Source organism: Triturus cristatus, chromosome 7 (assembly GCF_964204655.1).
Source record: "Triturus cristatus chromosome 7, aTriCri1.1, whole genome shotgun sequence".
NCBI lineage: Eukaryota > Metazoa > Chordata > Amphibia > Caudata > Salamandridae > Triturus > Triturus cristatus.
The window spans coordinates 1,825,426,537-1,825,498,625 of record NC_140590.1 but is presented as its reverse complement, the minus strand read 5'-3'; positions in this window follow the sequence as shown (position 1 = coordinate 1,825,498,625).

Genomic DNA, 72,089 nt, shown 5'->3' with positions numbered 1-72,089 from the left:
ATGGGTTCATTCTCTTGCTGCAACAGATGTTGAATATGTTTTTGATCCTAATTGAAAAACACAAGCATTCCTGCAATACGAATACGAATGTCCTCTGCCTATTGAGATTCTCCCTCTTGACCAGTATGAATTTATAATTTATACTGACGGATCAGCACAACCCGCTACAGAAAGTAAGCAAGCTTACAGTGCAGCATGCACGATCGTTAAAGGTCGTAAGCGCAATGGTAAATTCAGACCGATGGTCACTAAAACACAATCTCTAGGAGATTGTACAGCTCAGCGAGCTGAACTGCAAGCATTCAAATTGGCACTTGAAAATACGGATCGTGAATTCCCCACACTTATAGTGTGCAATTCTTTTTATTGTGTTCAATCATATAATGAATATTTAGAGAATTGGCTTCAAAATGGTTTCGAAGATGCAAAAGGTGGCACAATCAAGCATAAAACGCTTTGGGAACAAGTAGTCCAGTTGCAAGACGGATTACAAAACACTCACGTGATACACACGCTAAGTCATCAACGTGATGGCGTTCACGTTGCAGGGAATTCATTGGCTGACGAAGCCGCATAGGGGGCTGTGCAAACGGCTTCCGTAACTGCGATCACCCGATCAGAAACAAAAATAGACAGTGAGATATTGTTGGCTGTCAACGCTTCAAGCAAAGGCAGTGGTGCAGGGTTACCTAAAAAATGTCCATTCAAATACTCGTATATAATTGATGTGAACAACGTTCCATCTGCTCGAATCCCTGGAGTGGGGGATAAGGTAATTCCAAACATGGAACATAGAGCAGCTTTGATTTATGAAGCACATCTGGGAGAGGGTCTGTCACATCAGGGGATCTTTAAAACAATTTTAACATTAAAAGAGATGTACTAGTGGCCTGGAATAAATACACTGATTCACATCTTCATCAATAACTGCATAGACTGCAATGGAGATCGCAGTGCAGAACGCCACCAGACACCATACTACGAAGTGGCCTGCCCAGTACAGACAACATTGTTAGACAGCATAGACTATCTACGCGCTGGAGTCCTCTTAGTCAAATGCAATCCCACAAACACTAACTCAAGGTTCCTATGGATTTGGCCTCAGCGCTCGGCTGACGCTCGAACTGTTATAAAAGATTTGAGAGTTTTTATCGGCATATACGCAATAGGCACACTACATTCTCATCAGGGCCCTGCGTTTAGCTCCCAGTCTTACAAAGAAGCGATGGCCAGTTTGGGCGTTGCATTGCGGTACTCCTCTCCATTCCATCCTGAGGGAAATTTGGTTGTGGAAAGGAAAAACCGGAACATAAAGTATTCTATAACAGTTAGGGTATTAGGTTCGGGTGATGGGTGGGTTAAACATCTTTATGGGGTCCAACGCTCATTAACCTAAGTAGTGCCACGGGCCGATCTAATCGGCCATATGTTAAAAGCGAAAGTGCTCAGGCCGATCAGATCGGCCCAGGAGCTGACACTCATTTGGGAAGGGTTTATTTCCTGTTATGCCTTTTAAAACTGGAAGCTAACCTCTAATTGCACTCAAGGACATCTCCCTCTTTCTTCGCAATAGCTGTATTTTTCCATATTCTGTCCGAATTGCAGCTATTTCGGTTTGTAAACGTTGCGGCGAAATCATGTTTACAGAATAGAAGAATCCAGTCTGCTGAAAGCTGCACAGGTCGTTCTCCACCATTAGAGGGCGCAGATAGCTCAGAGACATTGCTCTAATCTGCCGTCAGCCCCAGAGACAGTACAGCCAGTGTGGACACGTGACTTGACTGAATCGTTTTGGGTTTGAACTGCAGACACCCTGCGCAGGTACGGCTCATTTATTTCCTAAATAAAACATTCACTTCACGTTTGAATCTTGGGTGATGACATGTGTGTTCGCCTTCGTTTTTCATTCCGCCAAATACTTTCACCCTTACTCCCATTTCTGTTATTATTATGTGGTCAGTCCGCTGCTCCATGAGTACAGCTGCCTTTTTCCCAATTGTTTCTGCCTCCGGCTACGTAAGTAAAATTCAAACCATAGAGCCTTTTTCTGTGTTTGGGCTGTTAGAACAATTTTGCTAAGTTCCAACTAACCTGCTGCCTTCCAAGCCAGTAGCACTGCGCCATGGTTCTTTCAAAAGGCACAGGCCCGCGCCTCCCCTCTGAATTGATTCTAACAGCCCACACACAGAACAAGCATTTACAATGCAATGGTCTTGCCTTTTGCATAAGTTGGAGCTATTGGTATTGTAAATGAAAACAGATAAATAAATGGCATAGTCATTTACAATGCCAATAGCTTTAGCTCTCGCAAAGGCCAGACCTATTGCATTTATACACACACACACAAACAAACACACCGAGCCCCGCACACACAATCCTTTGGTGAATATGTCGTGTTGGAAGGGGTCCACAGGGGGCACAGAGGCGGGGAAACGAGTGGGACAGAGGGCAGAAGGGCACAGAAAAACGAGAGGAACAGAGGGCAGAAAGGCACAAAAAACGAGTGGCACGGAGGGCAGAAGGGCACAAAAAAACGACTGGAACAGAGGGCACAAACAACGAGAGGAGCAGAGGGCAGAAAGGCACAAAAAAAAAAGAGGGAAACGAGTGGAACAGAGGACAGAAAGGCACAAAAAAAGAGTGGAAAACGAGTGGCACAGAGGGCAGAAAGGCACAAAAACGAGTGGCACAGAGGGCAGAAGGGCACAAAAACGAGTGGCACAGAGGGCAGAAGGGCACAAAAGACGAGAGGAGCAGAGGGCAGAAAGGCACAAAAAAAAGAGGGAAACGAGTGCAACAGAGGACAGAAAGGCACAAAAAAAAGAGTGGAAAACGAGTGGAACAGAGGACAGAAAGGCACAAAAAAAGAGTGGAAAACGAGTGGCACAGAGGGCAGAAAGGCACAAAAACGAGTGGCACAGAGGGCAGAAGGGCACACAAGACGAGAGGAGCAGAGGGCAGAAAGGCACAAAAAAACGAGTGAAACAGAGGGCAGAAGGGCACAAAAACGAGAGGAGCAGAGGGCAGAAAGGCACAAAAAAACGAGTGGAACAGAGGGCAGAAGGGCACAAAAACGAGAGGAGCAGAGGGCAGAAAGGAATAAAAAAAGAGGGAAAACGAGTGGAACAGAGGACAGAAAGGCACAAAAAAAGAGGGACACACGAGTGGCACAGAGGGCAGAAGGGCACAGAAAAAACGAGAGGAACAGAGGGCAGAAAGGCACAAAACACGAGGGAAAAAACGAGTGGCACAGAGGGCAGAAGGGCACAAAAAACGAGTGGAACAGAGGGCAGAAAAAACGAGAGGAGCAGAGGGCAGAAAGGCACAAAACAAGAGGGAAACGAGTGGAACAGAGGACAGAAAGGCACAAAAAAAGAGGGGAAAACGAGTGGCACAGAGGGCAGAAAGGCACAAAAACGAGTGGCGCAGAAGGGCACAAAAGACGAGAGGAGCAGAGGGCAGAAAGGCACAAAACAAGAGGGAAACGAGTGGAACAGAGGACAGAAAGGCACAAAAAAAAAAAGAGGGAAAAATGAGTGGAACAGAGGGCAGAAAGGCACAAAAACGAGTGGCGCAGAAGGGCACAAAAGACGAGAGGCGCAGAGGGCAGAAAGGCACAAATAACCTGCCTCGGTGAGGAATCTAGCTGGGCATGCGGGGGATGGTCTTCTCGTTCTCCGGATGAAGCTGAAGCGCCAGTTACAGGACATGCAACCGGACCCCTAGTCCGCGGCCCTGTAGAAAACAGCGCGTGCAAGAGATGCCATGAGCGAAAGACTCGCCACGGCGTGCGCGCAACACTCCCGCAGGTAGTGGGCGGGGCGCCTGTCCTGCAGGAGTCCGAGTCTGGGCGTCACTTATTCTACGCCTCACTTCCTATTCCTGTCCTGGGAGGCTCGCAGGGACTAGAAGTTACCTGGAGTTTCATTGATACTAGAGGCCATTGGACTGAGAGCCCCGCCGGGTGGGAGCCGCTGGCACTGAGGGCCGGAGAGCTGCTGAGCTTCTGCTGCACTTGGCGGACGGAGTGAGCGCCTCAGAGTGAGTCCTGCTCTCATTAACCAGTTACACCTTGTTCTGTACTGCTTCTGAGATTGGGGAGGAGAGTTAGGGGGGCGGCAGGTGATCTGTGGGGGGACGATGACGGGTGTGAGTTGGGGTTGGAAGGGTCAGGGGTGTAAGAAAGTAAAAAGCCACATTTGAAGTTCAGGTCAAACTTTCGAAGAACTTTTTACAAGACAAAGTCAAGTGAAACTCCTTGGAGTGACTCGCGCACAATGAGAGACAACTTCTGACTGGAAAGAGAGATTCGTCTGCTGGAGAAGCCAGGGCAGGGGAGCACAGTATGTTTGGGGGGGGGGTGCAATAAGCAGCAGGAAGGTCCTTCTTTTTTGGGGGTGCGGCTAACAGTTGGGGAAAGGAGTGAGCAGGGGGGGGCGGCGGCGGTGGCGAGGTGTGTGCGCGCACGTTAGGCGCGTGCGTGTGTCTGTGTGTGCGGCTGCGCAAGCGCGTCCACAGACCCCGACCCCAATCGCTGGGCGTGCCCCGGTCTGTCTCCCTTGAGAGGCATCTCGGCGACAATAGGTCTCGAGAGCGAGACCTAAAAAGGCTCCATGGTTTGAAATTTACTTATGAATGTAGTTTTATTGAACACGTAGCACCAAAGCTCCAGCCCGGAGAGAAAACAATTGGAAATCAGGCAGATGCACACACGGAGCAGGGGACTGACTGAATAATAGTGTCACTGAGCCTGCTACCATTGCACGAGATGTCTGCACAGTGAGTCCGACTACCGCACTACATGTAGCACTGAATAGGCATGACTCAAGCACAAGTGACAGCAACGCATCTACTACTGAGACATTACAGCCGAGGTCCGTGTTTTTTATGTTGGGGCCTCACAGCCTTTGACTTGACTGCTTTCTGGCAGCAAGGAGGATCCAGGGGGCAATGTGGGTGAAGACTGCTCTGAATAAATAACATTAATGCTTTAATTATTCTAAGTTGCCTGTAGCGCTAAGAACTGTGCAGTCACGCAGTCTGACTCTGCTCAGTTTTTTGCTGCCTGCCTTTGACCCACTTTAGTTCTACGACTTTCTAGTTTCTATTTGCTCAAATGGGTGTAATTTTTGATATTATTTATATTTACCTCTTCTAAATTGCTTCATGTTGTCATGAGAATTCATAGTCACTGACCTGAAACCTTGGCTGCTATGTATTATAGTTTCGTCCATTCCGTTCTCTCGTACCCCAGCAGTGGCAGTAGGTCATGTAAGCATGGCCCCAATGAAAATAGCATGAGCAGGCAAGTTCCAGAGTTGTATTGAAGTCTAATACATTTGCAGCAGGGGTGGAGGTAGTAATGTGCTTATGGGGCAGCAAAAAATACAGTAATCAGGGGTTGCATCATGAATGAAGCAGGATACACCATACTTTCATTACCTTGAATCATGCTGGCCGGTATTTTTAAAATATTTGTGCTAAAATTCGAGCATCAAAGTGTGCAGTGAATATATTATAAAATATGAAAGGATCAAGCAGCGAAAATGAGGACGGTGATGCATGCATGTGACGCAAGTAATTTTTCATGCACTAATGGGTACATTTCAGTAGGTCGTGCTTTTGCATTCTGACCTCTTCAAACTGAAGATATACTTTGCTATGATTTAATTTTAGTGGTTGTGCAATTAACTTGGCCTGTCTTACCTGACAAGCTTATCAGTAAGAACGATTTATGAGTAAAGATCTCTCTCATGAAATGAAAACACAATTTTCTGCTTCCTAACTGGTATTTCCTATAAAGCAGCTTTACAAAAGAAAGGCTCAAGGTTGAAAGCTGTGGTTTCACACTTTTCTAAGTTGTGCCATGTACATGTTTTTGCAGCCTTCAACGGTATGCAACTTGAACACATAGGGAGACAACTAGTTTAAATATTTCATGCAGGATGGATGGAAGGACAAATGCATATGTTTTCAATACTGTGGCCGCGATTTTTAATAGGCTTCAGACTACTTTTGTCGGAAAGAGCTGTACGTTTTTGGTGAATTTAGGTGGTATGTAAGGAGCAGGCACAGTGACATGGTGGACAAGGTTTGAGGGAGAGAGGTGGGCTGGGTAATTACCAGCAGCAATTAAATATGCTTCAGACTGTCAGAGTCTTGCACCCAGTCATACCAGTTGAGGGATGAAAAAGGCACATGATGCTCAGCCAGTTTCTGAGAAAGCACTTTATGTGTCTATCTCCCTGATGTCACAAGCTGTTATCATTTAGCAGCTCCAAGGGATCTGCTCGTACAAAATATCATGACAAGACCAGTGTGGCTACAGACACCTCGCTCCTATTACCCACTACCTATCATATGAATATGGACATAGGTAGTTGTATGTGAGTTTTTTTTTACTGTGTTAGATGTTATTGTTTTATATCGCATTCATACTACTTTTTTTTGCTGACTAGACACCTAATGCATGCAAAGACACACTAGTATTTACAAACCGAGGCCCAACTGCAGACCACGAAAGCAACTGGCCTCTGTTTACTCTTGAGAAGCTTGGATTCCTAGCCATTTGCAAAAATAGATGCAAGCAACATTTTAATGCACTATTACATATTTAAAATTTGCAAAAGGGCAGCTGGATTTTCCTGCTGCATATTTTCAAATTACGTTTAGCAGTATTATGTTTTTACTTGTGTCAGGCTGGACCTGCACTTTCTCCAGGTTTTCGCAAATGTATTATTGTGGTAGTCGTGCATTTTTGCAAAAATGAAATATCCTCACAGACTAAAATTTGCAGACCTTGTTGGGTTGGAAGGAGCTATGTATTCACAAGGCTGTGTTGTGCAAGAAGGGTTTGGTTAAAAGGTTGGTGGTTTTATCACTCAGGTGAGTTTTTGTGATCTTGAGACTCGCCCCATCAACCTCTTCCTGCCCTTATGCTGAAACAAGCAGAAAGAAGGAGGTGATTCCCATTACAAATAGCACGGTACATACATTGTGAGAGTATTTGAGTATTCATAAGTGTTGCTTTATATGTACTGGTTTGTGATATGTTAGACTGGGTGTTGCTCTCTGTGGATATGTATGTGGATGTCTGTGGTGTTGGTGTCTGAGGTCTTGGTCTTTGTTCTTTTGGGTGTATGAGTGTATCTCTGGGTGTATCGTAGGGTCTTCAGGGCGATTGGGGTGCTATTTAGCTGTTTAGGGTGTGTGGTGTGAATGTTTGTTCCTGGCTGGTGAGTGTGTTAGTAGGTGTTTGTGGGGATTTGTAATAGTATCTTGAATGTTGTGAGCTGGTACAGATTGAATGCTTGGCGATGTTTTGTGAATGAAGAAATGACATTTTCATAAACCATGACAGAGTAATTACAAAAAGTGTTTATAAAAGAGTAATCCATACTTGGTCCACACACCAGAATGCAAGAGCACGTTCAATCAACTTTCATATCTTCTCCCACCCCTTAAGACTTTCAAAAATACACATTTGGTCAGTTCCCGTCAAAGAACCCTGGTCTACACAGCTCATATATCATAAAGAAACAGCAGCATGATAAAACAAATATCATCAAAATTATTATTATTTTTTTTAACATACTTTATTAATTTTCAAGAACAACAAATCATATTTCAGAAGCATACAAAATATCAGTGCCAAAATCCTCAATAGATGGACAATGTTAACAGCATTTATACTTAAGAAGGGGTCTTTAGTAAGATATACATTAGCACCTCCAGTAGTAAATCCCGTAAAGACAACTGGACACTCTATGTACACATCTCTATTGTCAGAGGGACCCAATGCTAACAAAAGGGCTAAGAAAATATTGTCACCCACCCACCTCCTTTATGATGATAACTGCCATGTCCCATCCCCTCCCTAGTCCAGAGTCGGTACTGTATTAACATAGGTTGTAGGTTGGCAGGCCCATTAAGTTCCGCCCAACAGATATCTTTGTCAAACTTTTTAGGCTTTCGTGTATATGGCATTAATTGGGTATACACAGGGCCTGTTAATTTTACCAAGTCTCAGTGTAGTGAAAGTTCGATGGCAATAAACCGCACTAACATTGCATTCCATCTCAACAAAATGGGGTTCTTACGTAGTCCTCTATTTTCCTCTAGTTTGATCTCCATACTTTCGGTTCGGCCCCATCTAACAACCTCATTATGCCATCCCAACATTGTTGGGAGCAATGAAGATTTCCAGCACAACGTGATGGACCAAATTGCTAAGATCAATACTAGATCATCAAATCGGGCCTGCGCCTACTGTTTCGTACATTTTGTACATAATCCCAAAATACAATAGTCAAGAGTATCACTCCCACCACCGGAGCCACTTCATTCAGTATTTTTAGTATATTTGCCCAAACGTGTACTAAGCGTGCACATGTCCACATCATATGTAGCAAATCCGCCTCTCGTGTATGGCAACGAGGGCACAAATCTGTTGTGTCTGGGAACATTTTGTGTAGTATTTGTAGGGTCAAATAGGCTCTGTGTACCATAATGTATTGAATAAGTTTAAATTTGGGATTGCGAGATACCTTATTAGGGTATTCTAGTATATTCCCCCATTCCTTATCTGTTATTTTACGGCCCATATCCACAGTCCCTTGTCTCAAAGTGGCTAATGAGGTTGCTGCGTGCGTTTGTATACCCCTGTAGAGCCACCTGGTTAAGTGTCTCCCCTTACCCATTAGGTATTGCATGTGTACTAACTCGTGGATTGGGGGCTCTTTTCCATCTGGAGCCTAAGTTTTTTTATATATCTGCTAATGCTAGCATGAAGGAAATATAAGGAGTTGGGAACTTACATACGTATCATGGCTCAGTAACATACTATCTGCAAACAGCATCCCTACTGTACTTACTCCCTCATCAGACCATTTGGATATGCACCTTGTAGTAACCATCCTGGACGGTGTGGGGAGCCCCAGCAGTGGGATGTTAGGGGTGTAAGGTAGTATCCCATTAGTGTAATGGAGTGCTTTTTTTCCAGTAAATTAATGTCACTTGTGATAATTGAGGTGCTATTACCGGGATCTACTTGTAATAACAGGGTATGGAACATTCCTTTTTCCCAGGTTCATTGTGACACACCTATCTCCTGCAGGTGGTGTCCTGCAATCCAGTAAGAAAGCCATTGCAGTTGGCTTGCATAACAATATGCTTTGAAATCCGGAACTCCTAGGCCCCCCCAGTCCGCGTCAAGCTGGACTTTTGCTAGTCCTACTCTCCTACGTCCTTTGCCTAAAATCAATTCCACCAAGAGTGTATCTAGTTCTTTAAAGACGTGTGCAGGTATTACTGTTGGTAAATTAGTAAAAAAGTAAAGTAGTCTAGGAAGCATGACCATTTTTGAAATGGCCACTCTTCCTGCCATAGAGGTCCAGAACGCTACTTCCCAGCTGTCCATCCCTCCCCGACCCCTACTTAATGGCGGCCGCTGACTCTTGTCAGTGAAATTGCTCTTCCACCCTCGTAGCTCCACCATTGAGTGAGCCCTCTCCCAGCCCCTGCTCTCTCCAGTGTGAGGGTTCGAGGCCCTCCTCACCCACAGGTTCACCTGCGCCTCATCCCTGGTGGTCCAGACAAAGTGTTAAATTCTCAGTAAATGAAGACAATATTCTTCTTTTCATGTCTCCCACTTTCCGCTACATTTTCCACTTGTTTTACTCGTTGGTGACTCTGCCAAATCGTGACCGAACCCACGCACTCAGCAAGACACACCCTCGACCCCCTCTTCACAACAGGAAACTCCATCACCTTCAGCCACACCACCAAACTCCCATGGACTGACCACCGATGCGTCCACTTCACCTTCAGAACACCCACCATCCACAGACACCAGCACCTGCTCCCACGAAGAAAGTGGACCAGAATCACCGCCTCACTTAGCAACTCCACCCCAACCACAGATTCTCACAACAACTTCAGAGCCACTAACAACGCCCACCACCAACTCATCAGAAAAACGAGGAAAAAAGCGATTGAAGACGAAATCTCCACACACAATGGCAAAGAACTCTTCAATATCATCAAGGAGTTCGCCCAACCCACCAGCGAGTCGACTGACATCCCTCCATCACAAGACCACTGTGACAAACTCAGCACCTTCTTTCACCACAAAGTCAAGAGCATCTACGACAACTTCGGCGAAGACAACCAACACACGCAACCCCCACCAACCACCCCAACACCCTGAAGCCAACGATTGACAGCTGGACAGCCCTCACCACTGAAGACACACTGAAGACGATGAAGGCAATCCACTCCGGGGCCCCCGCGGACTCCTGCCCCCACCACATCTTCAACCGAGCCGCCGACACCATCGCACCCATGCTCCGCAACACCATCAACCGCTCCCTGGCGACCGTCATGTTCCCTGACAACTGGTAACACGCCAAAGTAAACCCCCTCTTGAAGAAACCCTTGGCGGACATCACCGACATCAAAAACTACAGACCCATCTCCCTGCTCCCATTCCCTGTGAAAGTTATTGAGAAAGCCATCAACAGCCAACTCGCCACATTCATCGATGAGCACAACATCCTTGACTCCTCCCAATCCAGCTTCAGGAAAAACCACAGCACAGAAACCACCCTCCTTGCCGCAACAGACGACATCCGCACCCTACTGGACAAAGGAGAAACAGTAGCCCTCATCTTCCTCGACCTCTCAGCGGCATTCGACACAGTCTCCCACTGCCCCCTAATACGTAGACTTCACAACGCAGGGATCCAGAGCAAGGCCCTCGAATGGATCAGCTCCTTCCTCTCCGGCAGAACGCAGCAGGTCATACTCCCCCTTTCCTCTCGGACCCTACAACAACCACCAGCGGAGTCCCTCAGGGGTCCTCCCTCAGCCCTACGCTCTTCAACGTCTACATGGCCCCGCTCGCCCCCATCGTCAGAACCTATGGACTCAACATAGTGTCATACGCAGACAACACCCAACTCATCCTCTCCCTATTCAACGAACCCAACACTGCCAGACACAACTTTCGAGAAGGCATGGAAGCTGTTGCAAAATGGATGAAAAACAGCTGCCTACAACTAAACTCCGACAAGACAGAAGTACTCATCATGGGCCCAAACCCCAACGCCTGGAACGACACATGGTGGCCCCCTGCCCTCAGAAACCCACCCAACCCCATGGACCACACACGCAACTTGGGAATCATCCTGGACTCTGTGTTCAAAATGAACCGCCAGATCAACTCAGTCTCTTCCTCCTGCTTCCACACCCTCCACCTCCTATGTTAGACCTTCAAATGGATCCCCCTCGAACACAGAAAGACCGTCACTCACGCCCTGATCACCAGCAGACTCGACTACGGTAACGCACTCAACGCCGGAATAAACAAAAACCTCACCGCAAGCTACAGAACATCCAGAATGCCACCGCAAGACTGGTCCTCAACCTGCCAAGACACTGCCACATCTCCCAGCACCTGCGCACACTCCACTGGCTCCCCATTGAGGCAAGAGTCACCTTCAAGATGCTCACCCACGCACACAAGACCCTCCACGACACCAGACCAGCATACCTGAACAGCCGACTCAAATTCCACGTACCCCAAAGGACCCTACGATCAGCCCAGCTCTCCTATCCCATGGTCCCATGCACCAGAAAAACAAGATCGGGAGGCCACTCTTTCTCCTTCCACTCGGCCAAAGCCTGGAATGCCCTTCCACTCCAACTCAGACAGACAACATTGTTTCCCATTTTCGTCCTAAAACATTGTGCATTAGTATTCATCCCTAAAATATTTTGCATTAATATTTGTCTGCTGGTTGCTTTTAAAATGTACCATATAAACCCGTGGAAAGTCAGTCACGTTTGATGTGGGGGTGAGAGAGGGTGACCAATGTCTTTTTGGAAGTGATATGATTGCCCTTGGTTTAGCACTACATGGTTTCACTAATACCAACCATGTTCTGCATGAGACTTTCTGATGGGATGCTCTGCCTCTGAAAATGCTACTTACAATCCAACTCTGCATAGTAGGAGGGCGAGTATCAAATAAATGGATGGGTGCGATTTGGGGATTTGTGACTAATAGTATTTATTCATTTTCTTCACATGGTGGAAACTTTACTCATGAGAACACTTTGATGGTGTCTGCGATGAAGGTGAAGAAGATGAACAATCACGTCACGCTGGAAAGACTGTTGGATGTTGCCAAAGAAACATCATTCAGGTAAGTCGGTGACTAGAAGGTATACCAAATCTGTGGACCTCCTGGGAAGCATCTTGGTATACGCTCTAGGAATCCGGATCTAGTTTTTACTCTTTCAACAAGAGGAGCATAGGGTCAGGTTATAGACATATTCTTTTTTCCCTCCTAGGTGGACCAGGAACTTCAACAATAGTCAACTACACTTTTAGCTTAAGGACAGCTTGCAGGTTTATGGCAGCTTGCCTTGAGCTAATGCCCTCACTGAGGTGTTTTTGCTGCCAGCAGAGCCACAGCACCACTTTGTACAGTTGGTTCAAGGCAACCTGCCTCTCGTTTTGCATCTCCTCGCTCTGCCATCAATGTTTAGAACAGGGACAGGTTGTAGGCACACTCTCTCTCTTTTTCCCTGTTTAGGTGGACCAGAACTTCGACAACCGTCAACTAGACATGTTTAACCTAGGGACAGCTTGTAGGTACATGCTTTGCAGCTTGCCTTGAGCTAATGCCCTCACTGAAGTGCGTTTATTGGCAGCAGAGCCACAGCACCAATTTGTACAGTTGGTTCAAGGCAACCTAGCTCCTGTTTTGTGTCTCCTGGCTCTGCCATGAATGTTTAGAACAGGGACAGGTTGTAGGCACACTCTCTCTCTTTTTCCCTGTTTAGGTGGACCAGAACTTCGACAACCGTCAACTAGACATGTTTAGCCGAGGGACAGCTTGTAGGTACATGCTTTGCAGCTTGCCTTGAGCTAATGCCCTCACTGAGGTGAGTTTATTGGCAGCAGAGCCACAGCACCACTTTGTACAGTTGGTTCAAGGCAACCTGTCTCTCGTTTTGTATCACCTGGCTCTGCCATGAATGTTTAGAACAGGGACAGGTTGTAGGCACACTCTCTCTCTTTTTCCCCTTCTAGGTGGACCAGAACTTCAACAACCGTCAACTAGACATGTTTAGCCTAGGGACAGCTTGTAGGTACATGCTTTGCAGTTTGCCTTGAGCTAATGCCCTCACTGAGGTGCGTTTGCTGCCAGCAGAGCCACAGCACCACTTTGTACAGTTGGTTCAAGGCAACCTGCCTCTCGTTTTGTATCACCTGGCTCTGCCATGAATGTTTAGAACAGGGACAGGTTGTAGGCACACTCTCTCTCTTTTTCCCCTTCTAGGTGGATCAGGCATTTCTACAACCATAAACAACACATGTTTAGCCTAGGGTCAGCTTGTAGGTACATGCATTGAAGTTTGCCTTGAGCTAATGCCCTCATTGAGGTGTGTTTGCTGCCAGCAGCAGAGCCACAGCACCACTTTGTACAGTTTGTTCAAGGCAACCTCGCTCTTGTTTTGTATCTCTTCGCTCTCCCATGAATGTTTAGAACAGGGACAGGTTGTAGGCACACTCTCTCTCTTTTTCCCCGTTTAGGTGGACCAGAACTTCAACAACCGTCAACTACACAGGTTTAGCCTAGGGACAGCTTGTAGGTCCATGCTTTGCAGCTTTCCTTGAGGTAATGCCCTCACTGAGGTGCGTTTGCTGCCAGCAGAGCCACAGAACCACTTAGTACAGTTGGTTCAAGGCAACCTCGCTCTTGTTATGTGTCTCCTGACTCTGCCAAGAATGTTATTTTTTTAACATATCTTTATTGCCAGTTTACAACATACATTCCAATCATATATTCATAGCACTCAGCTTTTAAATGCATTAAAGATTTTCTCACCAGTCGGCCTTTTCAGGTCTTTTCCCCATCTTCTAGCTCTAAGACCCATGCGTCTCTGTATGGGGTACCACAGGGCTCGATCCTTAGCCCAGTGCTATTTAATCTCTATGTTAACCCGCTAGCTACAATTGCCGAAGAAGCTGGGTTGTCTATCTTTTCTTATGCGGATAACACCCAGCTAATCTTCTCCTTATCCTCCAACGAGCTATCTAGAGTGAGAGTACAAAAAGACAAGGTGGAGCTGCAGGAGAGGTGAATTGGAGGTACAAGCAAATATGGCGTGTGCTAAAAGAGACTGGTTTGAAAGTTGAGTTACAAGTGGAAAGTAGGTCGTGAAGGGAGACGTGTTTGAACAAGATCGCCTGACAGAGTGGGATCTAGTGGAGTAGAGAGTCAATCATGATTCTGTGCTTTGAGTTAGTGCGCTCAGCTTCACCTGACCTAAATAAACACGATCCTGGCACAAGTACTTTTTGAGCTCTGTTCTGCAACCCTCAGAAGATATGGAAAACCTGAAGCAATTGTGAAAAGATTTTTTGGTGACGTGTTGTGTTAGGGATGCTTGATAGGTATTTTTGGGGACACTATAGCTACCTTTGCTTGATTCTTATCTGGATATGGCTGACAATGCTTTCAACTCAGCTTCGCATGCCACATCACCTCACCACATCACATCACCTGCGACAGCCTCTGAAGGCTGTTGCAGGTGATAAGGCCACCTGTGAACTCTTATGTACCTGAAGCAAACTACTATACCAATCGGTCCAGGGTGATGTTCAATCTGTCTGTGGACGTTTTTGGTGGGAATTGTGACATGTTGCCTGGTGTGGGTGCTTTTTGACACCTGGAGGGAGTTGCATACCTGACTGCTATATTGGATGATATTAAGCAAATTAGAGAGGGGGGGGGGGTGAATAACCTGTCTAAAACCTGGGCATTTAACAATATTGCAAAGAAAGGGTTCTCTGTAGGGATAAATCAAGCAATTCATTTGTCAACAATATTCAACTTGTAGGTATGTCTAAAGCAGTGGGATCTATGGGTGTCTGTTCACATTGGTGTTTGATTGTAGGCATAAGTGAATGGCCCAATGAAAAGGTGTCATCCTCAATCATACTTTGTGTCATTTTGGAAAGTTGGGAAAGTCCTAGAAAAAAATAAAGATGCCTTTAAGTTCTGTGTTTAACTTGTCACCTCTGCAAGTGCTTCAAAGACAGAGGTCAAATGTCTGGCTATCTCTTCTGACAAATTGCTGCAGAATTGGTGTTTATATTTCTTTCTCTGACTGCAAAGTGAAAGGAGTTTTCAAAGTGAATTATGTGAAAAAGTGTAGGAAGCTGGCTCCATATGTGATATTGCCACTAGGTGATAACATGCAGAGAGTCCAAGGGGTCTCCAAGTGTACGGGGCTCAATGTTGAACCCAAAATGTTCTATTAGTGGTAGTGTTAGCAAGCAGCATTAGGCCTAACACAGAGGACTGTAAAACATGTATTGCACAACCGTGATCAATAAAGGACATATGACTCAAAAAGAAGATCCACAACAATTTTAGAAAATATACTTTGTTTGTATTTTATTTTAAGACTAAGATCTTCACAATCAGGTAAGTACGTTTATAAATAAAAATACTTTTCACTTTCATAAGTTGACAGACTATTTTCAGAACAGTTCAATATCCCATGGTGAAAACAATATAGCAGTAAAACAGGTAAGTACCACATTTGCAGTTTCAGTCTTCGGGACCAAAGGTCAGCTAGGGCAAAGGGTAAGGAGAGTACCAAAACTGCACCACCAGTGGCACAGGGGCGGCTGGGTGCAGAGGTCAAAGTTGGAGGTTGGTCCAATGCTTTCCAATGGAGACTGGGAGTGCCTAGAGCCACACTGCTTGCAGATAAGTAGATCAGTTGCCGGTTCCAAGCTTTGGGGGTTAGCTCAAGCACAGGGGACTTCAAAGCAGAACCAAACATACACCACAAGGGGCGTAGGGGTTGCCAAGTGCAGGGTGCCAATTAAACGCCAGGCGCCCATTGCTTCTCAATGGAGTTTCTTCTTTTGACAAACAGTTTACAGGTGTGGTACTGGAGGTTGCAGGCGAGAGACCAATGATAGCAGAGTTAAGTAGAGGTGTAGGGGGTCATAGGGGCAGGAAGGATCCAGTCGTAATGCATTAATGACATTGAAAGACTTAGAAAAGTGTAATTAGAGGTCAAAGGTCAACAGACATGATCCCCCGACACCAATTAAACCAATAAAAACGCAAGTATTTATCAAGACAATTACAATAATGCAACACTAGTAACAAATGATCCAAGGGTAATGCAATAACGACCTTGATACACCTAAACAAGTATAAATAGAGGTCAAAGGTCAAAAAGCATAACCTCCTCCAACACAGTAACTAAGGAGGATGTAGGTACTCATACTTACAATTCCAATAATGCCTCACTTGTAATAAATGATCTAACAGTAATGGATTAATGACCATGAAACACTTAGAACAGTGGAAATAGAGGTCAAAGGTCAAATTACATGACCCCCTCCCACCAATTTAATGAACAAAAATGTAAGTACTTATCATTACAATTCAAACACTGCAACACTTGTAAACAATGGTCTCACCATAATGGAATAAACACCTTAAAACACCTACAATGATGGCAAATAGAGGTCAAAGGTCAAATATTGTGACATCTACAATAATTTGAAGAAGGAAAAAAATAGTACTTTGCATGTTGAGTCCAATAATGCCCCACTTGTTGAAATTGATCCAAGGGTAACAGAATAAAGAGAAAAAAGGTTAAAAAAATGTGTATTTAGGGGTCAAAGGTCACGTTTTTTTCACCTCTTATAAAATTTGACTAGTTGACCTGTGAGACCAGACAATGACCTTTCCGAAGATACCTCACTTTGCAAAAACAATTTCACTGTTACAAAGATATATCCTTTGTACACTTCCAGGAGCTACCATTTAGGGTCAAAGGTCAAGGACTGTGACCTTCAGGAGTTATATGCATGAAATCATATGCCAACTATTCACAAAATATGCATCACTAGTGTGCATAAAAGTCAGAAAATACATTTTGAGGTGTTGAACATGTGTCCAATAACAAGACTAAGATCATTATATGAAAAACATCAACAGACGAAACAACATGTCGGCCATTTTGTAGCATGTAAAGTGCTGTGAAAGGCAGCAAAAATATGTATTTTTATATATTTACTAACAGTAGTCTCTGAAACATCCATTTTACTTCTGTGAACCAATTCTGCTAGGCTTATATAAGTTTAGATTCTGCACAACAATAGAAAAACATGAAAAATGTATGTGCCTTATATCTATGTCATTGTATGACAAAGAGCCATAAAAAACACAAAAACAAAATTAAAATCAAAATCTGTCCTATTACCAGGTGAGCAAACAGACTAATAAATATTTCTGCGTATCTGCTTTTGGAAAACACTATTTTTGTTATTACCCTACCAACGCGGTCATTTACTCTTATCATTTTCACAGTCACCTGGCGGCCATCTTGAATTGTGTCATGTGACTTCAGGGTGTTTTATAAATGTAAGTTTTATATATAAAATAATAGCACAAGAAGTACTGAAACCAAAAATATATAGTTTCCCAACATTATAATCATAATTACACAAACTACAGCATGTTGAAGCAAAGCACTCCAAAAAGTCATTAAATGGCTTGGCACTGAAGGATTTTCAATGATCTGAATAATTTCGGGTCAATGCAGATTCACCTACTTAACTTTTAATGAAGGTGAAAAAGTACCAATTGCATACAAATCACACTTGTATACACAAGCGGAAATGCACTTCACTTCAAAAGAAAAAATTCTGACAGCAGTTCAAACCGCTGTAGCAAAAGAAAGAGCTCTGGCTCATGGGAAACGCATTATTGTCGTGACTCCAGCACCAGCCTTAGAGGCAGTAACAAAAGCAAGCATTCTGAATACAAAAACTTTACATCCAAGATGGATACAATGGGTTCATTCTCTTGCTGCAACAGATGTTGAATATGTTTTTGATCCTAATTGAAAAACACAAGCATTCCTGCAATACGAATACGAATGTCCTCTGCCTATTGAGATTCTCCCTCTTGACCAGTATGAATTTATAATTTATACTGACGGATCAGCACAACCCGCTACAGAAAGTAAGCAAGCTTACAGTGCAGCATGCACGATCGTTAAAGGTCGTAAGCGCAATGGTAAATTCAGACCGATGGTCACTAAAACACAATCTCTAGGAGATTGTACAGCTCAGCGAGCTGAACTGCAAGCATTCAAATTGGCACTTGAAAATACGGATCGTGAATTCCCCACACTTATAGTGTGCAATTCTTTTTATTGTGTTCAATCATATAATGAATATTTAGAGAATTGGCTTCAAAATGGTTTCGAAGATGCAAAAGGTGGCACAATCAAGCATAAAACGCTTTGGGAACAAGTAGTCCAGTTGCAAGACGGATTACAAAACACTCACGTGATACACACGCTAAGTCATCAACGTGATGGCGTTCACGTTGCAGGGAATTCATTGGCTGACGAAGCCGCATAGGGGGCTGTGCAAACGGCTTCCGTAACTGCGATCACCCGATCAGAAACAAAAATAGACAGTGAGATATTGTTGGCTGTCAACGCTTCAAGCAAAGGCAGTGGTGCAGGGTTACCTAAAAAATGTCCATTCAAATACTCGTATATAATTGATGTGAACAACGTTCCATCTGCTCGAATCCCTGGAGTGGGGGATAAGGTAATTCCAAACATGGAACATAGAGCAGCTTTGATTTATGAAGCACATCTGGGAGAGGGTCTGTCACATCAGGGGATCTTTAAAACAATTTTAACATTAAAAGAGATGTACTAGTGGCCTGGAATAAATACACTGATTCACATCTTCATCAATAACTGCATAGACTGCAATGGAGATCGCAGTGCAGAACGCCACCAGACACCATACTACGAAGTGGCCTGCCCAGTACAGACAACATTGTTAGACAGCATAGACTATCTACGCGCTGGAGTCCTCTTAGTCAAATGCAATCCCACAAACACTAACTCAAGGTTCCTATGGATTTGGCCTCAGCGCTCGGCTGACGCTCGAACTGTTATAAAAGATTTGAGAGTTTTTATCGGCATATACGCAATAGGCACACTACATTCTCATCAGGGCCCTGCGTTTAGCTCCCAGTCTTACAAAGAAGCGATGGCCAGTTTGGGCGTTGCATTGCGGTACTCCTCTCCATTCCATCCTGAGGGAAATTTGGTTGTGGAAAGGAAAAACCGGAACATAAAGTATTCTATAACAGTTAGGGTATTAGGTTCGGGTGATGGGTGGGTTAAACATCTTTATGGGGTCCAACGCTCATTAAACAATTTGCCAAGAAGTTCTCTAGGAGGGGTCACTCCATATGAGGTCCTATTTGGGACAAGAATGTGGGTTCCTGATCTCGAATGTAAGGGCACAGTGGCGGAAAATATACCATTTGATATCAAAGATCATTTGGCTGTTTTACAGGACTTAGATGAACTAAGATCCGAAACAAAGCAACGTGTTTCTGAAGCCAACCACCACTGGGGAAAATCCAGCCATCCCAGCAAGGTCTGTCTGGATCCCGAAGCTCGGGGATCTAGTCAGAGAGAAGATCGCAGACAAGAAGGAATTTGGGCCTTCTTACAGACAACCGGTACCTGTCCTAGCAATCCACAGATCAAGAACAGTACTTCTGCCGCCCCTTGCTGGAAAAAAGGAGAAAAGATTTGTGTCCATCAACCTCATCAAACCACACTATGTGGCCAATACTGAGCAGTAGGCCATGTGGGCTCTGACCAAGTAGCATATGCACTCCTCTTGCTACTATCCAAGAGGTTCAGACTGAAAGACTCATCACCGTTGAGAATCCAACAGTAAGAAATGAAGGACTAAGCAACAATGCTATGGAACTCATTCCTCTTGAAACCCAAATAACAGGTCGTCCTGATACACATGTCTACACCAACGTAACATGTGATCAACTGGTGCCAGCGATTTCAACGAATCCTGATGCAATTACTACCATTGATAGAAATGCCTCTAGCTATTTCATGAACTTTGATACGTTTTCTGAGGATCCCAGCGAACCTGAAACAACGCCAGCAAAGAACTTTCAAAGAACAAGCACAAGAATTCTTTCATCATGTGAAAAAGACTTGTCTGGTTTCACCATGGATTGAACTATGGATTATTTCTGGAATATTTTTCTTTCTACTTTGGCTAGCTTTAGTAATGATTCTGAGCATGCTGATAAATGGAAGATATATTCATTTGGACACAGGAAGTAAAAATGTGAACTTACTTTTGAAACCACACAAATCATCCCATGGTGAAGCAAGAGACTTGTCAGCAGTGAACATCACAGCCGTTCCTATACAAGATGGTATAGTTTGGGACAAAACGGATTATGATATATTCGGTTTGTCTGGACTTTTGAAGATTCCACACTTCATTAAGTGACTTTATTACCTCCAGTACCTATTTTGATGATTGGGAGTTTGAGAATGTTAATAACATGATGTCTGATCTAGAAAGGTCTGCTGCATTCTCTAACCATGAATACTTAGAGGGTTCAACAGACTATGAACAGCTTTTTTGTTACAACCACTATGGTAGCAACAGTGCGAAGTATATAGTGCTGAGCATTGAAAAACTGGAAAAATTGCCATTTAAGGTAGCAGAAAAACCAGCTACAGAATGGATCATTTATGGCAAAATAACTCTGCCTGTTACAACTTTCCATTTTCAGTATTGCCTTAAACACATGCCAGTGGGCAAAAATGAAAGGTTGGGTAAACAATACATCAGGACATCCTGGGATTTACCTTACACACACAGATGTTGGAGTGGGGGTGTGAAGGGTTTATTAGCGGTACACACTGTGAAAATGCATTGAGCGGTTTACTCATATGTCGGGATATTCATTTGCAGCGCCTGTAGCGGTTCCACTGCAAATTTATCCTGCCACCTGCAAGGTTCACCGGCCGCTGTGATTGGACAACTTTCAAATGGGAGTTACCTCATGTTGAATGATCAAAGCTGTTGTGGCATGTTGCTAGGTATCCCATATCTAGTAACGGTTACTTCCAGGGTCACTTGCTGTATGCAAGTCTTGTTCCCCAAATAGACACAGTCAGGGAGTCGCCTTTATGGTCTTCACTGAACATCTCTTCTATACAAATTGAAACTTTAAGCAGAATAAAAGCCATTCTTTTACAACAAACCGTGCCTTTGACCTCGGCCGAAGAAACCTATGATCTTCAAGTCGCAAGGACTTCAGCTGAGATACAGGCTCTATTAAGGACAAATTGCCCTACACATTTCACAGAAATATTGGAAAGTATCTTACACATGTCTGATACAAGCGGTATTGTGCATGTATTTAGGACCGTATGTTCGGGACTGTTAACACCTTTTCAGGCAGTCCCCGGAATCATTCCAAACTTCATGCACTCGGTATTTTGTGGTCTGCCGCTAATTCTAGCAATCGTCGCAGGAATCCTATTTTTATTCCTACTGCTACGCTATGGCAAGCCAATCCACCAACATCACACCCAGCACCTTGGAGAATGCTTGCCTGGAAAGGCAGTGTCATGAGCGCATAGTACAACTATTAGGTTTACCTCGTCTACGAGAACTAAATACCACATGGTTTCTGTCGTTCAGACCAATCTGGCAAGATTGCATCTTACCTGTTCCATGCTGCCTGCTTTGCGGTGAAGAATGCGCGCTAGACATCTGTCTAACACTCCCATCAGTCATGCCAACGGATATCGATACTCTGCTGGACCCGATAACGGCCCATGCTCTGTGTTGTCCCCAGAGGCTACCGATCCTGATTACGGCATTCATTGAGAACGCACAGACGCAACATGCTACTGCTGAGGTACAAGATGGATCAACAGGCACACAGGTCACATCGGCAACGAACACTGCTACTGACGATGCATCACATCTATGTGCAGTTAGTCTTCGAAACGAGGTAATCGACCTATCACCGACAACTGTAGATGATTTTTTGTCTACAGGATTAGAGGATTTCATGTTTTCTCCAGCATCTTCAAATAACTTTTGATTTGGCTCACGGTGTACCATGTAATCTATGAATTCGGCCTTCTTTTTTTATTTTGTTTCCCTTAAAACAAAAGATAAAATTTGGAACTTTCCTACTTTTTCTTTTATGGCTAGAACACTCTGCTTACAGTAGAACTATTAATAGAGAACAGACTTCTTTGAAACACTTTCAGGGACACATTGTCACCTTTCTTTGCATTTATGTAATCATGACATGAAATGGCTCCGAACTATTCATTTCCTTTCTGTAAAACTGGACCATTTCATTACATATGTGTATATATTTCTGTTCATTCACTTAGCATTCATTGTAAATATATGCTTGGAATGAATCATTGCTTTAATATGTACAGCACCTTTGCATTTTATGTCTAGCAACGTTTTTAACAAAGACTTCTTTTAGTATGCTTTTACAAATGTTTTTAGTGAACATGTGATACTCATTTTTATGTGTTTACCATGTTTAGCATTTAGCAATATCAATCATTCGTCAATGGAGTGGGCGTTGTGTTTCGATTTAGATGCCCGTACATAGGTTTCCCTGAATCATGTCCTTATATAGGCACAATTTGCATTGCCCTTATTTAGTCATAGAATCCCAGTCCTTATTTAGGCATTAGCCATGCAATCCAAATACAGGCATGGTCACCTACATCTGTCCATCCCACGTCTCAATGAGTTCTTAGAAACCAGACCCTTAAGCCAGCTGGACTTTCCCTAGCTAGAATTATTGATTTCTGCAAGAACTCATCTATTATGCATGAACTATTATTCCTTAGGGGTTCATCCATGACGTCTTCCTCTGCCCGACTTTACGTCAATCCTAGCATTCCTAAATACCTTCCAGGGATAAAAATACCTTCCCTTACCATGGCAAACCAAGGCACGCCTCGTCACGACTTGACTGCACAGTTCGCCACGGCAACTCCAAGATTCAATTAAACTTCTTGGTAGAATCCTGACATTGAATATCTAGCAGTTCTGTTGTTTCATTTCTTCTTCTGTTGACCTTCTTTTCTCCATCTAGAATTGACATTGCATCATTTCAGTGCACTGATTTGGTTGATACAAATCAGTGTCTGTCACTTTCATCCCTATTAGCACAGCTTTTGTTCCTCATCTTTTGATTACATCACTGTCCCACTGCTCATAAAATTAAATTAATATTTAAAATGCCAGATTAGATCTCATTTATCACCGACCTCTGATGAATACATCCTACTCAACATTTGTAAATCAATTTCCCTAGGTACGTTTTCACAAAAGACCATTATGATTTTGTAATTATTGGGACCACCACATTCTTTTAGAATTAATTGGTTAACCAATTTTTCAATTTACAAGAATTCTGACCCACTTAATTTCCTAAAGTGAATTCATATCAGAGCATGTGATTGTATTATCAAAAATATTAATTGTAATTTCATCAGACAAATGAATAAAATAAAACATTGAACTGTCTCATCCTTGCACAGTTGCTATAAAGGTATAACACCCCAGATTATATTTCTTTTAACACCCAGAAGTAGTCTCATTTTCAGGTATGTAATTGTTTTTATTCCTGATTCACATTTCATATGTCATAACAAGTCTCTTTGTTACTTTTTTTGGTTTGCAGCTCCTCAAAAAGATAAACCCATTCAGGCAATCACATACCCTTACTGGCACAAACACTTACTCACATAGCCGCACACATAATATATGTTAGAAACAGTATCACTCATTAGTAGTACACAAAGTATACTATTTTAACTTTTGTATTATCTTGGTATATAATTTTAAAATTAAAACACTCACACTCACTGGATGATATCATCACTGATAGTTAACTCAGCTAACTGTAACTGCTGAATTTAACTGGTTTTGTATGAGTAAAATCTGATCTTAATTTTAATGTTCCTGTCACCTTTTGTTTTTTCAGTGAATTTCTACGTTTTTTTAAATTCTATTTCTTAACTATAACGTCCCCGTAACCTTTTTGTTTAATGAATATATATATATTTATTTAGATAGTTTTTATAGCGCGAACAGAGCGATTTACAGATTCACAGAGAGCAGCAGGGTAATAACAATAAAGTCTATGTCATCGTATACGTGTCAACCAGGGAAGGGAGGGAATGCTATACAAGGTTCGTGGAGTAGAGGGGACACATCAATAAAAGCCAAAAATAATGTTAGCTAAAAACTACAGAAATAGGCAAGAACCAGAGGGTAGAGTCCGGGTCGCATAAGTTGAAAACCAAAAGGTCGTCGGTGAAAGTAGTCTAGAGTGTGGTTGAGGTAAGAATCCAGGGAAGGAATCTGTTCATAAGGAGTACTTTGACATCTTTCATGACGGAAATAGTTGAGGGATTCATTCTGACTTCAGGGGGCAAGGTGTTCCAAATTCTTGGGCCATCCTAAAGAAGGATCGGTTGTGAGTTTTTATCTTGAGGAATCTCCGTGGTTTCAAAAGAACGTGGTTTCAAAAGAAGGCTGTTGATGCTTCTGGAGGATCTGGAGCCACCAGGAAGTACAAGCTTTTGAGCAAGATACCTGGGGGTTTATGAAGTGGAGTGCTTTATGTGTCATGCAGGCAATCTTTAGCTGAATTCTTGCTTCGTATGGGAGCTAGTTGAGGAATTTCCTATCAGGGGTGATGTAGTTGTCTATTTTTGAGCTGGAGATGAGTCATGCAGCAGCGCTCAGCGAGGAACTTAGTGGTGCCAGTTTGGATCTGCGTAATCCAGAGAGGGTAGCACTTCCATAGTCCAATTTAGGAATCAATAAGGCTTACACTGCATGCTTGAAATGAAGACGCTGGGGTGGAGGAAGGGTTTTAGTTTGTTGAGAATTAGTCCCAGTGATCTCGCTGAGTCAATGACCTGAGGAATGCAGTTGAGGGCTGTAAGGTGTTTCAACCAATCTTGAATGACAGGTGATTGGTAGGATAGGGAGATTAGAAGGAATTTGTTTTTTGGAGTGTTTAGTATGAGGTGATTGGATACTAGCCAATTCTGGGATCTGTTGAGATGTGTTGAGGACACTGATTTCTTCTGGGGCGGAGACCTTTAAGTATATTTGGGTATCGTCAGCGTACATAAGGTAGTAGATGTTAGATGAACTCAGAATTACCATTAGAGGCTCCATGAACAGGTTCAAAAAGAGTGGGTGAGAGTGAGGAGCCCTGAGGGACACCTAATGTGACCGAAATGGTCTGTGATAGTGAGTGATTAACCTTAATTCTTTGAGTCTTGTTATGGAGTTAGGAGGTGAACCAGTTAAGTATTGTTCCTGATAACCCCATGCGGTGTTCCAAGAGGTCTAGTAGGTTGTCATGCTTGACCGTATCATAAGACAATGATAGGTCCAAGAGGATTAGGAGACATGATTGGTTCTGATCCAGCATGTTTAGTGCATCGTCCACTATGGGTTTCATAGCTGATTCAGTGCTGCTGTGACCTGGTTGAAAGCCAGATTGAAATAGGTCTAATAGTCGGAATTGTTCAATGTGGTTGCAGAGGTGGATGTGCAAACATTAATCAAGGAGCTTTGCCAGGGTAGGAATATTTGAGATGGGTCGGAAGTTGTTTAAATCAGTTTGCTTTAGGTTTCCTTAGGATTGGGGAAACCTGACCAGATTTAAAACAGTCTGTGATAGAGCCTTGAATGAGGGAGGCTTTAGTAATCTTGATCCATAGTGGGAGTTCCGAGGATATAATTTCCTTGAAGAAATTGGGAGGTAGACGGTCGTTGAAGTGGTTTGAGGGTTTCAGTGATGTGATAATCTTATGGATGTCACTTTCCTCAAAGGTTTTGAAAGAGATTCAAGATGTGTTGTTTTTGGGGAAGAGCCCAGAGAGACACGGGGATAAGTTGTCTGGGTTGAGGTGGAAGAGGTGCTTGTTCCAAGGAGGTCTGCAGGTCCTTTTTCATGTTTTTCATCTTCTGAAGAAAGAAGGTGGTGACCTTCTCACAGTTTGGTAGTGGACTAGATCCATTGTCCTTTTATGAGCTCTTATTGAGTTTATATGAGCTCAAATAGTTTTTGGGTGCAGTTACTGGCTTTATCCAGCTGGTTTCTGAAGAAATTATCTTTTGCATTTCTGATGCTTTTGTAATATCTGTTTCTTAATGATCTCAGGTGTTTGAGGTGTTTACGGGCTGCACATTTCTGTGTTAAGGCAACTATTATACCAAAGTTTGGAGTCTATTGTAGATACTCTTTTTAGCTGACGTGGAGCGATCGATTGAAGGACTGTCTCCATTGAGGAGTGTAGTGATTTATAAGATCATGTACATCTGCCATCTCGCTAGGAGAGGAAGGATTTTGTGGCAGATAGAGGACAGTTCATTGTGGTTGATGATGTTGTTCATGTTCCTTTTCCAGAGTTTATGTTTTGTTGGTTGAGCTGTGTTGGTTGTCACCACTTGGGTGGTCAGGAATGTGATGCAGTGGTGGTTGGTCCAATCACTTGAGAGGATAGATTCCAACTGTATTGAATGGGCTTTGTAATGATATGTCCTAGGGTTGATATGTGTTGGCCTGCGACAGACTTTGAGTCCTGAGGAAGCCACTCTTTCAGAAAATTAGCCCTAATTGAATTCCAGCATTCTAAGGACCGTATCTTCCTGGTTGGAACCGCTGCCAAACTGCACACCTGGACCTAGTCAAGTGAGCGGAGCAGTTTGGAGCGCAGAGCAGAGCGGAGCGGCAGCGGGAGGAGAGCGACTTGCCACTGCCGCTTGGACTAATTCACCGGTGCTGAGAGCACAGAGCACGGAACAGAGCGGCTGGAGCACGGGAGCACAGAGCAGAGTGGCAATGGCAGTAAGGAGAGCTGCTGCTGCTAGTTTTTACTGAGCCGCGTGTGTCTCTGTCCCCGTCAAACACCGTGCTGTAGTTGAGGATTTTGCTCCCGTCCGTACCCGAGGAGACACAAGGCATTCAGGGGAGAGCCAGGAGAGCCGGTAGCGGATTGCAGGTAGCTGGTACCTCCCTCCTTCCCCCTGCAGTAGCCTGGTAATTTTGAGACCAGGCAGGGGGTATGCTGCCTGCATGCAGTCTGTGTGACGGCTAGAGGAACCACACTGTGGGTGAATCTAAAGGTCATTACTGACACTCCACTTGGGTGAAACAGTTGGGGCTCCGCAATTGAGGACCCCCACGAAAAATCCCACCTTGGCTTTGGGTTTTCATCCTGGTTTTTGGTTTGGTCCTTGTCTCTTCCCAACCTAACCTAGCCTGCTCGGCTGCTTGCGGGCCTAGTGCTGTACTGTGTTGTTGTGGCCATGTGATTTCTGAGGCTGGGGAGTTATTTTTCCAGAGATTATTCCCTGGTTTATGCCTGAAAAGTTGTCTGGAATAAATTCCAGTTGGCAAAGGTGGAGCTGTAAGGAAGTAAGGAGTCGCGCTGTGAGCCGCCGCTGCTGTTTTCTTATCGCAAGGAGCCACTGCAGTAGCAGAAAACAGCGGCAGAGATCCTTGAGTTGTGGTTCCTGGTTTCTGCTGGCCTTTGCCATTATCTTGCTGGGTTTGCTGTGTTTTTGTTGTGTCCAACCCTCTGAGACAGAGGCAGAGACAGAAACTGTGCCACAGGAGCCATACTATTGGCCAATTATTTGAAGTCTTGAAAAGGTTGGGCGGGCTCGGTCCTGGGCTAAATCTTGCATCAGCGGTGAAAGCACTCCTATTTGAACGTAGGCTGACCTGAGCCCTAGAGACCTGAGATTTGAGGCCAAAGCAACTGGATGCTTTTTTGCCACCTTATGTCACCATATGTACTGTATGTTCACCTCATAATATCTATACTCTTGTAATTTGTGCTTAGAAAAAGTTAATAGCAGTAGTGGACTGTGACTTGTGGCAACTAGTAGCAGCTAGCACCTCTTTGGGGGAACCCTGTTTGAAAGGAAGGGAAAGGAAAATCTGCTTGCATACAGCTTAACGCAGTGCCCTTTTGCAGTGTCTTTTGTCACTCTGTCCCCCTGTCTCTCTGTCCCTCCTGCCCTCTCCGCCGTATGATTTGGTGATTAATGACTCTGGAACTCTATTTGCAAATTGCTTTATCTATTTTTTGTTATTTGTTTTTTATTTTATATTATATTTATAGTCACTTTATAGTCACTTTTGGTTACTTATGGTGTAACGCTTTATTCTTTGTCCCTTGATCCCTTTGTTATATCAATTTTCAGTGCAACTTTTTTACAGTGCGTAAATACAATGACAGCAAAAAAACTAAGGTCAGGGCGGCTACTTGTGGGTAGGACTTGTGCTAAAACTAAATCAAACCCCTTGTGAAACAAGGATGTCTCTGGCATGCTGTCGAAAGGAAAAAGTCAAATATTTAGTCTATGGGAAAGGGGGAAGGAAAAAATCCCCAAGTTGGGTCAAATACCGTAACTATTGGGAACGGAGGAGAAAATGTGATTGGGAATGGAAGTGATGGTGATATGGTAAATACTGTTACTAATGTCCCTGATATGGTTGAGGTTGTGGAATCTCATTCCACTGGTAGTAAACGTGGAGGAGGAGAACCCTTAGAATCCCAGAGTCATCCAGTATGGTGCCCTGGGGATCTAACTGGCTCTCCAGTCCCCCATGTATCCTTTGGATCTACTCTTAAAACATTAGAGGATATTCTACACAGAACTCCACACACACCCCACGGAATCGTAGAAGAGCCCCTTCGTCCCTATCCAGTAGAGGATGTCCAAAATAAAGATTTTACTCTCCCAGATCTAGATTTGGAACTCTGCAGGAGGTATATTTCTTGTGATACTAGCAAGATTATAGAGTTAGCAAAAACTCCAGCAATAACAGTTTCCATAGGACTAAAATTATTCAGCAGTACTCCATCTAATAAATCAAATTATTATTTTTTGCACTCACACCCCTCTATGAGCCCTGATTTAAATATCAACGATACCCAACCCAGTCAAATTATCAGGAAGGATATATTAGTCTCGGACTCACTAGTATCCCTAGAGCATTTATTATACTCTATTCTAACGCTACTTGAAAAATTTGTAGGAGGTTCAGACTGTGTGTTGGAAACTGTAACTCAAATATTAAAGGTATTGTTAAAAGGTAATCTGGAGAAGGAGGTTCGTTCAAAAACTGATACTAAACAAGTAGGAACGGAAGCAAAGGCAGAAGAGGTTTTGGAGAATATACTTGAGAATGCTAATAGTCACCTAACTTATACTGCTCACGATGGCAAGCCCCAAATTGATAAGCAAATGAACGAAGTGGCGATGTTAGAGAAGACCATTGAACCTTTACCAAAATCCATACAGGTTAACCATGATTCAGTTCAAGAAGTAAAAGACTCGGCGGACTCAGCAAAAAGGATAGACAAGGAAGTATTCCCTATTTTTAAAACCCAGTTAAGTGATGAGAAAGAAAATGCCTTAGGAGCTTCACACTTGGAAAAAAATGGGAGAAATGAGAAAAATGAAAAGAATAGAGGGAAAAAGATGAAACCAATACCAAGATTCTCAAAAAGAAGCAAAGGAGAATTCACTTTAAAGAAAATATTGAGGTCTCAGTTAGTAAGGAACCTTTCTTCCAGACGCCGCAAAATGCATCACAAGATATGAACCAGAAAGATGAAGTTAATCTTGTGAACCCAGAGAATAAAGATCTAGCAACAGAGCCAATGATGGCCTATGATGCCCCCCCCTCGAATATTGCATACCCCATAACAGTTTTTGATAATATTGTAATAGAGGGATCTCCTTCACTTATAACAGCGGAGCAGTCGATGCCTGCTAATATCCTCCCATGGGTACTTAATCCCTTGGCTGTCCCGTTCTCTGACATCGCAAAAATGAGAGGGCAATCTGAGATAACTGATGTTGAATGCATCCGGGAAAGTACAGACACATTCCAGTTAGATTTTATTCCTCTGTTTGATACGGATTGAATATTAAATAGGACTTTGCTTCTTAAATGTCTCCTGGAGATTGAAATGAGAAGATATAAGTTCAGTCTCCATCTTAAAAACAGAAGTTGGTTATAAATCAAGGGTAAGGTTTAATTGCAAAATTATTGTAAACCTAATATTACAATGGTCAGAAGGCCTACAAAGTAGGGGGATTGATGTCTTCCCATTTTTTGAGAAACCCCGAAATAGAGCCCTTGACAATAGGCCTTTGTCAACACACGTAATTTCAGGCAGTAGAGATCGCCCGTATGAAACAGAGGAATTACAAAAAATGGCAGACAAGTGAAATTCAAAGATTGCACCCCTTTTTCCTTTCAATGGAACTCCAAAGAAGAGAGTCCACAATGGAACTGGTTACCTGGTGTTCTATCGAGCAGATCCAATAATAGACCCACACAACAGCTATCCTTCTAGCCATGAATTAAAAATAATATCATGGAATGCTGCAGGAATAAAGACTAGTAGGGAGAAGTTACAATACTTATGTGCTTTAGATGCAAACATGATCTGTCTTCAGGAGACCTGGTGTACAGAGGATCTACTATGCAAGGATTATTTTACTTTAGATTGTAAAGCAATTCCATCCAGGAGAGGACATGCAAAGGGAGGGATGGCTTGCTTATTGTCAAATAAGATAAAAGGGAATTATGATTACTATAAAGATCCTAGTAATCTTTTCTAAGCAATAACATTGTATAATCCTGCCAATAATGTAAAATGCACACCACTGACATTGATAAATGCTTATATTCCTCCAGATGCCTGTCACGATGTACTCTTAAAGACGTTTTTTTCCTACATTAAGAAAGCTAATGAAGTAGAACTTCCCCCTCATATAGTCTTGGTAGGGGATCTGAATTGTAAAATCTCTAATTCTACTTTGGATATATTCCAAAATGAGGAAAAAGAAGAGAGGTAAAATGCTCCTTGATGAATTAATAAAGGTTGATGGCATTATAGTAAATGGAAGATTGCCTTCAGATACACCGGTTACCTTTACTTGTAAATCTTATAGCAGAGAATCTATTTTAGATTATGTGGTAGTGGGAAGTACCACCTTCTTCTTATTGAAAGATCTTAAGATTTTCAATACTTCCTACAGTCACCACAAAGTACTAACTCTTACCGTAAATTTAAACTTACTCTTGAACGGTCCATGGGCACTAAACGGTGAATCTGTTAGTTTTGCTAAGAAATCAGGGAGATGTCATTGGGATACAAAAGCCATCTTGGGCCTGGACAGTGTGTTAGAGGTCACTGTAGAGAACTTGTTTAATTGAAATGGAACAGAAATTGCCAGTTTAATTGCATTTATGATTAAGGTGATAGATATTGCAAAGAAGTCGAACCAAAGAAAAAGTCCTAAAGTAGTCCCCAGACCCCTCCAGTAGTTTAATCTTGAAATAAACAAATTAATTAGAGAACAGTACTTGAACTACTCCTCTGAAATATATCATAGAATATTACTATTAAAGAGGAGGAGGACTAGGGTAAAGGTTAAGCTAAGAAAGGAGAGGGAAGATAACATCTGGATAAAACTGAGAGAAGCAGTGTATAAAGGCCAAGTAATAACGTATTGGTCTCTTATCGGCCATTGAGGAACATAAATGGGTCAGCTTTATTCAGGACTTATATGCAGGTAATACAACTGCAATTGAATGTATCGCACTTTAGGAAGACCCCTCATTGTATGGCTCGCCATCTGAAAAAGACATTGAAATGACGATCAAGGTGATGCGATCCTCCCGGTCGATGGGCCCGGATGAGTTACCAATTACAGTTTTAAAACAAAATAGTACAGTGTGGAGTAAAATCCTTTATCCGATGTTTAAGTGCTGCCATGCAAATAAAATGATCCACCTTTCTTGGAAGGGGAGTATATTAGTCCCCCTGTTCAAGAAGGGAGACCGAGATGTTCCACACAACTACCGTCAAATTGCACTTCTAGATGCAGTGGGTAAAGTTTTTGCTAAATGCCTCTCGATCCAAATGAATGACTGGGTGGATGCGGGTAAAATTTTACCATTTGAACAAACCGGGTTTAGGACAAAGCATAGAACTATTGATAACCTAATGGCACTACAGGTAATAAACAAAAAATATGTTAAAGTTAGAGGAGGAAGAGTGTACACAGCGTTCATAGACTTCTCCAAAGCATTCGATAAAGTAGATCGTCTTTTGCTGTGGAGAAGACAGTCGGACCTGGGTATGCCGGCCATCCTCTTGGAATTAGTCCGTGCTCTCCATACAGACACTTGGTGTAGAGTATTAATGGGAGGGGAAAGAGGTCTCTCCCAAACTATCCCTACTGTAAATGGCCTAAAACAAGGATGTTTATTGTCTCCTCTACTATATTTATCTGTCCTTCCTCATGCTTTGTCTCAATTGTATTGTATGTATTGTATTTATTTCTTGTTAAGCGCAGCTATCACCCAAAGGGTATCCTGGCGCTGAGACCCTATCAAACCATCGGAAGAAGTATTTACATTACTCTTGGGAACAGGTAGGTCTTAAGATCCCTTTTAAAAAAGAGCAGATCTTGACTACTCCTCAGTGTCAAAGGCAGGGAGTTCCATACTGTGGCGGCCGTATAGCTAAAAGCGCGGCCACCCATCCTTGCTCTGATAATCCTGGGTGTCCTCACCAGGAACGCTGATGAAGATCTCAAAGGTCGGGCAGTTTGATACCACGAGAAAAGATTCTGAAGTGGGATTGGTCCAAGTCCATGCAGCGCTCTAAATACAAGGCATAACGCCTTGAAGGCGATCCTCTGCTGTATCGGCAGCCAGTGTAGATCAACTAAAGCTGCAGAAGAAGAAGCGGAGCGTGGTCGCGACAGAGCCAGTTTCGCAGCCATGTTCTGAATCCTCTGCAACTTAAGGATCAAAGTTTTTGGAGCTCCCAGAAGTAGCGCGTTGTAGTAGTCTAACCTACTGAGTATGGTACTACGCACTACCTCTGCTCTAGCACCCTGGGGGAGTAATGGTAAAATTTTGCGCAGGGCACGAAGCAGGCCCATACAAGTCGCTGCAGTCTTATTGACTGATACATCCAGCTGTAGACCAGGTTCAAACATCACTCCTAAGTTCCGAGCCGATGTAGCGGCTTCCACAGAGCCCGGAATTGAAGTTGGCCAAAAGTCGTCAGGTAAAGCACGAGGAAAACGATCAGGAGAGCAGTGGAGAACCTCCGTTTTTGACCCATTGAATTGGAGCGAGTTAGCTCGCAACCATTCTGCTGTTGCCGACATACAGCGGTGAAAGGTGTCCTTCGAAACCGACTCACTGCCCTCAAATGAAAAAATCAATTGTGTGTCATCGGCATAGTTGATAACCGATATGCCGAATGACTTGATTAGTTCTATGAGGGGTCGGAGATATAGATTAAACAGGATCGGACTAACCGCTGACCCTTGAGGGACACCCTGATTCACCTGTCGAGTGGCTGATCGAAATGGTGGTAAAGCTACAGCTTGCTGTCTGTTACTGGGATAGGACGCTAACCAACTTAAGGCTAGACCGGTTACTCCCACGCGTTGAAGACGATCCAAGAGAACCGCATGATCAACCGTGTCGAACGCGGCCGACATGTCGAGCAGTACTAAAAAAGCTGACCTGCCCCTGTCGACTCGCGTTCGTAGATCGTCTAACACGGTGACCAATGCGGTTTCAGTGACGTGGGCCGGTCTAAAGCCAAATTGGGCTGCATCCAGACAGGAATTTATTTCCAGAAAGTTAGACAAGGCTCTCGTGACCCATCTCTCAAGGATTTTTATCACAAATGGTAAAAGCGAGATGGGTCTATAGTTGGCTGAGCATGAAGGATCTAAAGAGGCCTTTTTTAATAGTGGAGTTACTATTGCCAACTTCCAACTGTCTGGAACAGTCGCTGTCATCAATGACTGACAGCAGATAGAGTAGAGTGGAGGAAACAACTCATCTTGAAATGCCTTCCAGATCTTATGAGGCATCGGATCAAGTGGTGAACCTGAGGATACTCCGTTGGCCAAAACACCAAATTCCTCTAACGAAAAGATGGGAAAACAAGACAAAGACTCTACCTTGTTGTTGTCCCATACCGGCGCCGAGTAGCAAAATGATTCCAGGGGGAGAGGTAGTGATGATGCCAGCTGCCCAGGCACTGACAGTCCACTCAGAATGGTCCTGATTTTCTCCTCAAATGCAAGGGCCAAAGAATCACACAGATCTTGAGAGGTCGGAATAGCTGGGACTGTACAGGATGGATTGGATAAGTTTTTAACCATCTTGAATAGGGTCTGCGATTTATTAGTGGCCTTCCTCAAGGTATCTTCTAAGAACTTTGCTTTAGCACTTCTTAGCTGGGTCTTATATACCGGCAGGGCCACTTTATATGCTACCCTATCCAACTCCTTGTATCCTCTCCTCCAAGTACGCTCAGCCTCTTTACAGCGGATCTTATGCTGTCTGAGATCATCATTAAACCAGGCATTAGCTCCTCTAGGTCTATCCCTCACTCTCCGCAGAGAGGCTAGCTCCTCTAGAGATGTCAGAATTTGCTGACAGAGGGCATCATAGCTCTTATCCACACTATCCTCCACCAAAAAACCCCTAGGCAGTAAAGTGGGGCGAATCGGCTCTCTGAGAAGACGGGCCCATTGGCGATTAAGTTTAAAGCCACTTGAGTTAGTTGTTTTTAACGGAGCAGGCAAAGCAATAGACAAAGTGAGGGCATCGCCCCGTTACTGTGGGAAAAACCGATTGCTTGCTTACTTTATGCTGACGACATTTTAATATTGGGTCTGATTAAATAGTCGACTGCAGGTGCTACACGAATATGTAGAGGCCCACTATTTAAAGATAAACGTATCTAAAAGTAAAATAATGTGCATGCACGGAAGAAAAAAGTTGAAGTATGGGAATTTTGTTTGGTCTGTAGGTGGCCAAAAATTGGAAATAGTAAAATGATATGTTTTCTTGGGAAAAACTATGTGCAGCAACCTAAGTGATGAAGCCCATATAGAAAATAACATTTATAAAGCTATTACATGGGGGAAAAGCTTGGGCTCCCTCAACAAATCTACTGGAAAAATACACTTTTCACTTTTATTAGAGGTATTTCGTGCTAAAATCCCTGCTTCCCTGTTGTATGGTATTGAATTACCTGATATAGGAAAATGGGGCTTTTTAAATACAACAGAAGTCAAAATTTGAAGGAGCCTAGCCTCAGTCAACACTGCTTGCCCCGTGGCTGCACTAAGGTTAGAATTCAGTTTAAGAAGTAGCTGGGTACAGGGTCTTGCAGGGATAGTGCGTTGGGTTACAAGCCTGGTGAAGGGTGATCCTGGTACACTAACATCTTTTATCCAGAGAGAAATATTGGAAAGCTTAAATGAGCAGTCATTAATTGTAAAAAAGTTTAGAACTGCGGTTGACTTGCTACAACTGGATGAATCCGTACTTTTCACCCTATCACCATATCAATTAAAGTCCATTTTGAAGCAGGCCACCTGGAAATTAAGTTTCACCAGGGATAGGCAAGCACGTATTTTAAAGAGAGGTGCCCACCCGGCCATTAACTCCTGTGTGATAAATAAAGTACAGGCTTATATCTCTTGGAACCTGCCCCATGGAGTGCGCCGCTTCTGCTTATTATTGAGGCAGGGTATACTCCCTTAAAACAACATACTATCTAAATGGTATGGTTCTTCTCCGGTTTGTAATCTGTGCAATAATTCTATCCAGGATGGTAATCATGTGCTATTTATCTGCCCCTCCCTATTACTGTATCGGTGCAAATGGATGAGGCCAATCTGTTTACAATTATCTATTCTCTCAGCCTCTGCACTAATAGACTCCATTTATGAACCACAAAATAAAATGTTTTGTCGTAGGCTTTTTAACTTTTTTAAGTGTTTTTTAAATATGTACTAAAATATTTATATGAAGGCTATGATTACTAAATTTGGTTTTATTTTGATGTTTTACAGCACTTAGGGTATTGTATATTATATTTTAGTGCTTTGTAAGTGTAAATTTCATTTTTTTGTGGATCTCTTCGGAGTTCCAAGATCATAAATAAAATAAACTTGAAACTTGACAGAATTGAGTCAGGTTAAGGTCAGCAAGGAACGTTTTGAAGCTGTTAACTTCAAAATCATTTAGGTCATTCCAGTGGCGGTTGAAGTCTCAGAGGAAGATTTGAGAACGCTGATGTATATTGTTAGTTACAATGGTTTCCATGATCTGCTCTATGAAAACCTGATTGTCTTCAGGAGGGTGTTAGATTGTGTGTAGTTTGCGAAGTGGTTTGTTGTTGCTAATATTGAGGCATAGGTATTTGCAAGTGGGTAGAGCAGGGGTTAGTGTGTATTTTATTGACAGGTTGAGTCTGTGAATGCAAGCGATGCCACCAAAAGGGTCTGTCCAATCTAGAAATGCCTTAGTTGGGAGGGACCAGTATCTCCAGGATAGGAGCAGAGAAGTCATTTAGTCAGGTTTCGGTTCGAATAAAATCAAGATCATGTGTGAGGATCAAGTCCGCAATATCACCAGATTGTCTTAAAGCTGATCTGCAGTTGATTAACATGCATTTCAAGTGAGGTGTTTTGTGTCAGTCTGTGTGAGGGTAACTCACCCGTGGTTGTGCTTGTTGACCGCTCTACAGTTGAGTCTGGGAGCTCTATGAGGGTTCACCAGGATAATACAGATTTTTCCCTGCTTTACAATGTTCACAGGGTGAGGACAGTTATATGATAAGTGGAGAGATTGGATATCTATGTCAGATAGATTGGCGTTACGTCTAATCAGTTGTGTGGATGAATTGGGATGGGGTCCAGTTGTACACTTTCAGTGGCTGGGTGAAGTGATGGGAAAGGTCAGGATGGAGGAGAGGGGAGTTGGAGATGATGCAGGGTTGTAGTAGGGTTGGTCATTAGTGAGAGTATTCAATCTGAGGTTCCTATTGGAAAACAGATAATTGTTAATCGTTGTTGTGTAGTGACTGCGTCTGTGTAGGTCAGCGTTGAGATCATGCAGGGGTTTAGTAATCTCGTGTAGAATGCTGCGGCATGTTGGGTCTTAAATTGGTGTGCAGGGGGCAAGGAAGAGATATCAATGGGCTTAGGGTGCTGATGTAGTGGGTGAGAAGGAATTAGGAAAGGTGGAATGGGGTAGGAGAAAAATTAACATTAGGAGGGGGAGATGTGGTGAAAATGGTAAATTATTAGGTGTTAATGAAGGATCTGCAAAGGGGGAGATCGTGTTTTAGGCAGATGGGGTGTTAAAGGTGTAGTTGGGGTACCTTGGTTGTGAAACTCTGAAGTAAAGAATCTGGGTAGATATTGCAAACTGGTATGAAGAGCTCTGGAATCTGACCTACCAGGTAACAGAGGTGAGTTAGAGATGTCTACATGATTGGGAATACCTGGAGAGTTAGAGGGATCAGAATTAGATGCAGTTTTCATGATGATAGGGAAGACTTCTTCAAATAATTTAAGGTAGTAATCTAAGGACTGAATTTGGATTATACCATTGTTGTATATGGTGATGGTGATTGCTGCTCTACAAGCAGTTTGATACAGTGTGGAGTTTTCCTGGTTGTAGAGATGAAGACCAATGATAGCATTGCGTTCCTCCATTGTGCCTGTCTTTTTGTATAAAAAATGAGGTCACTTATTAAAGTTCCTTTGTTCCTGCAAAAGTAGGGGTCAGAAACCTGGGTTTCTGGATGCAATTTGAGGAGTCAGTATCTTAGATAGATTCAGGGGTTGTTCATTTTATAAGCATAATGTCCTGAAGGCTCCAAATTGGATTTGGTTGTATTTATTGGTTGCATTATGGAAGAAAGCTGTAGAAACGGAGAAGGAGGGGGTGGGGAAGAGAGTGTAGGCAAGGGGGTTACAGAAATGGGGTTAGAGCATGTAAACTGAAGAACGGTCATTATATGCAAAGGTAGAACATCATAGTTGGGTACGTTTTACCTTAAAGTCAAGCATTAAGGGTGGGTAGAGACATATGAAGGTTTTGATAAGTGGGCAAGCAAGCTAAAGTAATGGTTAAATAGAGCCCTTAAGGATGGAGACGAGCCTATTGACCATTTATTGATGGCAGTCTCAGAGAAGGCTCAGTGATATACGATGCGTTGCTATAGACCTTCTTCAATTTCTTTGGTGGTGGTGGTTCTCCAGCATGAGAGTCCAGAAAGGGGATTTCCGGAAAGCTACTATGTTATGTTATGTTAATGCATATTTCTAGAGCGCAGGTTCACCAAATGGTCTCTTGACACTGGATTGCTGATTCGATATTGAGCCACAGTTATTGATAGGCCTGTATAAAGAGCCATCTCTTCAGTAGTTGTTTAAATCTAGCATAGTTAGTAGTAGTCCTGAGTTACCGTGGCAGTGAATTCCATGGTTGAGGAGAAATGACAGAGAACCTACACCCTCCTGCCCTTTTTTTTGCATGAGGGAATAGCCAGATAGTGTAGGTGGCTAGATCTCAGTTCTCTGGTAGGGCACTATTTACTAACTCAGGATTTAATAAAGGCGCGACAGTCCATATGTAAGGCCTTAAAAACTGTACAGTACACCTTGAACATTGTTCTCTGTGCGACTGGCAACCAGTGGAGGTCCTTTGTCACCTGGGAGATGTGGCCATATTTGGGCAGATGATATATCAGCTGGGCGGCCTGGTTTTGAATTAGCTGGAGCCTACGCAGAAGTAGTTTGGGGAGGCCCAAATAGAGAGAATTGGCATAGTCAATTCTAGACATGACTAGAGCTATTATAACTTGGGTCAGGCCTCCCTAGAAAATAATTTCTTTATGTTTTTTATGCGTCAGAGTGTACAGAAGCTTGCCGATGTCACTGCGCCTACCTGCTGCTTATATGATAAGTCCTCATCAATGATGACACCAAGGCTTTTTACCGCAATTTTGGGCAGTGGAGACATGCCCATCTCACTGGGCCAGAGGGAAGGATTCCAGTGATCCACCTTGTTTTTTGTGGTTACAAACTCTGTTTTATCAGAGTTTAGCTTCAGGTGATTAGTGTTCATCCATTCGCGGATGAACAACAGAGTGTCTTGAAACTGCTGTATAGACGTGGGGCTTTCGTTAATCATAAATAACAGTTGTATGTCATCAGCATAGTTGAAGATATTGACCTTCTTCTTTTTAAGAGAGAAAACCAAGGTGCAAATGTAAATATTGAAGAGGTGGTGAGAAAGCGAGGAGCCCTGCGGCATCCCACAATTTAGTTGTACCTCTGCCAAGTTAAACGAGATTAGCATAACCAATTGAGCTCTATCTCACAAAAATGAAATGATCCAGTTGAAGGCTGAGCCACGTAGCCCTGTGGCCCTGACTCAGCCAGTCCAAAGGGTATGGTCGACAGTGTCAAATGCTGCAGACAGCTCAAGTAGCACCAAAGCTTGAGTATTGTCACCAGCCGTGGCCCATGCAGGTAAGAGCCGTGGGTGTTGGGGCTGGGTTGGGGGCATTTCCACAGACGATGATGAGTGAAATGTTATTATTTATTTATGTTTCCCTCGTCATTGGCCATTGAAATCCCCCCACCCAGCCCCACCACCCTACCGCTCTTACCTGCACAGGCCATGAATGATTTCCACTGTCTACTTCCTTTCGCATATCATCTACTACTGACATGATCGCTGTTTCTGTAGAATGTGCCGGCCAGTATCCCGCTTTACACAGGTCCATGAAGTCTGAATCCTCTAAAACTGAACAAAGATGGCGGGCTGCAGGAGCCTCAAGTGATATTGCCAAATATGGCAGGATGGAAACAGGATGATAGTTTTTCATGTCCATGGGATCAGCTCCTGCTTTCTTTAGAATTGGTGCAATATTTGCCCTTTTGAATGAACCGGGGACAGACCCAGTATTGATTGATTGATTAATTGAGAAGTGACAGTCTTAGGCCAGAGAAGAGGGTAAATACTATTTTTAGGACCTGCAGGGGGCAGATGTCATTTGGTAATCCTGACTTGATTTTTGTTAATAGATTTGCTAGGTCCTCTTGCTGTATATAGGGAAAGCAGGTGAGCATGTAACTATTTGTATCACCTAGTGATTGATTATTGTGTGTTCGGTAGGGAGGGAAGCTATTTTTAACAGCCTCAATCCTATTTACAAAACATGCATTGAGAGAATCACACATAATTTGGGTAGGTATCACCAGACAATTGACTCTGTCTGGGTTGGAAAGGTCTTTAACAATCTTAAATATCTCTTTCGATTTATTGGGTACGTTCAAGATTTTACCTGTTAAGAAGCTTACTTTTGCTTGCCTTATTAATGTTTTATATGTTTTAAGTTGTTGAATATACATTATTTTGAGGTCAGGCAAATACTCTGTCCGCCATTTCCGTTCTGATTGCTGAAGACTTAATTTGGCTATTTTCAGATCGTCTAAGAACCACTTGTTAGCCGCATGACATTACATTTGATCTGGTTCTGGAAGGGGGAATAATCATTGCTGACTTCAGTGCCATTCTCAAAAGCTTCTATGTCCTCCTTTGGGGCGGGTAGAGACTTTCTTAATTCATCGCAGAAGGCAGTAAGGTTAACAAAAGCCCAATTTCTAGAGACAATGGTGGGTCCGGTGCAAGGACTGTTACAGTTAGGCAGGAATAAGAAGAAGCAAATCAGATGATGACCTGACCATCCACAAGGAGCTACACTCAGAGTCCTCAGAGGGAATTTGGTGGTCCATATCTGATCTAAAATGTGGCCTTTAGTATAATATGGGTTGGGAAAAATACCTGTTGTTCCATATTTAAATTACTAAGGGCCTCGGTGAGATCAGCAGCTTGCTGTCCACCTTTTTCCTGGTTAGCCCAATAATTTAAGTCTCCTATAAATAGGACATTGGCATGGTCTATGATTAGAGGAGCCATAGATTCTGCGCGTGCCTGGGAAAAGTCCTGCATGTAGTTCGGCAGCCTGTGTAACTATACACACGTTAGGGATGTGGTTGAGGACTCAAGGTGAATTACTAAGTTCTCCACCAAGGGAAGATCTAGTGAGGTCATCTTAGCGAATTGATGTTCTTTCTTCATGATTGCTGCAACACCCCCTCCCTTCTTCCTTGTTGAATTGTTGGTTTATAATATGTAATAATGCTTAGGAAGAGCCAATAGTATATCTGGTGAAGACTCCTCCATAAGCCATGTCTCTGTTAATAACAGTATCTCTGGCGACTGAGAGTCCAGGAGGTCAAACATTTCATCCTGGTGTTTAGGTAAGGAACAAGTATTCAGGTTTCCTCAAAAAGATTGAGGGCATTAAGTGGGATGTACATTCTTGCCTTATCACACTGGATGTTCAGTCACTGTACACCATCATAGACCATCACCAGGGGATAGAGGCCTGTGAGCATTATCTTAAAACTAGACCCTTACGCCTTAGGGATCACAGTAGGATGATCTTGGACATGATTGATTACTGTCTAACTAAAAACATTTTTCTTTTCAATGGTGATCTATACAGACAAGTCGTCGGGACGGCGATGGGTTTGTGTTTCGCTCCTAGCCTGGCGAATCTCTTTATGGGACGCTGGTAGGAACAAGTGTTCTCTAACCCTGACTACAACCAAGATATTGAGCATGTCACGACATGGATGCGCTACATTGATGACTTGTTCATCATATGGAATGGCAGTGAAGAACAAGCCATCCAGTTTATTGATAGACTGAACATCAATAACAACAACATTGTACTGACAAGTCACATCAGTAAGAACTGTGCAGAATATCTTGATGTCAGATTGGACATCATAGATAATTCTATACAGACCACTCTTTTCAGAAAAGAAACAGCAGGAAACAGTGTCCTGCATGCCCTCAGCAGCCACCCAGAGACACTCAAGTGGAGTATTCCATTCGGGGAGTTGTTGAGGGCCAAAAGAAACTGCAGTACCACAGTTACCTATGAAAACACCAGCAGGGAGATGTTGACACGGTTTAAAGCCAAGGGTTACCCCAACTGGGTGTTACGTAGAGCCAAAGATAGAGCTGATGCCACACCTAGAGATTTAACTATTTCTGACAAACCAGTGGATACCTTTAATGAAAGTGACGACAAAACCAGAATGATTATGACTTTCAATTCAGATTCCAATAATATTCACAAAATAGTAGCAAAAAATTGGGATATCCTCAAGTGTGATAACATTATTGGTGAAACCATTCCCAACAGACCCAGCATCCCTTACCGCAGGGGTAGAAGCATTAGAGACATGGTAGTACGCAGTGATGTCACCATATATCCCACTAGACAACAACAAGGTTTGGAGGGATTTTTCCCTTGGGGGCATTGTAAAGCCTGCAAGAATAGCATGTTTCGCAATAAAATCAGCTACAATGGTATTACCAAAGAGATCAAAGAATTTCTGACATGCAGCACTACCTTTGTAATCTATGTAATAGAATGCCCCTGTAAACTATGGTACATTGGCAGTACCACTCTTCTTGCCAAAAAATGTGTTCTTGAACATTATCGAGCCATTGCACACAATGATGATAAATACTCTGTGGCTCGTCATTTTAAAGAGAAACATTTTTCTAATCCTGCACTTTTAAAGTTTTTCATTCTTGAACAGATTATAAAAAATCCCAGAGGAGGCAACAGGGTACTCAAATTAAGACAGCATGAGTCAAAGTACATAGTTGATTTCCAAACCAAAGACCCGGGGGGCCTCAATCAAGATGAGGAACTAGCCGTTCATCTGAGGGAACATTAATTTCATAATGTCGAACTTTTCTGTGAAAGCCCATTGTGTTGGGGATGACAATGTAATTTTGACTCCTTTTTGACTTCATGAGACAATTTAATTTTCTCTCTTCATTTTGTACTGTTTGTGTATATTGACTTATTGCGATAACTTTTTTAAGTAATTTGAGCATTATTGTTTTTTTACAGGAAGAAAGGAAGGTGCCCAAACACTGGCACTCACCACACATGGGTTACCTACCCTTCCTTCCCTTCCTCACCTATTGAGCACGGTGACTGATGGACATTGTTTCTTTTGTGGCAGGACAACGTGAAGACTGTGGTATAGTCATTACTATTCCAACACAGTTTGCATTTAAGCAATGTATTTTTGGTTTTGACGTTACTCTTGTCCTTCTGCTACAACATGCAATCTGATTTATCAGTTTTCTACTGGTCATTAACCGACTTAACCCACGCTGGTATCCTTGCCTGTTAGTAATTACATGCATTGTGATCTATGTTTCATACCTATCCATGGGTCACTTGGCCGAACATTACATGAGGACATTTATTCGATGATATTGCGCAACGATTGGCCAACCATACTTTTTGCACTTTGCAACAATTTGAATGATGTTTGATTTGTTTTCCATGTTCCTTTACTGGTCACTTGACTGTTTATCTTCACTACGATTTTTTCATTTTTTCATTGATAGTAAGGGGCAATTGGTTATCTTGTTTCTGGACCTACATGCACTACGCAGTAATTTTATAGTGTCCATTACATGCCAGTCATTTACCTTGTGGCAGGTTATATATCAACATGACTCTCTTGTACAGCATTATGTTGCAATGTGACTAACAAGTTACCTCTGGACGGCCGCCCGACAAGCGGTACATCTAAATGTTGACTATTTTATATTATGAATATCTGCATACCGTTACACAGCACAAGTGAGCGTTTATACATTGGGTAATGTTCTCACATGCTCACTTTCTGATAAACTATATACAGCTTATCTGACATTGTTTCATTATATTGTATGTGAGTTATGAATATGCAGCATTTTCAATCTAGTAATTTGATCACCACATGGTAATACACTTAACCAAATGTTTAAATGTGGCAGTTTTCTGAGTGTATTGTACGCATGTGTTAACACACAACATTCCAAGATGTCTGCTACTTTCTCGCTTGTGTTCATTGTTTTCACCACATGTCCCTTGTCTATGTTGCTGAATGAACTTTATCAGTCACTGGTTTACACACAATTATTCACGTGAACAAGGCTTTCGAGCTGAAAAGCGTAGTGAATTAAACACCCTTAATGATACATTTTCGTCTGTGGTCTGTTCTTCTGAGAGCGTACGTGGAACTGCTTTTACACTTTGGATCGGATTACCGGCACGCTCCGCCGGGGTGTACGCCACCTCTCTCGGGTCACTAGTAGCCGGAAGGAGCAATTTGGATTGATAATATATATATATATATATATATATACATTCCAATAGAAAAAACCCTTGCATCCAAGGATCAATCGAGCACATCAGCCAGTGAGTAGCTTCAAATCTTCTTTAATTTGCAGAAAGTTCTTAACATAACGCGTTTTGAGCCTGCTAGCTCTTAATCATATGTATCATGCGATGGGGCCAGTTCTTTCAAATTTTCAAATCGATACTCATGAACATACTAACATCATTTTTGTGTCAAGGGGTGCGAGGTGCAATTTGAGTAGATAAGTAAACTACCAGCATTAGGTTGGGAGTCATTTCCATAGCAATTTGTGGACTATGTATTCACTAAAACGACTTAGTTTTTTTTGTCAAAAATAAATAAATATATATATATATATTTATTTTTTCACAAAAAAAACACAGGTTTCAGGGACGTTATAGTTAGTTGGACATTTCACTCACCCAAAACCAGAGAAATTTGGCCGTTATAGTTAGTTGAGCTAACTACAACTCATGCCCCCGCACTGCACTGCTGATGATGTCACATATTACATCATTCCTGACATGGTCAGTGACATAACTGTGTTTTTTTCAGTAAATTTCAGTGAATTTCAAATGTTTTTTAAATGCTTATTTCTAACTATAACATCCCTGAAACCTATGTTTTTTTCTGTGAATTTCAAAGGTTTTTAAAATGCTAATTTCTAACTATAATGTCTCTGAAACCTATGGTTTTTTCAGTGATTTTCAAAGGTTTTTTAAATGCTAATTTCTAACTATAACGTCCCTGATACCTATGGTTTTTCCAGTGAATTTCAAAGGTTTTTTCAATGCTAATTTTTAGCTATGCTTACAGAGGTACGACATTTGCAGAAAGAGGAAGAAAGGCGCAGAAAGAAGCAAGAGAAATGTAGAAAGAACCAACACAGGTGCAGAAAGATGCCTTGTTGCAAAATCATCATGTGCCCCCAACTTCTTGCTGACGGGTAGTGGTGGTAACTGACTCTGACTAACCAGGCCTAGAGCCAGTGCTATGCTAAAAGACACTTAGAATACAGTGAAAACACCTACATACACTAGGGTACACTATGGGTTGGTGTGCCCCTGTGATTGGCATGACCTCCCGTGTAAGGCCCTAGTACATAATAGGGCAGAAGGATTAAAACTACCTCTAAGTCAGAGGTACAGAAAGATGCTTCTTTAACTAGTAGTCATGTTTGCAGAGTGGTAGAGTAAGGGTGCTGGGCCTCCGACCAGCGCTCTGGAATTCCGCTGCATATGACTTACAGGAGGTACCAGGGGGGCTTCTTGGCCCCCAAAGTCCCTCAGGATTAAAGTGGACTTCATCCCCCATCCCATAGTATGCCAGGGGGCACGTTTACAGAGTGGTGGAGAAAGGGGGTGTGACCTCCAAAGACGTCTTTGAAATCCTACTGTGTGGGACTTACTGGAGGTAACAAGAGGGGTGGTTGGACCCAAGGACATCCTTGGGGGCCAACTATGCCTCCTATTACCACTAGTAAGTGCAACACAGCAGGATTGCTAACTTCTCATAACAGGCCACAACCCCTTTGCCCACAACTCTGCAAACATGCTCTCTGGTGTGCTCTTGGATGGGGATTGAAGTCTCCTTTGCTGCTGGGGGTGCTTAGGGGCCAACTAGCCTACCTCTTACCTCCAGTAAGCCCCACACAATGGGATTGCTGAGAGGTACCTCCTGGAGCATTCTAAGTTGGGTTATTAAGTCCCCTTCATTCCTGAGGGTCCCTGGGGGCCAACTAGCATACCAGGTACCTCCAGGAGGAGCCACACAGCTGGATTGCTGGGAGTGGTCCGAGGCCACACCCCTTTGAACACCACTCTGCAAATGCAGCTCCTGGTGCACTGCTGCTCGGGAGATGAAGGCCACTTGTGTCCTGAGGTCCTTGGGGGGCCCGCGTGAACCCGCCGCAAATAATTAACAAAAGCCCCGGGGAGGTGACAGTCCCCGGGGCTTGGGGGGCATGTGAGGCCCCCACCCACAAAATAAAGCCCCGAGGAGGAGGCGGTCCCCATGAATGCAGGGGTCCATGTGCCCCCCACATACAATTAGCATAAGCCCAGGGAGGTGGCGGTCCCTGGGGCTGTGGGGGCCCCCACTATATAATTTTGGCATAGCCCCTGGGACCTGGACAAGTCCCGGGGGCTCATTAAAACGAAGCGCGGAAGCCCGCTCTATTTTTTCTTCTTTTCTCTGCAGGATTTGCGCACCCAGCACGATTTTGTTTTTAAAAAATATTTCTTTTTTTGGCCTGGGGGGTCCATGCGGCACCCACTGGGGAGGTCTAGGGGGTCAGGGTGTTTGTACCCTGCCCCCTTTTCATTTTTCACTTTTTTTACGTTTTTCTTGTGATACAGTTACCGAGTCTCAAGATGCCTGCCAACAAATTCCTCTTTGGAATGTTGGCAGCCAATCAGAATGAAGCTCGTGTTCGGGAGGGTTTGCGGCTCCTCCTCGGTGCTCAGATATATAAGTTTTTATTTTTTGAATCTCTCAGCAACTACTGATCGGATTTACACCAGTTAAAAAAAAGGTCACTTTCTGTACCAAGAGCTACATTTTTGGCAAATTTGGTGTAATTCCATTCAGCAGTTCGGGCTGTAACCGTGTCTAAAGTTCCTATGGAAATTAACATGGGGAAAACACGTTTAGAGACGCCCCTTTCTTCTCAGCCCCTGCCTAACAAATAACCCCAAAAAGTCCATGACAGGAACTGACCTGAGTGAACCATTAGTTTTGAAATCTTTGCGAAGATTTGTCAAATGGAGCCCAAGATATTGGCAAAAGAAAAAATAAATCATGTGCACTCAGACACCTATACAGACACTCACACACTGCCACTCATCCAGAGTTACTCACACACATAGTCAGTCATGCAAAGAATCAATCCTACTTCCATTTACTCACAAATATAGTTATACACACCACCTCACTTATTCATACAGATACTAATGCATACTTACTCTCTTATACAATCACTGATACAAGTACACCCTCATCCATACAGCCACTCTCACAATCACTGACTCTCACGTATAGTAATTTATATACTCCAATTCTCACATACACTGCCTTTTACATATGTAGTTACTTGGACATGTACCACTGAGACAACCTTTCACTCACCAACACACCCATACACATACTCACCCACCCATCCAGCCATTCACAGATGAACTCTTGAACCCATATACCCAGTGAATCACCCACTCACACATCTATGCACAGAGTCACATACCTTCCACCCACCCACACAGACACTCAGGCAACCATACAAATACTCAGGCAACTAATCAATAACCCATATAGACACTCATGCAGCTACTCACCAACCCATGCAGCAGCTTACACAACAACAGTCAGACTAATACAGACATTCACACAGTTTAGTCACTAACCTATGCATTCACTAAGACACATTTAATCACTCACTAATACAGTCAGTCACGCACTTACTAATTCATCCATCCAGATACTCATACACCCACTTATTCCTCAATACACTTTGGCATATATATATATATAAAACATTTAAACTTTACAGAAACACACAGTCGCTGGATGATGTCATCAGTGATGCCATCAGTGATGTCATTTGAGATGTCATCAGTGATGTCATCAGTGATGTCACTGACCATGTCATGAATGATGTAATATGCGACATCATCAGCAGTGCATTGTGGGGGCGCGAGTTATAGTTTGCTGAACCAACTATAACGGCCAATTTTTCTGGTTCCGTTCGAGTGAAATGTCCAACTAATAACGTCCCTGAAACCTGTGGTTTTTTCAGTGAATATATATATATATAGTAGTGATAGGAATCTTGTGTGTTTCTACTGTTTAGACCATGTTGTTGCTCATGAACGGGTTGGCAACAGGGAATTAAGATTACGCAGACTTGAATCCAGATATATAGTTGATTTGCTGACAATCTCCTTCAGGATGTAATAAGGAAGAAGAGTTGGTAATTCATCTAGGATAGAGTGGGACACTGGAATGTCACAAATGGATATTGCTGTGTGTTTTTTTTTTAAATTAAGAGTATTGGAAATGGATTCACTGTGCTGATGATGGCGTTCTTTAACTTTAGATGTTCTCTCATAAATTATGAACTGTCATCTAGACGAGCAATAGAATTGATTATGAGGTACATTATAGAAATTCATAGAAATGTATACATTTTTTCACTAGGAGATCAAATTTATCTATGTTTTGTGATTTCCCATACAGGGCTCAATTCTGTTTGAATATTGGTTTTCTGAAAATGCCAACCAGTCTTATATTTAAAAAGCTGTCTGAATATTGATTCATATGGGCTGTTATCTAAAACAAATTTGGCAAAATGATCAATTCCAACTGTGATGAACTAAACAGTTATTATTACTTCATTAAATATATATACCAAATTAATTTGTTTATTTAATGTATGTGCGATAATTGTGCTGCCGAGATGAATTTACAGGCACCAAAATGAATTATTTTATTTGGTATCTCGAATGTTTATAATCATGTTGAAAAAATGAAAGACATTTGACAGCCACAATAAGGATCAAATAATCGCTTATCATGAGCTGCATTACATTCATGTATTTTCTGAATGCATTAATTACGGAGTTGCTTCGGTAATGTTTGTTCATATGAACATGGTGCCTGTGGGCTATACAGATTTGTTAGTCCGTTAATTATGTTGTTACTCTGGAGGCACATACCGGAAATGATTGCGCGTTTTTTGCTTTGAAGTGTTTATTTAAAAATCTTGTCACTCAGTCTCCACTTGCAGTGGAAAAAGGCGGTACGCCGAAACGCGTCCTGTCCAGCTTTAACTCCCGGTGAAATAAAACAAACCGAGATTAACCCTTGGCTGTGTGTGGTCTCCTCACTTATTCGGCTGTGCGATTTGGAGCTGTGACATATGTATATATACTTACCGAGGTGGTGTTTCCGGGTTCAAGTTGTGAGTACTATGACTGGATGAGGGTCCAGAACAGCTGCTTTTCTTCCACAATAACATACAGGCATGGGACGAGAGGAAGCAGTCACCGCCCACTTGGGGAGTACTGACGCTGGCCACTGCTTCACAGAGACTCTGAGTGCCAGGTCTCAGGACACTCTCCCATTGGCTGCCTCAGTATGCCTCAACTAATTGTAATGAGGCACACTGTTTTTAAAGTGGACAATTTTTTGAACATTTATTTTCATTGCATTTGAGAAAGTCATTAGATGAAACACATCATGCCGCATTGTTCAAATAAAGCGTGCTTCCCTGATGCACCCACGTGGGCTCGTTCCCTTCGGTGGAAACGATATATATATATATTTTTTTTTATACATATATATACACTAAAGATCTAAAGGTTACAGGGACCTTATAATTAGGTTTAGATTTTACACACATAAAACCACATTTCAGCAGTTCTATTTATCTCCAAAAACTATATTGCTTGTCCTAAGGTAACTATAACTTGCGCCCCCGCCATATACAGTTTTCTCATCAATAATTATATTGCAAATGTTGAAGTGATATTAATTATGTTATAAACAATTTCATGATTGATGTAATATGTGGAGTAAGTGAATTGCGAGGGCGGGAGTTATAGTTATCTTAGGGCACAAGTTATAGTTTCTTGAGATGACTATAACTGCTGATTTTCTATGATTTTATATAGTCCCTGTAACGTTTGGATTTTAAGTGAATTTCTGAGGGTTTTCTTCATTCTATTTTTAACTATAGCATCCTTGAAATTCTTGTTATTTTCAGTGAAATTCTACCTTTGGTTTTGTTCAGTGAATTTCTATTTTTGTTTTTCAGGTAAAGTATTATTTAATTACCATTAGTTAATCCAACCACCCTCCCCAGGCCAATTTCGGCCCAAGGGGACCCCATCCCCGGGGCCCAGCACTATATTTAATTGGGAGAGGGGGGTACTGCCCCCTCCCTTGTCTCATTTTGGCCCAGGGGACCCAATACCCCAGGACCAGGCACATTTTGTTGGGGAGGGAGGCAAGTTTCCCCCTTCATGGACCTATTTTGGCCCCATGGACCAATCCCCCAGGGCCTGGTGTATTTTTATATGCTAGGGGGTTACATGACCCACTCCCAGGTCTACTTTTGGGCCCGGGTACCCTGTCCCTCAGGGCCCTGCACTATAATATATGGGCAAGTAACCCCCCTCCCTGGGTTGGTTTCAGCCCTGGGGACCCCCATCCCCTGGGACCCATTACTTTTTAAAATGGGGAGGGGGCACACAACCCCCTCTCAGACCAATATTAGCTATGGAGAACCTATCCTCTGGGGCGTGGGCAATATCCAATGGGGGAGGAAGGCCACACAAAGGGAGGGTGTCCTGATGCCCTCCCAAGACACTTAAAACAATATATTGGCAGGGGAAGCCCCCAGGGACCTGTCCTGAATGGGCCTGAGGAGAAGGGCTGGCTGCCCCTCCCCATGACTAATACTGCCAAGCTCCTGGTGGCCAAATCAGCACAGGGAAGGGGATGGATGCCCCTTTCACTTTTTAACTTTGGCGGAACCCCAGGAGATAGGGTCATCAAGCTGAAATTGGTCCAGGGAGAGAGGCTAAATGACCTCTTCCATTCTCAATATCAGCCAGGCCTGAGGGATGGGGTCCCTAGGGCCAAAATAGGTGCCGAAATAGGCCTGAGGGGGTATCCTTGTAGCCCCCTACTTATATTCAGCTGGGGAGGAGGTCCCCAGGGCCGAAAGCAGCCTGGGGAGGGAACCCATGCCTGCCCCTCTTCCCCCATATATATTTACTAGTCCCCCGGGACGTGGCCCTCCCGGGGGGCATAAAACAAACCTGGTACAGGAGACAGCACTTGTTCATTCATTTTATTTTTTTGCAGCGGATCCTTCACAATGTCTCCGCAAAATGTACAAAAAAAATGTTTTGGGTCTAAGGCAGGGTCCCACCACCAGGCCTAGGGTGTCAGGGTAATCCTATGCTGTCCCTTGTGAGGTTTTTTTTTGGGCTGCCAGCACTTCCTGGTTGAAATGGTGGCAGCCAATCAGATCTCAGTATGAGATCTGTCGCATCCACTGACCCTCCGCGTCCCTAGCATATATAAATCTTTTTTCTTTAATAACTCAAAAAATACTGAATGGATTTATAACAAAGTTGGTGTAATACCGCTCAGCGGTTCAGGCTATAATTGTGTCTAAAAGCCCTATGGGAAATCGCATGTTGGAAAAGTGTTCTGGGACCCCACTTGACAAATCACCCAGAAACCTTGAGAGCAGCAGCTGAAGTGAGTGGCAAATTAGTTTTGAAAATATTGTGAAGATTCCTGTGGAAACTAGGTCCTAACTATAACTACCAACTGGCGACCGCCAGTAGGTGACATATAGATATATAGAGAGAGAAAACGAGAGAGATAGACAGAGATAGACAGAGATAGACAGAGATAGACAGAGATAGACAGATAGATAGATAGATAGACAGATAGACAGATAGATAGATAGATAGATAGATAGATAGATAGATAGATAGATAGATAGATAGATAGATAGATAGATAGATAGATAGATAGATAGATAGATAGATAGATAGATAGATAGATAGATAGATAGATAGATAGATAGATAGATAGATAGATAGATAGATAGATAGATAGATAGATAGATAGATAGATAGATAGATAGATAGACAGATATCTTATTAATTAAACAGTGGCAGTTATAGTTATGGAAAAACATTTTTGCTTTAATTTTAACTTTGGTGCATGTTTTGAGAAATCTACACAAAACTTTTCAATAAAAGTTTATCCACTTCTGCTCCCTCCTGGAAATATTCATACCAATCCTTCAAGTAGAGGCCAAGAAACAGGTGGGAGGGCACTCATTTCCCATGGTAATTCCCATATGGAACTTTGATGTACGGAAAAAACAGCTGACTGAAATAGCATGGAATATGACAAAACAGAAAGCACTTTTTTTTTGATTAGGCGTAAATCCATTCAGCTGTTGTTGACAAATTTGCATTAAAGAGGTGCTCGGGTTGAATTTAAGGGGGTAAAAAGTTAGGAATATCTGGACGGTTGGTCCAGTGGTACTCCCACTATACAGTACATTTATAAAATAGACCCCATTGATTGGCATGTCCATATTTTATGCGTCTATTTTTCATACTCAGTGTCAAAGATTGTACTCACTACAGAATTTGACATAATCTATAGAACAATCATCATCATCAAAAGATACTTTGTTTGGTTTCATAACCGTCAGAGTTACAGAACAATTATTATCAGAAATATCATCAGGTGTGTACTATTACTCCTAAGTAAAGACAAAAGGCCTCTTCTTACCAAAGGCTCATAGGAGCTGCCATCACCTACAGTGATGATGAATGTGACACATTTTGCTTACTTATCATAAATTAAAAGCCTGCTGTGAATATCAGAATGGGACATATATATAGGCATGGTAAAACTAATCTTGGACATATCAAATTGGGTCAACATCACAGACTTGCCATGGCAAGGTAAGTGTCATCCCAGGGAGGACACTTTGGGCCAGATGTACGACCATGTCATTATGCGAGTCGCAATTTGCACTCAATTGCGATTCGCAATTTGCGACTCACAAAATGACAGGTACAACAGTGTCAGAGTCACTGTGAGCGATTCTCAATGAGGTCGCAAATTGCATGCCTCATAAATATTCATGAGGCACTCACAATTTGTGACCCCACTGAGAATGGCTGGCCCTATCAGGTATGGTGACCTGCTGAGCTCAGCAGACCTCCATGTCTGGGGTTGCTTTTAAATAAAGCAGGTTTTTATTTGAATGCAGCCTGTTTTCCATAAAGGACGAAAGGGGCTGAGAAGGGAACATTAAGACATCATGGGCAAACCCTACGAACTTGACCTGCAAGCCATTATAAGGAAACCCACGAATATCATAGTTCTGTCACAACCAGGAAAGAAAAGGCTCTAATACTAAATTAAAAAGAAAACGGGAAAGCTGGCAACCTTGACAAACCCCTCTTCCTAATGAAACATAAGAAGAGGTACGTCCAGTAGCACAAATAGCCGTGCTTGGGCCACAATACAAGAGAGAAATAAGGGAAATGCTTTTGGGACCAAATCCAAACCAAGGAAGAGTATGAAAGAGAAAGGGACAATACACACAATCTCTACGTTCATAGCAATCGCCGCAATAGACTCAGATTTAAGAGGAGATTTAGAAAGAATGTAAAAAAATAGGAGAGCATTATCAGAGATAGCGTCCTTTGACAAATCCAGATTGCTCCCTACCAAACAAATCAGGAAGATAGAAATCAAGTCTCAGAGTTAAAGCTTTAGAAAATATTTTATAATCAACATTGACTAGTGAAATAGGCCTGTAGTTTTTGCGAAAGTGAGGATATTTACCCTCTTTAGGGATAAGGCAAATGGAAGCATCCAAAAAGGAACCTGAGGAAGAACTAGAGAGCAAGAAAGTGGTTATGAGATTAGACAATTTGGGGAGATGTAACTTGGCAAAATGTGAATAGAATTCAGCAGTAAATCCTTTGGGACCAAGGGCTTTATCTTTTTTGAGTGTGTTCAAGGCAGTATGTAGTTCAGATTGCGATATGTCAGCTTCCAGCAATGAAAGGTCAATACATTTATATGCAGGATAATAAATAATAGTTTGTTAGAGTAGACCAGACCAGTGACCAATTAGTAAGCTTACTGGCATAGTTAGGCAACCACCTATTCCCACTGTCTCATAGATCTTTAGCCCAGGTCCAAGTGGTAATACAGGACAACCCCCTATTGTTATATACATACTGCAGAGATCAGCACAATCACCTACAGGTTTTAAACGCACACTCAAATACCATGTCTACTTAAGCAGACACATACTTGAAGCAGACACATACAAAGTGTAACTTTGTACGTGGCCTACAGTGCAGAGCACACATTCAATGCATAGGAAACACAGTTTGTCAACACATAGGAATTGGTACTGAAAGAGTATGCCTCCTGTACATATACTGCCTACACAGTTCAATGCACTATGGTGAGAGCAAGCCCATCTTTGCAGATATGGTGCTGAGCTGTATTTTCTTGCTCGCCCGATGCAGGAACCATATGCGCATGCTGTGCTGTGTGAGCAATTAGTAAAATGCATTTCAATTACTAAATGAGTCTTCTGAAAGTACAAAAGGAAGTCATACAAAGGTGAAAGCATCCCATGCTCTTCTGCTTCTACCTGAAACCCCAGAACACACCTGGAACATCTAAATTGCATGTCTTCCCTAGTGATGACATATAGGTGGATGGACTAAAATGAACACCCTGTATTCTGTGGTTGCAAAGACAAGTATTTTTTTGTATATGTTGTATGGATCCCTCCCTCCTATCATTCTGCATCAGAATGAATGGTTACAGAGTTGTGCAGTAGTCTTGTGTAGTATACATTGGGCCTCTGGGCACCTTAAACATTGCTAGCCTTACTCTCCACTGCTCCATTTTCCGATTACAAACCTTGCTGTTTGCATCCATTTTTCACTTGTGTGTTCTTTGTGTGAGTCTTCTGAGTTTCAAAGAATCGCCTTTTCACCTCACTATACATGCCTTCCGGTTCATGGAAGTGCTAGAATGGGTAAATGCGAATGTTAATGAATACCATAATGTGTGCAGGCCAGACCAATAAATGCAATGCCAATGTATGCCATAATCTATGCCTGCACAACAGCGTTGATACCGACAGTAGCAATGTCAATGTATGCTACAATCCATGTACAAACGACAATGTTGTTACCATTAAAAGTGATGTCAATGTGTGTCATGATCTAGAAATGAATAACTATGTCAATATTGGTAAAAACAATACCAATGTACTCTATGACAACTGTACACAAGCTACTGAGAATGTTGATAAAAAAGACACCAGTGACTGCCATATTATTTTTCGGAGTTCCAGTGAACACGCACCATTGCTGTTGAATTTACTCAAGGTGACCTCACCATTAACCCTGAGTCAGAGATACCTGGTAAGACAGGCCCTGCGACCCGCACCCATGCCTATTGAATAACAGGTAACAGGCGGGGTCTCTCTTAACTCAAAGATGAACGCACATCCAGGGAATACCTTGGTGAATCCCACAGATAGATAATTGCATCACAAGCAGGTCTGCAGCAATTGACCCCAATAAAACACGTTTGGCCACAGGCTCTCATTCCCCAAAAAATGCCATAATGCTAGATGCCACATGTAGATAGAAGCACTCAGCCAATCAGGACACGACATGCACATCACATGTAGTGATCAAGTATTCCTCATGCCGGACATCTGGACACATATACACTGGCCCACACTAGCTCTCCTGAGGTTGAGAGCCATTTATGTTCTTTTCAGATGCCCAAAACTGTTAATTCCTGACTGTAATCCTTCATTTTATGGTACTTCACAAGATGTGCATAAAACCAGCCAAAGCTTTGTACAATGTGAGACTTTGCTTAGACGCATTCTGTCGAGACTCTCCCGGCCGCTACGTTTAATTAAAGAAATTTGTTTGTGTTTTGCCAAACGCCTCTTGTCTTTTCATTTCTTTAGGGTAAATTCATATTCAAGCATTATTTTAGTTAGCCAGATAGGAGAGATTGTTTTTTCGAGCTGGACTGCTGCCGAAGGAGAAGAACCCCTGCCCGAACAGATTCATCTGCGCAAACAAAGAACGGTGAGCAGATGCCATAACTGATTAGAAGTTCTGCTGAATCCATGGGGCAGAGCCAATTCGGAGGTAGCCATTGTTAGAATTGGGATCTCTGGTTGGCACAGGTAGGTACTTGTGACAATCAGGGACCCTCTCCTCTAGTCAGGGTAAGGGCTTACACTCCTAAAATAACCCCTGCTCACCCTCTAAGTAGCTTGGCGCAAGCAGACAAGGCTTATCTCAGAGCGTTATAGGTTAAGCATTTGTGATCACATACAGTAACCCAGTGACAACACCACAAATGGACACCACACTAGATTTATATAAAAAATTGTGATCTTTTATATAAAGACTTAGCACAAGACCAAATAACGACAAAAATGACATACTCAGTTCAAGAATATGCTTTCAGAAAGAGTTCTTAGGTTAGCGACAAAATCATTCACCTTAGCGTCCGTTTTAACCCTCAGTACCTTATGATGCGATAAAAAGTTCCTAGCGGCACTTCAGCGTTGAAAATCAAGGTGTAGCTTATCCGGTAGAAATGTACTCGCTAAGGCACAATGTGACAAAATTCGGCCCGCTAACGAGCGGGGCGACAATTTCACCAACGGTTATCTTGGTTGAGTCTGCGACGATTTTGGCAGCGATAAAGTTACTCACGCTAACGAGCGGTGCGATGATCTTGGCTTGTTCTGCGACAATTTCGCACAGCAGCGGCAGGCTCTACGACGAAGTTCGCAGCGATAGAATTCTTCCCGCTAACAGGCGAAGCGCGGATCTTGGGCTGGCAGCAATCAAATTCGGTTCGCTAACGAGCGGGACGATGATTTTTCCAGCGCTGATCGGGCTCAGCGGCAGCAGGCTCTGCGACGATATCCTCAGCGATAAAATTCTGCACGCTAACGAGCGGTGCGACGGAAATTTTTTCGCTAAGCCGGCTGTGGGTGAAAAAGTGGAGATCTTTGGTTTCTTTCTTCTTAGCCAGCTTCCCAACATCAGGCACAGCTCCCAGAGGCCCCAAAACTGGTTCCAGAACTCTAGGAGGGGCAGATCTCACACAGCAGAGTTCAGGGGGAAGCTGGGGTGAAGTCCTTTTGTTCCTGGACTTCTCAACAGGAGGCCAGCTCTACTCAGGCCCTTGGAGATCTTTTTAAGCACAAGTTGAAATAAAGTATTTTGTAGTCTTTCTCCTCTCCTTCAGCAGCAAGGCAACCACTGCAGGCCAATCCCCCAGGTGAGGGACAGTACTCCTCCTTATAGCTTTCCCAGTTCTTTCTCCTCAGGCAGAGGTTCTTCTTGTCAAGCAGGATCTAATTTCTTAGGAGCAGGGCTCCTACATTTATACTACATTTCTTTTGTTCTTGCAGGCCAGGGGGGCCCTTGCCTAGTTCGGTCCGGTTTCTGAGCACTTTGTTGACATGATGCAGGCTTCTGCTTTCAGTGTGCAGGGCAGAGACATCAGACGCTCCACCGGGGGTGGGGCCAGCAATGTGGTGGCAGAGCACAGCCCTATTCAAAGTCCAGGTCCACTCCTCCCACCCATCCTGGTGTAATCTTCCTATTCACCACCTGGTTGCCCAGCCTGTCTCCTGGAATTCCCCAGCCCTGTCACTCACACAAACCAGACAGCAGATACACATCAGCGCAGAGGCGGGCTGAAATGGTTAGGCAAGCAAAGGCCAACTTTCTAAAAGTGGCATTTGCAAACACAGAACATTAAAATAAACTTTGCTAAAAGATGTATTTTATTATTCTGAGTTCAGGCATACTAAACTCGATTTTCTCCCATGTTCCCTGGGTCTGTTAGGATCATAGGATGTAACAATTCTAACAGCCCATTCTGGCCTATGGAGAACAGGTAGCCTTACAATAGTAAAAAACGAAAATGGCTGTAATTCACTATTAGGACATGCCACACACATCAGGGCATGTCCTACCTTATGCTTACAATGCACCCTGCCCTTGGGCCTACCATAGGGGTGACTAATATGAAGTTAAGGGAAGGTTTAGGGACTGGCAAGTGGGTGCACTTGCCAAGTCAGCATGACAGTAACAGACTGCACGCAGGTTCTGCAATGGCAGACCTTAGACACATTTTACCAGGCCGCTTCTGTGGGTGGCACAACCAGTGCTGCAATCCCACCAGCAGCATTTGTATTTACAAGCCCTGGGCACTCCTGGTGCACTTTACTTGGGTCTGACAGTAAACCAAATAGCCAATTATGGAATCACTAATTCATCATCAATTTACAATAGGGAGAGCATATGCACTTTAGCACTGGTTAGCAGTGGTAAAGTGCCCAGAGTCATAAAACAGCCAACAGGTCAGAAAAAATATATGAGGAGGGCAACAGAAAAAAGTTCAGGGATGACCCTGCAAAAAGGACCAAGTCCAACAGCCATCATTGGGTAAGAGATTATATTTGATCCTTAGTCTCAGTAAGTAGTGTTTGGGAAACAAGGACAAGCATAGAATGTTTTTTGCTTTTTCTCTAGTCAGCACACTAGAGAGGGTGAAGGTGACTACTACTGTTTGGGACTGCTGTGAGGGACACAGGGTACACCTCGTCCCTGGGTGGCAGTAAGGTATCGCTTGGACCTTTGGGCATGGATCAGAGGTACACATTGTCCCTGGGTGTTAGTAAGGGATCGCTTCAACCTTTAGGCGAGGATCAGAAGTACGCTTTGTCCATGGGTGTTGGTAGGGGATTGCTTGGAACTTTGGGCGTGATACTAATGTACGCATGGGCCTTGAGTGTTATATAGGACTACCACCCTGATTGTATTTATAAGCCAAATTATTTCTCTCAGGCACTTCTGGTTTTTCCAACTGGCAGTGTCTAAACAAAGTGAAAGGTCTTTTTTTTTCTTTTTCGCTTGGACTTCTGGGCATTAGGCAATCGGTATCTACTAACACTGGGTATGATATAGGGTGTAATTCAAACATTAGAGAAAAAATGTGGGCCTTACTTGTGTCCGGCTACTAACCAATAATTGTCATTCTACTCCTTTTTCTCCGCACAAATTGTTGCAAATTTTTGTCCTCAAAAGCCAATAGTGATTGACTATCAGCCTCACTTAGCTCAGCAAGCTACATGGAACATCATCTCTTCTTAGGTTGTAGTCGCTAGGAGAAGGTTAAGTTTGGACAAAAATTATCCTTTTTTTGTCAACCTTTCTATCTTAGTCACGTTTAGATTTTTCCTTTTTATGCATTTATTAATATTGTGGTGCTGTTATATTTTGTAATATGATGCATTTCTAAATGTTATGTCATGTTAAGTAAGTCTCTGCTGTAATGAAATAGTAACCAATTTTTCCGGGCCAGACTTTAATGTTTGCTAGTTTACTGCTACAAATCAACTCGTACTGCTCTGAACTAACCATTACATTCTGTTACAGGTTGTTACTATTTCATTTTCTTTTGTCTATTGTTTAATGTTCAATGTCCTTGACAATAAATTGATTGTTGATGGAGCAAGTAACTAGTAGATTGTTTTTAGTACCACCCCATGTACACTGTTCCCCAAAATTAGAGTAAGATTTGTGAATCTCGAGACAATCCAAATTGACAAAATCCTTAAAACAAGTTCAATAATTTATCATGGAGACTCCATTAAACCTCACCCATGCTTGGAGGTTAGAGAGACACTGCCACGATTGGCAGAACCTCACCAAAGCACATGCCTTCCCCTGGCTTAAGGGGGGAAACTTTGATATCAATATAATAGAACACACTAAAGCTTGCACCCAGGTCAGACATTGGGAACAAGGGAGAGATATAAACTGGCCTTTTTGGAACTATGGGCCAACCCCATGGACGCCGTAAAACGCAAAACACATAACCCCAAAACTACCAATACCAAGGAAGAGAGCTCCAGCTCCTCCGACTCCGACAGCGAGGACAAAAGCAAAGGCTGGAGCCCACCAACACAGAAGGAAGATAGGTAGGGCATGCTGGGGACCTGCAGGTGCTGAAAGACGTGTTTACTTCACTGACAGTATAGGACCACCCTGAGGAAGGACCCTTTGTCATGAAGTGAGTGAATGGGACACCATACAACTTTCAGGTGGATACAGGGGTGGCAAGGTCCTGCTTGCAGGCAGGACCAGAAACCTGTGTCCAAGACTACTTCCACAGTACAGTACAGAGAGTCCTGTGTTCCATGGCTAAGGTCTCCCTCACATACCCTCTCAAACTAGAACTAGGAAGAACCGAGCTGAGGGGGCGATTGTTATAATGTCTGTCCTTACTTACTAATGTCCAAATTTAGGAAGTCCATCCTGTTCACAGAGGATGGAACCGTAGCCTATTCCTCTCCTGGAGTCTCCCCTCTAGAAGATAAACTGGCAACCTTGTCCCTTGTCCTGGGAATGCCTGCCAGGGAGATACCAAACTGTCGAACCCAAGCCAAAGGGTTAGCCCTGGATCATATTGGGAACCTCTAAGAGCTATATAAATTAGCTCAACAGTGGACCGGCTGCACACACCATTTCTTATTAAGACTAACCAAGACGGTAGCATGTAGGGTGCAAGGGGAGCAGGAAGCCCAGGACCACGTCACACACCAACCCACTGCATTGGTAGTAGCCAAATTATGCACTCCCCAGGGGTATCAGGTCCAGCTTTTGTACCACCATCCTGGCACCTTCCTAAGTGAGGAAGTGGTACAGGCAAGTTGACACTGTGACAAGGGGTACAATGCCTGCACTCTGTCATCAAATACAGCAGCCCAACTGGCATTGTGAAACCCAATGGAGGCATCCCCAGCTGCGTTCTATGAATAGTCCCCCAACCTGCAATGGATAGGCCACTAACCTCATCCCAGATGCAGGAGCCCCCTTGGAGTGACCAGAAACCATGCAAGAGTGTCCCCAAAGGTGTTAAAGCAGCTACAGGTGGGTGAGTGGTACCTGACTCGACAAGGAATCAGCTGCAGGGTCACAGATGGATCCAACAGAGTCCCCGCACCCGAAAGTCAAAAGACTGGCAACCTCCAAATTCTAAAGACTGCCACTACTGCGATCGAAAGAACCATACAGGCAAATATTGTCCTCTAAAAATGTACAGCGAACAGAATAGATTAGTGCCAAGGCAGTTCCCACAGACTACCTACCCACCAAATCAAACACTAGAACCAGCCAAGCACAAAGTGAACACAAGACCTCAGTATAACATCTACTCCATACCCACACCAGAAAACTCTGTACAATAATAAGAGATAGCAACACAGCAGTAGGTAAGACACAAGCTTTTACTTATGCACAAGAAAACCTCAGGGCAGCCATACTATGTCAACCGGGAATCTACGCTAGAGTCTACCATCTGGATGCCCACAAGGACCCTGGCCCCCACTGCTGTAGGTCCCCCAGGCTGGATTTGACTGACTATGCCGCAGGGGAGGACAGTCTGACATGGTAGCAGGGTACACTACCAGCTGTTAAACAGAAGCAGGCACCCAGGTCCCTTCGCACAAGTCCCTAGGGTGTACCCCGATCTAATGGATGTCATTCATCAGCACTTTTTCTGGCCTCCTCCTCCTAATGGAGCCCTCTTTTTAGTTGCAAAATGAGGCAAAGGCTTCAGTATCAGCGTCAGAAACCAGGTTCCTGAACACAAAGAGGGCAGCAATGGACACAATGGCAACAAAATCATCAAAAACTTATGGAAAATCTAATCACATGACCCCTATCCATAGGATAATCCATAAAATGTATTAGCACCACCACCATCAGGCCAAACACATAAAGTTCCAATTAGACCCCTGATTCATGCCAAGAAAACACAGCAAGCATACAGGTCAAAGGGAAACCCCGCCCTGATCAATGCATCACACCTTTAAATGGAAACAGCCCGCAGGAAAAGAGTACAGTCCTAACCGTAGCTAGGAGAGGGAGGAAAATAAAATATAAGAGCATTAAAACAGTTTAAAACTCACTACTCCATTAAAATTATACCACTTAAAACAGTTTAAAACTCACTCTTCTCATAAAAACCTTAGCCTTTCCTTTTCAGTACCCCATGAGGAAATCTTTTGCTCATGGGTAAACCATGGAGCTTTCGGTAAAATGTAAATGCAGGTATTTTCCTCACAACTGCCTAACAATGTGTTTTTTCCAAATAAACCCACAACACCACAGCTCTTATCCTGCAGGTCTGTGATTGAACTGAAAGTACACCAACACTGCTGCGGCCTACCATTCCTGCAACAAAAGCTTTTAAAGACTTTCTTTCACAAGTACAATTGCTCAAGTAAAACAGGATACATTGACTTTTTCCAAGAGTGTTTTTGAAGTGTGGCTGATCAGATGCCAAAACGCTGTCTGATTTCCTACATGGGCAGCAGTTAGAGAATTTTTGCCTGCTTTTGGGCAGTTTCTTATTCAGTTCTAGCAGACTGACTTAGAGGGCAAGTACCATTTTTTTGCTGATATTAAGAATGTTTTGGCCATCCCACAGAAGGAGTAGTTTCTTTTCTGTAACTCCAGTTCTGTAGTAGGGGTATCTCTGTTATAGTCATAATCTAGTGAATAGTCCCGCCCATGTGCGTGGACCCCGGAGCAATAAAAAATAATCTCTAAAGGTGACAAATCATGCAGACCTGCATACACCTTTAAGAGAGAATTTAATTTAAAGACAGATAATGCAGCCTATACCCACAGGCTACACTGTCCAGTACTTCAACCAGAATTCCACCAAACACCACAACAGCACTGCCTGTCTAGTTTTTCTCCCCAAGGGAAAAAACCCTGCCTCTCCCAGCAACAGCCTCTGGAATGATAGAGAGGAAGGATAGGACAGACAAGCCCCATAGGCTGCCATTATGTGGCTTAAAACAGGATACTGTGCCTTTAAGAAAACTTTCCAGGCTTCCAGAACTTTCCCCAGTATCCCAGAATGCCCAGCAGGTCCCATTTACTTTCAGTTCTTTTTGAAGGCGTAGCACGCCAGACCTGTAGCATTCCATCTATAAATAAGTATCTCTCCACCGGGGAGGAGGGCGGGCGCTTATGACTATAACAGAGATACCCCTACTACAGAACTGGAGTTACAGAAAAGAAACTACTCCTTCTGTAGTAGGGGATCTCTGTGTATAGTCATAATCTAGTGAATAGAATGGCAAGCCCATCCCCACACAACAAAAGCGGTGGAGAACATACAAGACACAACCACTATTGTGCGAACAAATTCCGCAGCGAAGCCTGCCCAACCTGAGCATCTGCCCTGGCATCCGTGTCCAGACAGTAATGCGCAGCAAAAGTATGGACCGACTTCCAAGTGGCCGCCTTGCAGATTTCCGCAATCGGAACATTACGCAGCAAAGCCGTAGTGGCAGCTTTGCCCCTGGTGGAATGAGCCTTAGGCTTACCCCCTAAGGTCTTATTAGCTTTTTGATAACACAACTGTATGCAGGACACAATCCATCGAGAGATGGACTGCTTAGAGGTCGCAAGACCAGTCCTGACTGAGCCATAATTAACAAACAATTGGTCAGACCTACGAATATCCTTGGTCTTATCCAGATAAAATTTCAACACCCTTCGAACATCCAGGGAATGGAGAGCCCTTTCCGCTGGCGAAGAGGGATTCTGAAAGAACGTAGGCAAAGTTATAGTCTGGTTGACATGAAAATCAGAGATAACTTTAGGAAGAAACCTAGGGTGAGTACGCATCACAACCTTAGCAGCATGAAATACAGTATAAGGTTCTTGACAACATAATGCCTGAAGTTCACTCACCCTGCGGGCCGATGTAATGGCCACTAGGAACGCCGCCTTCCAGGATAGGTGCTGCAACGAAGCCTTGTGAATGGGTTCAAAAGGCTCCCTCATCAGTCTGGACAGCACCACATTCAAGTCCCAGGAAGGCGAGGGAAGCCTGACGGGAGGAAACACTTTCTTCAAGCCTTCCAAAAAATCCTTGACCACAGGGATCTGAAAGAAGGAAGTCTGTGAAGGGCACTTCCTGTAAGCAGTCAAAGCAGCCAGATGAACCTTAATGGAATGGAAATTAAGGCCAGACTGCGCCAGATGTAAAAGGTATGGAAGGATGACATCTTCCTTGCATGTCGTCGGATCAAAGTTCTTGGACCTACACCAAATACAGAACCTCTTCCACTTGTAAGCATAGGATGTCCTAGTGGAAGGTCGCTTAGACTCCTTCAGAATGTCCATACAATCGTCTGGTAGATTCAGATGACCATATTGCACTATTTCAGGAGCCATGCCGCCAAACTCAAAGACGAGAGGTTGGGGTGCACCATCCGCCCCCCGAACTTCGTGAGAAGGTCCGGCCTGCACGGCAACCGCATGTGAGGAAGGAGAGACCGGTGAAGAAGGTCCGTGAACCACCACTGCCTGGGCCACTCCGGGGCGATCAGGATCATCCGCGCCCTGGACCGGGACAGCTTGATGAGCACCGCCGGAATCAGGGGAATGGGTGGAAAAGCGTACAGAAAGCTGTTCGACCAGTCGATCCATAGCGCATTCCCCAGCGTCCCCTGCTGGTAGTACCTGGATGCGAAGTCTCGGCATTTGCTGTTTTCGGCGGTGGCGAACAGATCCACGTCTGGAGTCCCCCACCTTGCGAAGACTTCTCCTAGTACTTCGTCGTTTATGACCCATTCGTGGTTTTCCTGAATCAGCCTGCTCAAGGCGTCCGCCTGAGCATTCTGCACTCCCGGCAGATGTGTGGCCGTAATCGTCAGTCCTCTGGCCAGCAGCCAGCGCCAGATCGCCTGCGCCTCCTGCTACAGAGTGCGCGATCTCGACCCCCCCTGCTTGTTGAGGTAATACATCGTGGTTGTATTGTCCGTCTGTATCAGGAGCGAGTTGGTCTGGAAGGACGGAAGGAAGGCCTTCAGTGCCAGGAAGACAGCTCTGAGTTCCAGGAAATTGATGTGGTACGTCGATTCCAAAGGAGACCAGAGCCCTTGAATCTGCAGGTCCCCGGAGTGCGCCCCCCAGCCCTGGAGAGACGCATCCGTCACCACCTTCGTCGTGGGAATGTCCTTGTGGAAAGGAACCCCCTTGAGGAGGTTGTCCGCCGAACACCACCACTTCAGAGACTGAAGAGCATGCAGAGACAGTCGGATCTCGTCGTCCCAAGAGCCTGTCCTCTGATCCCACTGGTCCTCCAAGCACTCCTGCAGAGGTCGCATGTGTAGCCGTGCGTGCGGAGTGAGGAAGATACAGGAGGCCATCGATCCCAGTAGAGACGACACCTTCCTCACAGTCGTTGATGGAGCAGTCCTGAGGTCCTGAGCCTTCCGAAGGAGTGATAACCGTCTCTCCTCCGAAGGAGACACGCTTGCTGACCGTGTATCGATGGAGGCCCCCAGGTACTGTATGCATTGTACCGGAGTAGGGACCGATTTGGACATGTTGACGTGTAACCCCAGCTTGTTCAGGAGCTCGCACGTCCATCGGAAGTGTGCTTGTGCTTCCTCGAAGGATGAGGCCTTGATCAGCCAATCGTCCAGATACGGGTAGACAAACACCTTGTTCTTCCTCAGGTGTGCCGCCACCACCGCCATGCACTTCGAGAAGGTCCTGGGCGCAGACTTTAGCCCGAATGGCAGTACTGTGTATTGATAGTGATTGGCGCCGACTTGGAATCGCAGGAACTTCCTGTGCTTCCGCGCTATGGGCACATGGAAGTACGCATCCTGTAGATCTATGGCACAGAGCCAGTCTCCCCGTTGCAGCTGAGGGTAAATCTGGTGCAACGAGAGCATGCAAAACTTCTCTCTGCGAATCCACTTGTTTGCTTGTCGCAAATCCAGAATGGGCCTGAACTCGTTCTTGTCCTTCTTGCGAACGAGGAAGAACCGAGAGTACAGACCTCTTCCCCTTTGGGACAAAGGTACGTCTTCTACCGCCTTTTTTCTCAACAAGATGTCTGCCTCCGCCTGGAGCTCCCGCAGCTGGAAGCGCGAGCTGACCGGCGGGATCGCTGGAGGCGGGCTGATAAACCGAAGACTGTATCCATTGCAAACAATATTCAGCACCCACTTGTCCTGAGTAATTTTTCTCCACTCTGCCGGAAAAAATTGAATGCTTCCCCCCACTGGAGTGGGTAACGGTTGAGGGGGAAGTAGCCGCTCAGGGCCGAGACCAGGCCGGGCCCTTGCTTGCGGTAGTAGCCTGCTGGCCTCCTCTACCCCTCTGGCGCTTCTGGAAGGGCCTGCGGGACTGCTGCTGTTGTTGCTGCTGCTGTCCCGCGCCCTGCCCACGCCCTCGGCCGGACGACCCGAACCTCCTCTGGAACGGGCGTTTCTTTTTCTCGGTCTTCTCCAACCCGACGGCCGTCAGGGTTTCCGCCTCGGCCTTCATGCGGGCCATCTCATCGTCCGCGTGCTTCCCGAACAGGGTTTCCCCCGAGAAGGGCAGGTTGGCCACTCTCTGCTGCGCCTCCGGTTTCAAGGATGTCAGGCGCAACCAGGAATGGCGCCGTTGGTGGACGCCATGACAGTAGGCGTGAGCGGCCAATAGTGATACATCCGCCGCCGCGCTGATCGTTTGGTTCGAAACCAGCATGCCCTCGCGCACCGTCTCCAAGAAGTCCTCCTTCTTGTCTCGTGGCAGGAGGTCCGCATATTGCTGCAGGGATTCCCACAGGGCCCGGTCGTACCGGCCCAACAACGCCCCTGCACTCGCCGCCTTCATCGTTGTGGCAGCGGTACCACACACCTTCCTGCCAGCCGAGTCCAGCCAGCGGCTTTCCTTGTCCGGTGGAACCGTGGAGGCCGGTGCGGTCGCATGTTGCTTTCTCGCCGCCGTTACGATCACCGAATCCGGCTTTGGGTCCATTCTCAAAAAGGACGGATCCGACTCCGGGGCCCTGTACTTCTTCATGAGCCTGGACGGAGCGGCCTTCGCCGTTGCGGGGGTGAGGAACAGTTCCAAGGCTGGTTCCACCAGGCCAGGCACGAGAGGCAGGAGGGGTCGAGACAAATGTCGTTGATGAAGCGTCTCAAATATCACGGACGTCGTAGGTGTGGGCACCGTCACCGTGATATTCAGTTTCGCCGCCCCTCGTAGCAGCACCTCCTGGAACGAGACCAGGTCGTCCACCGGAGACACCCTAATCCCCGGGGAGTCCGACAACGTCGGTGAAAGATCCCTGTCCGAGGAGCGCGTGCGCGACCTGGATCTATACCTCCTGCGGTGCCGTCTAGAGTCCGACGAGGACCGCCCTCGGCTCCGCGATCGTCACCTCCTATGAGAACGGGAGCGCGACCTCTTCGGCTTAGGCCTCTCCGCCGGTCTCGCTGGTCCAGGCGACCGTGGACGGCGTGGTTTCGGGGTCCCCTGCGGTGGAGTTGGGTACCGCAGAAGGGAAACCGACCTCGGGGGGACCGGCGGCGGTCCCGCCGGAGTGCTTGGCAGCAACAGCGGCTGGGGCGGAGGAGACAGCGTCCGCGGCCTCGGTGGTGGTGGAGGCGGTGGCGGAGGTGGAGGCGGTGGTGGAGGAGGCGGTGGAGGCGGTGGAGGAGGCGGTGGAGGCGTAGGAGCCTTCCGAGGTGGGGTATACACCTCCGAGTACACCGATTCCGGCGACTCTCCCTTCCTCGACGTCGACCTGTGCCTCGACGTCGATCTCCTCGGCGTCGACTTCCGTCTCGACGTCGATCTCCTCGGCGTCGACTTCCGTCTCGACGTCGATCTCCTCGGCGTCGACTTCCGTCTCGACGTCGATCTCCTCGGCGTCGACTTCCGTCTCGACGTCGACCGGTGCCTCGACGGCGATCTTCGCCTCGACGGCGATCTTCGCCTCGACGGCGATCTCCGCCTCGACGGCGATCTTCGCCTCGACGGCGATCTTCGCCTCGACGGCGATCTTCGCCTCGACGGCGATCTCCTTCTCGACGTCGATCTCCTTTCTTCATCGACGGCGAGCTGTGACCTCTCGACGCCGAACGCCGACGCCGGGTCTTCACTCGACGGCGACCGCCTGACGAGGCCGACGACGGCGTCGTCACCGACGACGCCGATGTAGTCGACGGCGGTCTATTCAGGTCCCTCGACGGCGATCGTCGACGCCGCTTCTCCACAGAGCCCTGGGGAGACGGCGAGCAGACCGTGGTCATCCTCCTCGACGTCGTCGTCGACGCCCTCGACGTCGACGGGGAGTGGGAGCGTTTACTGGTCTTCCTGCCCCTGGGGAGCCCCCCAGAGGCCTCAGTATGGGCCAAATCAGCCCCTCCAGACCCACCTGGTGCCTGCAGTCTTCGCTCCTCCAGAGCTTGAAGCCTGCTCTTCATCCTGTCCCTCAGGGTCCTTGCTGAAAACGAGTGGCAGATGGTACAGCTTTCAGGCACGTGGGACTGGGGAAGGCAACCTACACACACCTCGTGTGGGTCAGTTTTAGCCTTCTTCCGACCACATTCAGGGCACTTGACGAACAAGCCAGGCATGTCGACAGTACCAGCTATTAAACACAAGCAAAAGTGACAAAAATTGCCAAATCTCACTGAAAAAACCTTGAAAAAGGAAGAGCTCAATGCTCCAGGGTCCTGCTAGCAGGAGCCGGAAAAAAGAACTGAAAGTAAATGGGACCTGCTGGGCATTCTGGGATACTGGGGAAAGTTCTGGAAGCCTGGAAAGTTTTCTTAAAGGCACAGTATCCTGTTTTAAGCCACATAATGGCAGCCTATGGGGCTTGTCTGTCCTATCCTTCCTCTCTATCATTCCAGAGGCTGTTGCTGGGAGAGGCAGGGTTTTTTCCCTTGGGGAGAAAAACTAGACAGGCAGTGCTGTTGTGGTGTTTGGTGGAATTCTAGTTGAAGTACTGGACAGTGTAGCCTGTGGGTATAGGCTGCATTATCTGTCTTTAAATTAAATTCTCTCTTAAAGGTGTATGCAGGTCTGCATGATTTGTCACCTTTAGAGATTATTTTTTATTGCTCCGGGGTCCACGCACATGGGCGGGACTATTCACTAGATTATGACTATACACAGAGATCCCCTACTACAGAAACTATTGTACCAAAAGTGATTGTCAGCAATGGGCAGAAACTTTTGGGTAGAAGATTTAGTACAGTAGGAGTTTTAATTCAATAAAAAACGTATTATTTAGGGCCATAATGGCCTTGGGGAATACTCCTACTTCAGAAAAATAAGGCAAAATAGCACTCATAAGTATAGAACTTGAAGTAAAAATCCTAACATAGAACAGAGAGCTTTTAATTGACATCAAAGAGCTGCATGCAAACTGCAAGGTATTGTTAAGAGAGTTATGACTTTGTCCCCAGTCTTTCATTATCCTAATGTTGGAAAAATGTTTTATTTGGATAGAAATTAATTGTGATCATTAAAGAGACCCCCCAACTGTAGTGTTAATTTTTAAATTCTAAGTTTGTGCTTCTCCAGACCAAGCACTATTAAACTATACTGTCAACAGCATGGATGACATGTGACTCCTACACCTTGTACTCCTCTGTCTTATTGATTTACACACCAATGATTGTCTCTGTATAGTGTGTGTGATGTAAAGTGCTCTGACACCCTACACTGGTATGAGTGGCGCTATAAAACTAATAAATGCATCTGAGAGAGCGTGGTTATGGAGACTTTAGGGGCACTGTTAAAGGGTGGTAGTGAGGAAATCTATGGCGGAGGTAGTCATAGGGGGCGCTAACAAACATTGTTGCACTGGGTGCCACCAGCGCTAAAGCCGGCCCTGGTTGGCCGCATACTGCATGTACTGTGAAAGATGGAGCACTTGCTTCAAACAGGAGCTCTGCTTTTCACTAATTTACTGTCCCAAGGGCAGCAGCAAGTTTGTGTCTGCTCTGGGAGCAGCATCCTATCTGTAGTAGGGCTCACTCTTCATGTTTGCACCAGTGCATCTAGTTAGATGTGGTGGAAACAGTGACAGTGAACCCGTTATGTAATGCGGCCTCTGGTGTGGAGCCTTGTGATATCAGAAAATCAAGATGAGATACAGGGCATCATAAATATGAGTTCAGTGCGTTTCAGATTTCGAGCATCTTCATGGTGACATCATCTAAAGCATGAAATAAACACAATAAATATCACAAGGCCTGTTGTTTAACTTGCCCTCGTACACTGGGAAACACCAGTGCTCACCCATTCTCTCCTTTGTCAAAAGAAGGATTCATAGAGCTATCCACACTTATCAGAAGGGACCACACAGTGCAACATATGATCAGCTTTGTCTGCTTGCATAATCCCCAATAGCTCTTACACAGGTACAATGCAAGGTGCAGTGTTAGCCTTGAGCCTATATGCAAATCAGGTTTACATTGCTGTGGGAACTCATTGAGGCCACATTGAGAAAGAGTGAAAAGGGACATCAATCAGGAATAGCAGCAGCTACCTCGGGCTTGCCCTTTGGTACTTATGGAACTCCCATACAGCATCAACCTCTCCTTTCAGCGGTCAGTAAGGCAGTGCCAGGTACTTGAGAGTCCTGTGTACTTCCTATAGTGTTACTTCATGCCTTTACTGCCCCTTCAGCAGCAGAAATGAGGCTGAGAGGCAAAGACTGGGGCAAGAGGACAGTCCTTTGGTGAAAGCATCTTTGATGTCACTTCTGGTACTCCATGGTATTCAAGACTGGAGTGGAACAGTGCCTAACTGTATAATGATTTTGCTATTCCATGTATCACCTTTGCATTATGTACCATAATTGAGAAATGAGGAGAGTGGCAGTGAAAAGACCAGAAGAATGAGAAATTGCGCTCTTCCTGTGGCTGTTTCCATGGAACTAGCTTTGTCGTGTGCTGCCATACTTATGTGGGAAGGATGCAGACCACCACACACATCTATACCTTCTTCCAAACTCATCCATTGTTTCCACCGTGAATTGGTATGTGAATATGACAGCACTGCACCACATTCACTATTTAAATGTATATACGCATTTTTCTAGGTAAGTGCATAACTCTAAAACACCTAAGCCTCTCCTTTTTCCCACATAATGACTTTCTAATATTACACTGCCAACTCTGTGAATAACTATTAAATATTGCATTGAGTCCATCTGAAGAATGTGATTGGATACTTCCCAATCAGTTGCAGATAAAGCTTCTGTGAAACCAGAAGATCCACTGGTTTCCTAAAGTACAGCAATGCAGATCTCTTCAGCACTTTTCCAGCTGAACATGACAATACATTTTCAACAGGGTGGAGTAGGTCTCTGGAGGAGCTGAAGCTGGGGTATGGCATCTGTGGTGTCTTTTGTCTAGAAATTATTTTCATTCTTCTATGAAACAAAAGCACATCATTTGCAAACGCAGGCAGATAAATAAGGAAATTCCAGTCATGTATTTAATGTACGGGTAAATTAATTTGAACACAATGTACAAGCCCACTCTCAAACATGGAGCACTTTAATCTCTTAAGCCGGGACCTTATGTTTTCAGGGAGTCAATAAAATGCACTTATAGGTCTGGCTTAAATGTGATAACACATGCATGAAAAAATGCTGCTTCAATCAATCAATCAATCAGGGGTTTATACAGTGTACTACTCACCTGTGAGGGTCCCAAGGCGCTGTGGGGGGGGAAGGCGGCTCCGGATCAGTTAAAGAGCCAGGTCTTGAGGTCCTTCCTGAACATGTGCAGGGCCGGGGAGCGTCTGATGTTCACCGGGAGCTCGTTCCAGGTCTTGGCTGCAATTTAGGAGAAGGCTCTTCCTCCGGTTTTGTTTCTGAGGATGCGTAGGACCTCTGCCAGGGCGAGGTCGGCAGAGCAGAGGTTCCTTTTGGGTACATGAAAGGAAACTCTCTCGTTGAGGTATTTGGGTCCAATATTGTTGAGGGATTTGTAGGCGTGGGTGAGGAGTTTGAAAGTGACTCTCCTCTTGACGGGGAGCCAGTGGAGGCTGTGTAGGTTCTGGGTCATGTGCTCGCGCTGCAGAGTTCCAAGTACGAGTCTGGCTGCGGCGTTTTGGATGGTTTGGAGTCTGTGTAGAAGAGTTCTGTTGATTCCAATGTAGTGAGTGTTGCCATAGTTAAGTCTGCTGGTAATGAGTGTGTGGCTGTCGGTCCTTCTGCAGTCAGAGGGGATCCATTGGAAGGTTTATGGAGGATACGAAGGCAGTTGAAACTGGTGGAGGCGACGGTGTTGATCTGGCGGTTCATGTAGAGGGAGGAGTCCAGGATGATGCCAAGGTTCCTGGTGTGGTCAGTGGGAGTGGGTGGGCTCCCGAGGGCAGACAGCCACCAGGTGTTGTCCCAGGTGATGGTGCAGGGTCCGAGGATGAGGACCTCAGTCTTCTCTGAGTTGAGCTTCAGAC